Source organism: Mustela lutreola, chromosome 3 (genome assembly GCF_030435805.1).
Source record: "Mustela lutreola isolate mMusLut2 chromosome 3, mMusLut2.pri, whole genome shotgun sequence".
Classification (NCBI taxonomy): Eukaryota; Metazoa; Chordata; class Mammalia; order Carnivora; family Mustelidae; genus Mustela; species Mustela lutreola.
This window is the reverse complement of record NC_081292.1, coordinates 181520869-181592957: the sequence shown is the minus strand read 5'-3', so window position 1 is coordinate 181592957 and position 72089 is coordinate 181520869. Positions and strand designations below refer to the sequence as shown.

Sequence of the window (72089 nt, the reverse complement as noted above, 5' to 3'; positions counted from 1 at the left end):
GGGATGCCCAGATGGCTCAGTCAGTTAGGCGTCTGCCTTTGGCTTGCATCATGATTCCCAAGTCCTGATAGGAGTCCTGCATCCGGCTCCTTGCTCAGCAGGGAGCCTGCTTCTCCTTCTGCCTGCTGCGCTCCCTGCTTATACTGGTGCCCACCTCTCTCTTTGACAAATAAATAAATAAAATCTTAAAAAAGAGAAAAACCACAATAAGATATCACATTATATCCACTAGATTGGTTTAAGTTAAAAGTACTAGCAGAGATATAATAAAATGAGAACTCTGATGTATTGCTGGGAAGAGAGTCAAACAGTCTGGCAGTTTTTGATGAGGTTAAACATACATATATCTTACAACCCACTAATATCACCAAGTGTTTAACTAAAAGGTTTGTACCTGACTTGCATGCAAAAGGCTTATACATGAATGGTAGCAACTTTATTCATAAATGCTCAGAACTCCTGTCAGTGGCTGAGTAGATAAACCAAGTGTGGTAGATTCACACAAGGAAATACTACACAGCAATAAAAATGAACAAATTTCAGAAGCATGTTCCATAGCTATGTTTTACAGCATTGTATTTAGGGATAAAAGCCAAAGAAAGAGAAAAAAAAATGTTTCATATGCTTTCATTTGTATGAAGTTCTAGATAGGTAGATTTAATCGACAGTGATAGAAATCAGATCAGTTGTTGCCCAGAATGAGTAGAGAGTGTGGAGGATATACTACATGGGGACATGAGGGAATTTTTTCTGGTGTGACAGTCATGTTCTACATCAGGGGTCAGCAAACTTTTTCTGCTAAGGATCAGATAGTAAATATTTTAGGCTTTTTCCATCATCTGGTCTGGGTTACAACTATAGCTCTACCATCATAGCACAAAAGCAGCCATAGACAATATGTAAATGAACAAGCATGGCTGTATTCCAAAAAATTTTATTTGTGGACACTGAAATTTGAATTTCATATGTATTTTACATGTCAAGAAATATTATTCTTTCAAAAATTTTTTTTTCAATCACATGAAAATATAAAAACCATTCTTAGCTTTTTGGCCATTCAAAAATAGGCACCAAGCCAGATGTGGCCCATAGGCCAGAGTTTGCCAACTCCCGGTCTGAATCCCATTTGGGGTGGTGGTTACGTGGGGCTATCCATCTGTAAAACTCATCAATCTATGCTTTTAAATATTTGCATTTAATGTATATTTAATCTTAATTATCATGTAAATTATATTTAAGAAAAGATTCCATTTCCTTAAGATAAAAATAGAATTCTGTTAATCACCTGAAACCTGCTTTTCAGGATGGAATTTTCTTCTCTGGGTTCTAAATAAGGTGACTTAGGTGGTTACTACATGGCTGCTTGGTGGGCCGGCTCTTGTCTGCAGACAGGTTTTTCTTGGCCTGCAGTGTGTTAAAAATACATATTTGACTTTGAGTAGCTCTTACCAGACAATACTGGTCCCATCATTCCATATAGCTCTTCTTCATTGGGCCCCTTATTCATTCTTTTGTGTTCAACCTTTTACTATTCTTATATTTAAGTTGTTTCCCTAAAAGCAGTGTATATGTGGCTCTCTCACTCATTTTTTAAAAATGTGTACTGTATTATATTTTTTAGTGTCTTTAAATGATTTGTAGAATAAACTGTGAGGGAAGACCTTGTCTGTTTTGCTCGCCACTGTTTATCCAGAGTCTGCATAGTGTCTGTACATAGTAGGAGCTGAGTGAACTTTCATGAATCTATGAGTCCAAAGAGATATAAGTGCCCTTCAGACAATCCTCTGCTCATTCCTTACAAAGGATTTCTGATAAGAACTGAGAAGGAACGAGTCTGAGATTATATTGTCTGGCAAGAAATTAAAGAGATAAAATAAACGGTTGTATCCTTCTCTGCTGTGGATGATGGAAAGCACCGCCAATAACATGTGCACTAGAACCATCCTGTCCAGTATGGTTCATGTGTGGCTATTTAGGTTTAAATTAATTAAAATAAAATAAAATTTGAAAAATAAATTTCCTCATTTGCACCAGCCACATTTCAACACCACCTGTGATTGCTGACTACTGTATGAAATGAAATGACTTAGAGAAGATTTCCATTCTCATAGAAACTTCTATTATACTGGTTTAGGCATGTTTGTCCTAAACAATCACAGAAAACAGAAAAATAATGTGCTTAAATAATTTCTAAATCTTCCATGTCAGATGTTACTATATAATAAGGATTAGGAAACTATAGACCCAAATCCAGCCCGGTTTTGGGTCCTTTTATTGGGACATAGTCCATGCTCATTTGTTCACATATTGTCTAGCTGTTTTTGCAGTTCAATGTCAGAGTTGAGTTGTTGTGACAGAGATGGTATGACCTGAAAAGCCTCAACTATTTACTATTTGACCCTTTACAGAAAAAAATTGCTGACCCCCGACATAGCGTAAGCTTGATTTATATTTATGGTGTTTATATTTAAGTGTTTTTTTGGTATAAACCCTATGCATATATAGAAAAGCAAATGGAAGAAAATAAAAATCTTATTATTGACCCAGAGACAACCACTGTTAATTTGATGATGTGTAACTTTTTGGTCCTTTCCTTCTATGTCTGTATTTTTTTATGCTCCAAAATACATAATGTGTAAAATACTATGTTTACTATGTTTTCAAAATTGGGATCACAGGGAACAAGCTTTTTGAAATTTATCCTTTATTTCCAATATCTTCTGCATTTTTTTCCAAGACAAAATATTGTAAAATGTGACTTTTAATGGCCATATTTTATTCCCTTAACATAGTTCTATAATAATAATTTACTTAACAGCCAATGAGTAAGTATTTTGATTGCTTTCAGTTATTGGTGCATACTAAGTGCATTATTTTATCTTTTCCAGGTATGTATCCTCTTTCCTGCCCTCCCTTTCTTTTTTACTTTCTTTCCTTTGAAGATTTTATTTATTTATATGACTGAGAGAGAGAGAAAGAGAGAGCACGAGCTGGAGGAGTGGAATAGGGAGAAGCAGGCCCCCTGCTGAGTAGGGAGCCAGAGGCATGGCTGGATCCCAGAGCCCCAGGATCATGAATTGAGCCCAAATCTGAGGCTTAACTGACTGAGTCACCCAGGTGCCCCGGCCCCTTTCACTTCCTATTAGTGAGTTAATTTTAAGTTGTTAAATTAAGTTGTTAGTTAAGTTGTTAACTTCTGAAACATTTTTTTTACCATGTATCTCTAATTGTTAAAATCCAGCCAAATCAGTATCTTTGAATTACTCCTAAATAAGATTTGAAAGTTAGCACAATTTCACATTCTCTTCCCTCTCCTCTCCAACTTTGTTTATATGATTTGGGTTTTAAATCCCATTAATTATAATGTATTTTTTTTAAAAAAGATTTTATTTATTTATTTGACAGACGGAGATCACAAGTAGGCAGAGAGGCAGGCAGAGAGAGAGGTGGAAGCAGGCTCCCTGCTGAGCAGAGAGCCCGACGTGGGGCTCGATCCCAGGACCCTGAGATCATGACCTGGGCCAAAGGCAGAGGCTTAACCCGCTGAGCCACCCAGGCACCCCTATAATGCATTTTTAAACATAATTTTACATTCAAGAATAAATTCTGACTTTTGTATTCGGCTTTCAGCCAGACTTACAATTATTTTAGATTTACAGTTAACTTGTTTTAGTGGTTATCATCAGTTCTTTCATATCTTGACCTCTTCATTCCTAAAATCTTAATTTTCTTTAATCTCTTGGTTGATTGAATTACATAGTGACTTTTTAAAAGGAAAGTTTGATGCATTACATATAGACTTAGATTTTGTATATCTGAGAATAATTTTATGTTGTATTTATACATAAAAGACAAATGGTTTTTTTCCCCTTAGATCTCTGCAGGGGCGCCTGGGTGGCTCAGTGGGTTAAGCCGCTGCCTTCGGCTCAGGTCATGATCTCAGGGTCCTGGGATCGAGTCCCGCATCGGGCTCTCTGATCAGAAGGGAGCCTGCTTCCTCCTCTCTCTCTCTCTGCCTGCCTCTCTGCCTACTTGTAATCTCTCTCTGTCAAATAAATAAATAAAATCTTTAAAAAAAAAAAAAAAGATCTCTGCAGATCCCACTTAATTGTTTTTGGCAGTTAGTGTTACAGAAGAGAAGTCTGAGACTGACTCAGTTATTTTTTCTTTCAGAGTTAATTTATTGTTTCCTATTTGAGTGTTTGAAAGATGTTTTCTTTATTCATACACTTAAAAAAAAATTGCACAAAGTAATCTAGGTGAAAGTTTTTCACTGATCCCCCCCCCCCCTTCATGATGAATCCTTTCAAATGGAATACAGGATATTTACATTTCTTCAGTCTAAGACAGTTTCCCTTTATCTTTTTTTTTTTTTTTTTCCAGTGCAAAAAATATTTTATTAAAGCATTGGGACAGGTCCTGTGGATAGAAAGTCCCTTTATCTTTCATTATCGCTTTTGTTCTACTTTAGCATTTTCTTTAGAAACATTACTTTTCATTCTTTATTTTTCTTTTTCTATTTTTTTCCATTATATTAACTCATTGCTTTTGTCTTTGTCCACTACATTCTGGGAAAACATCTCAAGTTACCCCATGATTCACCAACTTGACTTCATATATTTTATTGTTTCTGCTCTTAATCACTTTCACTGTGAGTATATTATTGTCTTGTGGTTTCCTGCCATTTTTCTTTATCTTGTTTGTCTTTCTCTTCATACAATTCTGCTACCTTCTTTCATGTTGTCTTTCTAATAGAGGGTGTCTAATAGAGTCTCCTATCCTTTTGAATTTCATTTTTTTCTTTTCTTCTATCTCCCTGGGCAAAATATTTTCAGAAGTATATTCTATCTCTTAGTCATCACATTATTCCTTTCTCTTGTCTGGCTGTATTTCCCCATAGACTCTATATGATATTTATTGCCTTTCCTTCTGGAATGAGGCAAGATCTGTACCGGCTCAGTTTGCCAAATGATAGTGTTAGTTGATTTACCTGCTTTTGGCCCCTTTCTCTGTTCATCTAGCAGATGGTTAACGCTCTTCTTTTCTTCAGAGTAGAGGCAAGATGAAGGGCACAATTCTGAGAGCGAATCAATCTAGCAGGGAACTCAGCTCCAGAGATTCTGAGTTCACTGCCAGGTTCACTAATACTTTTAAACAAAGGAAGGCACAAAGAAAACTACAATTCCCAGAATGCTTCACACAACTCTGCCCTCCCCTCCTGCAAAGCACTGTTACCCGTGGAGACTACATTTTCCAGGATGCAATGCTCCACAAATGCTTTTTAGGTGTTACTACGAGGATGAGAAACTTGCTGATTTTGAAGGGGATAAAAAAAAGTCAATGTTTTTTGAAGAGAATACAGAAAGTTGTAGGAAGGCCACAACGTGACTCCGTGATGGAGCGGCACCTACCCGGTTTTCTGGTTGATACACATTCTTGATTTCCAGAATGGGGGTAAAGTAGGAAGTATAATCCTTTATGTTTTCAGGGAGACTCTTTCCTCTCATCTATGAAGACTCTTGTTTCATAAAGATGACTCCTGCATATGGGACAAAGAGAAATCTGGGAGTCTAGTTTAGTTTAATTTAAAACATACTGGAGCTTCTTTCTGGACTCCGGAATTAGATTGGCCTTTAGTTTAGTTTTGGCTGCTGGGAGTTTTGGTGTTTCCCGGTGCCATTAAAGTCTTTCAGTGGGAAGTTAGGAGAGGCTGATTACCGGCTCAACAGTATTTTCAGCTGAATGCTTGACTTATTTTTTCTAAATTAGGATTTCTCAGGCTGCTACTTGTTTATCTCTGGATCACTCCTCCTTCCAAAGCCAGCAGTAGTGTTGCTGAGATGCTCCATGATTTCAGCTTTCCTTTTAATGGGCTTCTGCCTAGGCTTGCCTCTAAAGGGGCCACCCCTTTCTTTTCTCTCTGAACAATTCTAACCGCATTTGAAAGGAACATTTAAAAACAGGGTTATACAGTGGTTTCCTCAAATCTGCAGTGCTTGGTGAAGAAGCATAAAAGAAACCTCGGATAGTTAAGTAAAAAAGTGAATTCTTTCCTTGTATGCTTGGGCTTGACAAAGGGATTACAAAGCTATTGTTGGCCCTGTGAGCAACTCAAAACTAGGAATGTTCTGTTTGTCCTGTTGAAATTTTGAAGGACTTTCTGAATCAAAAAGGTCATTTTTGCATCAAGGCTTTGCTATTTATTTCAGAATTTAATTACACAGTGTAGTGATGTCTTGGCTCAAGAGATTTGGGTGGATATAACCAATTTTGAACAAAGTGGGTGATCAATGAAGGAGGAAAAATAATGTGAAAGCTGAATTTAAGCTGCAGCAGCCTCTAATTCATCAATTACCAGGAAATAATTTTCTTATTGAAGAATTAATGGTGGGAGATTTTAACTTATGAATGCCAATAGAGGGATTCCAGTGAGGTTTGGTATTTATGGAAACATATTATTAATGAGAAATTTGAAGTTACTCACAGATTTGCACACGCAGCACCACTTACTGAAAAGCCTGAGCAGTGACATGATACTTTACTTCAAAGCTGGCAATGTAGGTCTAATCAGTGGATGTGCTCTCTGTGTTCACTTTACCCATGGGTTTTTATTTTGTGGTTATGACAGGAACAGTGAAGGATTAACTTTGAATCTAAATCCAACTCACGTCATCTCTCTGAACCTTCTTTCCTCACCTGTAGAAAAAATATGTCTCCAGGGCTCCTTCCAGACGACATTGTCTGATTCCTTGTTAAATGTACTTTGTACACACAAGGTGGCTTTTTCATGAGGTGACAAGGTCTGCTGTTGTGTGGTCAGTCCACATTAACTAGCCCACGAGCAGCAGGGATCGAGAATTATTTGTTGTGCTTGTTCTCTAGGGCATCCTAATGAGCTATGGCAAATTGGAGTTGTTGAATCTTTCAGGCAAGTCCTGTTCCCCCAGTGATATGTTCTGAGATAGCGCATTACAGAAATGAAGATGTGTTTTCATGGACTCGATGCTATAAAATATTTATGCCCTGCCTTTGGTTATATAAAGTATTTTGCAGTGTAGGTCATCTTCTCGGTAAAATGTTCCACTATGAGAACAGTTTCCTAAAGCTCCTGTGAATCCTTAGGGCAGGTGCATAAGATGGCCCAAAAGAACAAGGCGCTGTCAGGGCTAATGCCTGAATATAAATGATCATGCATGACTTAACCCTAAAAGAAGATTTGGCGTGAATAGAATTTCCAAGATGTATAATTAACTCTTTTATATTAATGAGAAATATAACCTCCAAAGATGTTAGCTGCTCAGGGTGTAGTCTACTGAAATTTAACCCTTTCCTCCCTCCATATGGAGGAACATTCTACTGTTCAAATCTGTGAGTACACAGAGGAAGAAAAGGTTAGCCCTGCTCTCCCTTTATCTTGTCCTCACCCATCCTCCTCAGTGTACTTTTTTGGGGACAGTGTGATGTCATAACTATTTATTCGGTTTCTATGCACTACTCACCAGGGTTCTGGCCACACTGTGGGAGCCATGCAGAAATATACAACATGATTTCTGCCCACAAAAGACTGATCATTTAGTTGCAGAGTTAAGACATTGTCCTAAAGAAAGAAACAGGTTACAATAGCATACATGAGACATAATGTGTAATGTGTGGTGTAGCTGGATTCTAATATATATGATGATGATAGTGAGTACAATAATGATTATAAAGAGTAAGGACTAATGTCACCTGGAGGAGTTAAGGAAAGCTTCTTGAGTAGGTGAGTTTAGCTGGCCTGTGAAAGATGGCAGGGTTTTGGGCAAGTAGGAAAACAAAAGAACTTGTGTGGTTCACTGGGTGAAGAAATTTACCAGCTGCTAGAAGTAATACAAAGTCTTTAACAGTATGTCAGGCAGGATAGACAAGGTTATGCTGCAGTAACAAATAAGCCCAAATCTTAGTGTCTTTAATGAGTCAAAGGTTACCTTTCACTTGAGTTATAAGTTATAATTTCATGCAGATTGGCTGTGGAATCCGTTTCATATTGTCCTTTCTCAAGGATGCAGGCTGGCATCTCTACCTAAAATGTCTATGGTCACCTTAGTGGGGAGAGGGGAGGGCAAATCACACACTGGCTCTTTCAGGCTTTCAACTGGAAGTGATACATGTCACTTTTTATATTTCATTGGCCAAAGCAAATCCCACATGTCCATTTAACTTCAGGGGGAAGTGCATTTCTCCGGTGTGCTTAGAAACAAGAGAGGAGGAAATATCAGTGAGTAGTTATAAGAACACCAACCACACATTGAGAATGAGAGAGACTGTGTGAAGTAGTGGATAGCACAAGGACATTGCAGACAGATGTGCCTAGATTTGAAAGTTCTGTCACTTACTGGCTGGGTGACCTTTGGCAAGAGACTGCATCTATAGAATGAGATTAATTATTCTGCTCTAGCAAGGTTGTTGTGAAGACTGGATGTGCCAGTAAATATTGATTTATTTAGTTATTGCCTCTCTCTTTTGACAGCTTTCTGGTGTTTTTTTTTTTTTTTTTGGTTGTTGTTTTAATCCCACATAATAGCTACTGTACCTCTTGCTCCTGAGTCCCAAGAAGTATACCTATAACCTTGCAATAAATATCCCTTTCTTGGTTAAGCTAACCCAAGTGGATTTCAGCCAAGGTCTTTACTGGTCCATGAGCTGTCTTTTCAAAGTAGAAAAAGGCACCCCCCTTAAGTGGATCTGCACAAGTTTGTGGGCATACAGTTACTTTTGTGTGAATTAAGAAGATATTCCCTCCCCTTTCTGACAACCTTGTGCCAGGATGTGTAGTTTGGTAGCACAACATCAGCCAGACTTCAGCCCCACTTCCTTCTTTGGTGAATACCCTTGTGCAGTGAACAATCTGTACAATCATATATGTTGACTCTTGCTTTAGATCCTTTTAAGAGATTCCTAAGAAAGACAGTTGTCCATTTATTGTCCATCTTTATTTTGCAAGAGAAGAGAGAACTTTTAAATGATGTGTCATCTATTCTTGGGAAAGTATGTTACACATAGATTCCCAATACATGAATTCCCAAGAAAATAACTAAGAAACATTATGCTCTCACACTCTTAGAATATCCTCACTTATCTGCAATGTTTCAAATCAATAGTATAGTTATTTATAAGCAATTCCCACTGATCTTAATGAGTTTAATGAATAAAGAATGAGCATAATATGTGAGCTTAACTTCACCAAGAAATAATTTCTTGTACAAAAGAAGTTTGATATTAAACTACCACCAAATATAATATAATTAAATCACATTAATTCTCTTAGGTATAATGCAATTGTCTGTGCTATGCATAGATAAGAAGCTGAAAGCAAGTCTCTGGTATGCCTTTGAGAAAAATTTGTGTAACTTTAAAAATAACTCAGAGAAAAATAGGGCCAGTATTTAGAGGGTTTTCTAAGATATAGGAATTATTTTCATTTACATTACTTACTGGGCAGTGTCTAACTTAATGGTCATGATTCGTGGGATGAAGTTAGAGGGGAGAAGTTGAAAAAATATTAACCCTGGCTTTCTCCTTGTTCTGTGGCGGAAGGAGGGAAGAGAAATTGCACTGTTTGTGTGGACACAATGTCTGTGTGCTAAGTGATGGCACCTTCTCTTTTATGCATCACTGCCAGGGAGCTTGAACAAGATTGTGGTAGGTTGAAAAGGAGCCCTCCAAGATGTTTACATTCTGATTCCAAGAACTTGTGAATATATTACCTTTTGCATGGCAAAAGGGATTTTTCAAATGTGATTATGTATGGATTTTGATTATGATCTTGGATTATCCAGTGGGCCCAGTGTAATTGGAAGGGTCTTTTAAGAGGGAGGCAAGAGGATCAGTCAGAGAAAGGTATGTGAAAAATTGGAGTGTTATGGCCCCAAATGCCAGCAGCCTCTGAAGGTTGGAAGAAGCAAGGAAAGGATTTTCACCCAGATCTGCCAGAAGTAACCATACTTGTTGACACCTTGATTTTTAGCCTCCCATGACTTTTGACTACAAGAACTTTAAGAGGAGAAGTTTGTGTTGTTTTAAATCACTGAGTTTGTGATAATTTTTCACAGCAGCCATAAGAAACTATTAGAGGAACAAAGATGGGGGCTTTTAGAGGATTCAGCTAGGGAGGGTGAGTGTGTGTTCATAACATCCTTGGGGTCAGTTGGGTCAGTTCACTAGCACGTGAGTCAGCCAACTCTAGCCCATGGGTCAAATGCAGCCTGCCACCTATTTTTGTACAGCCCATGAGCTAAGAATGGTTTTTACATTTTTTATTGATTAAATAATTAAAAGAAGGATAATATTTTGTGACATGTGAAAATGATATTAAAGTCAAAATTTAGTGTCTGTAGTCAAAGACTTATTGGAACGCAGCCACATTCATTCATGTACTTATTGTCTGTGACTGTCTTCACTCTATAGTGGCAGAGTTGGGTAATTGTGACAAAGCCCGGATGGTTTATAATGCTTAACATATTTATTATCTGGTCTTTTATAGAAAAGATTTGCTGATCCTTGTTCTAGAGTCAGGACATCAGCTTTGAGCATGAGGTCCTAATGTTTTGCTGGGTCTTTCATGAGACTGAGTTTATCCTCACCCCACACTGCCCACAATGTTCAGTTGATCAAATCTTACATGGCCCTTAATGCTTCTTTGACTCAAACAATGCCTTCACTATGTTTGCCATGTTGAGAGCTTACCATGTTCCATACACTGTGCTAAATTTTGAAGATACAACAATGAGTAAGATATGACTTATTCCCTGAAGGACCCCCACACACTCCAAAACAACAACAACAACAACAATGACAAATCCTGAGAGTAGGGTCAAGATGGGACAGGAATCCACCAAAATCCTAGAGTAGTAGTAACCTCTTCAACATCAGCCACAGCAACTTCTTTCAAAACACACCTCCAAAGGCAAGGGAAACAAAAGCAAAAATGAACTTTTGGTACTTCATCAAGATAAAAATCTTCTACACAACAAAGTTAACAGTCAACAAAACAAAAAGGGACCCCACAGAATGGGAGAAGATATTTGCAAATGACACGATGGATAAAGGGCTGATATCTAAGATCTATAAAGAACTCTCAAACTCAACACCCCCAAAACAGATAATCAGGTCACAAACTGTGCAGAAGATGGATAGTTTTCCAAAGAAGACATACAAATGGCTGACAGACAGATGAAAAACTTTTCATCACCATTAGCCATCATGGAAATTCAAATCAAAACCACATTGAGAAACCACCTTACACTAGTTAGAATGGAAAAAATCGACAAGGCAAGAAACCACAAATGTTGGAAAAGTTGTGGATAAAGGGGAAGGAACCCTCTTACACTGTTGGTGGGAATGTAAATTGGTGCAGCCACTTTGGAAAACAGTGTGGAGGTTCCTAAAAAAAATTAAAAAGAAATCTACCCCATGACCCAGCAATTGCACTATTTACCCCCAAGATACAGATTTAGTAAAAGAAGTGCCATATGCACTCCAATGTTCATAGCAGCAATGTCCACAATAGCTAAAAGGTGGAAAGAGCCAAGATACCCTTCAACAGATAAATGGATAAAGAAGATATGGTCCATGTACACAATGGAATACTACTCAGCCATCAGAAAGGATGAATACCCAACTTTTGGGTCAATATGGATGGGACTGGAGGAGATTATGCTAAATGAAATAAGTCAAACAGAGAAAGTCAATTATCATACAATTTCACTTATTTGTGGAACATAAGGAATAGCATGGAGGGCATTAGGAGAGGGGAAAAATGAAGGGGGAGAAATCGGAGTGGGAGATGAACTATGAAAGACTATGGATTCTGGGAAACAAACAGAGGCTTTTAGAAGGGAGGGGGTTGGGGGATGGGTGAGCCTGGTGATGGGTATTAAGGAGGGCACAGACTGTGTGGAGCACTGGGTGTTATATGCAAACAATGGGTCATGGAACACTACACTAAAAACTAATGATATACTGTATGGTAACTAACATAACACAATAAAAACAAAACAAAACAACAAATCCTATTATATAGTAAGTGCATTCAGTCACTATTAATACTCCTGACAGTCATCTGAAGTAAATATTACTAGATCAGTTTTCCAGATGACAAATCTGAGGTTCAGAGATGCTAAATAACTTATCCCTAGTTACTTAAACAATTCTATTTAATGCCTAAGCCCACTCTCTCTCTACATGACATTGTGTTTCCAGAGTCATCTAGTCCTGCCCTCATTCTTCCCATCTTTTCCTATAAACTGGAAGCTATTGTGACCTCTGCCGTCAATAACCATAGCTCAAAATCTCTACCTCTTTTTGGAAGTTATAGTTTTCAGGCAATTAGAAAAGTTTGGGAAGCCTCCCCCAGAGTTTTGTTATCAAAATGTCATAAGAGCCAACAAATTAAGATGTTGAAAGAAAATACTAGATTGAAACTTGAAGCAAAATTGTAGGCACAGTGGCTTTAAAGCCCTACTGGGTGAAGCAATGCACAATGGGGAAGATTGATGTTAGCCAACGTGTCTTGAGACCCACCAAGCAGAGATGTGCCTACAATTTTGACTTTCTTTTTAATACCTCCTTTCATGCTAGCCACTTGAAAGATCATTTGTGTATTGTAGAGAGGACAGTGAACTATATATTAGTCATTTTGGTTCCATCTCCAGACATAGGTGGTAACAATAAATGCTTGCCACCTTCCAGTGTCCAAGTATGGAGCCAGAGGTATTAGAAAGAATGAAGGACTAAAGGTCAGTTTAGGTACCATGAAAGAAAATCAGCTTTTTGACTTATTTTTGACCCAAGTGATTTATTTGTCCTCCCTCATAGGATTATGGTGAGCATCTAATGAAAGAATGCATGTGAAATATTTTATGTCAGAAGGTGCTATACCAGTATAAGACCTGGTATTAGATTATACCAAATAGGGTATGTTCTTATTTTCAGCAAAATTTTTTGGGTACCATCCATGTTTGCAGCTCTGTCATGTGGATTCCTAGAGAACCATTAAGAAGCATTGGTAGCTACTACAAATTCTTTCTTATTAGTGTTTTCTTGTGTGGCAGAGAAATCATATTTTATGTCACTTTGACCTGACTTCACTGCTGCTGACTGCGGTTTATACATTTCTGAAACGTAATCTAGTAAAGGGAAAAGTAGACATTTTTCTTCCTGGAAAGTCCTGTAGGTTTGCCTCATTGCTCTGGGCAACAGTGGTTGAATTTCCAAATTCCTATCAATGAGGGAGCAACATATTCTTGGTGAGAGGAGGGAAACTAGGGGGAAGAAGGCTCTGTCAATAATATGTAAGAAAAGAGACTAAAAAAAGATTTCAAATCTGGAGGTCTTTCACTACAATCCTGCTAATTTGAACCTGACTGGAGTATTAGAAGGATTATGTTTATGGAGATTGCTTTAGTAACCCAGCTTTGAATCCCGGCAAATAAGATTATCCACCCAAAGTGGCAGCATCTGGCTTGACCCAGGAATTGAGGCATATAAAAATAGTTATGGGGAAGTTTTAAAGAAGAAAACAGATGTAGTTTTAAAATTGGAATGGGATCTATTTGGTCAATGACTGTTTTTATGGGTGTGGTCAAATCAGACATGCTTGAAAAATTTGTTTTTTAGAATTCACCACAACTTATTACAAATGGCAGGGTTGCACTAGTATGGGTATGGCTCGCTTTAAGAAAATCCAGTATTTTTTTTTAAATTAAATTAATTTATTTTCAGCATAGCATATTCATTATTTTTTCACCTCACCCAGTGCTCCATGCAATCCGTGTATTTTTAACTCCACAAGTTTATAAATAGATGAACTAAGGGAAGAATATCTTAAAAGGGTTCATTTATAGGGTTTTCTTCCAGAATATTTAAAAGATGACTTGATTTACAAGTATGGTTTGTTTACGAGTTTACAGAAACACATCTGAGAGAAATATAAATACACACCTATATGCTCAACTGGGCTTAAATTCTTCATTAAGGTAGGTAGGAACTACAGTATGTCTCAGGATGACTACACCTGCTGTAGGCTTGTTGTTACTGCAAATAGCCAGCTCACCTCTCACTTAACTATTGAGAGCTCCTCATTGTTGAGAAAGGCAGTCTGCCATGGGCTCTGTACTTTTTTGGTGGACATGACCAGGATACAAAGCTTTGACTGTTCTTCACCTGGACTGTTTCTTAGGGTTATGTTTACTATGAACAGAATTGGGGGGTACAGTAATGTCTCTCTTTGGGATAAAGAACAGGTTAGCTTACTGCTTACCAGAAAACAGCATGGGCCTTAAGCTCAGTGTTCCTTATGCAATGCGTTATAAACCCATTGTGTGTGCAGCATCCATCTGGGCTAACAGCAATACTTCAATGGGACATTGGGGTAAGGGGGTCTGGCACACATGCTGTTGCTCATGCTACTTGCTGTGCTATAAATACCAACAGTCTTTTTTTTTTTTTTTAAGATTTTATTTATTTGACAGACGGAGATCACAAGCAGGCAGAGAGGCAGGCAGAGAGAGAGGAGGAAGCAGGCTCTCTGCTGAGCAGAGAGCCCGATGCGGGGCTCGATCCCAGGACTCTGAGATCACGACCTGAGCCGAAGGCAGAGGCTTAACCCACTGAGCCACCCAGGCGCCCCAATAATAACAGTCTTTTGCCTCTGACCTAGGAGTTTCATGTCTTCTTTCAGTACTCATGAAATAGTACCAACTAACTTACTGGCTTGTGTTCGGGTAAAATCAAATCCCAGACCTGAAAATAATTTCAATTTGATTGCGTTGAGTCTCATTCTGTGGATTTGGGGTTATCTGGGAAATTTGTTGACTTGACATCAAAGGCATCTATGACTTTGTTTTCCCATCTTTTGTCTAGGACTGCACGCTAAAATACTTACTATTTTCTTGTCATAGGTCTAAGTTATAGTAGCTGATGTTTGGCTAGATTTTTGTTATTGTTGTTTTCCCTTACATTTAGAAAGGGGAATCTTTGGTACTATTGAATTGACATTTTTTTTTTCCTCCAAGTGCAACGCCACATTATACATGAAAGGGAGAAACTAATATTATTAAGGAATCTCTACATTGGGAACAGAGGTTGTATGTATGATTTAGGAATTGACAATATATATAAGATGTATATTTTAAAGGTATTGTAAAAATTCTCCATGTGTTGTTACCTGTGTATGAAGTGCATTACTAGGAAGTATCTACCTGGACTACATGATAGATTTGCTTTGTGTTCTGAGAATTAGAATTCTGGGTCCAAGAATAGGTTTCTCTTTTGCTGAGTTGAGGTCAAGTGCCTTATCTCTTAGTTGAATTTCAGAACATTTGGGAAATGAAAGATACTACCTTTGGGATAGCATTTATGCTTAGGCGTTTGTATAGGTGACTTTGGATTTGATTCGTTGCATGTCTGTGACTGGACATGGCATGACCTGGATTTCTTTTAAGGGAACATAGAGAAATGATCCAAATGAATGCCATATCCTTCAAATTATCACATTGTGAATCTATATGTTATTCCTAAGCTATTGCCAATATTCTGACTTAAACATTTCTATAATTCCTTTTATGGGAGAGTATTCAGAGTCTGAGGTCCAGTGGTGATAAACCTTTGTGCTTTTTTCCCAATTGCCAAAAATCATTTAGAAGCAATTCAAAGGTTAAAGTAGGTGATCAAATGGTATAAAAACACTAAGACATATAATGTAACAAAATTGATTTGCAGATAGAACCCAAAGGCCATTGCCAAATGAACTTCCAGAAATCCTTTAGATGATGTCAGTTTCTCAGAACTAAGTGATGGCTTCCCAAAGTGTCAAGTGTGAAGTGTCAATTGTATTAGTCAGCTTGGGCTTCTAAAACAAAATGTCATGTACTGGATGGCTTAAACAAGAGACAGTCTTAAAGTTCTGGGCATTGGAAAGTCTAACATCTGGGTGTTAACTGATTTGGTTCTGAGCGAGGTTCCTCATCCTGACTCGTAGATGTCATCTTGTCATCTTGTGTCCTCACATGACAGAGAGACAAGGAGACAGAGAGACAGACAGACAGATGTCTCTTCCTCATCCTATCAGTGTACCACTTCCATTACTGGGGATTTATTCTTGTGACCTCATTTAAACCTCATTGCTTTCTAAATTGCCCTGCCTCCTATTACCATCACATTGAGAGGTAAGGCTTCAACATATGAATTTTAGGGGATACAAGTGTTCAGTTCACAACAGTATTCACCCTGTTATATTTAGGTTCATGGCTGAACCATATGGGCATGTCAATATCATTCCCAATCTGTGTGGCATGGTGGAGGAGTATATGCTTCATGACCAAGTGTACAGCCTATTAGAATTTATACCATCTAATTCATCTTTATTCAATTCATTGCTGTAAGTTCTGTGAAAAGCCAAGTTCTTCAATACAAGTGAGGCTTTTTATTGACTGGTGATGTGCTGGTCTCCAAATTCTGCCATGTTTCTAGAGTAGGCCTTTCCCCTGCTCTCATGATTATAGAACAGGTGCAGGGTACTTGGATATCCTCTGGTCCACTGTTTTCCAAATTTCAGCCATGTTGTGTCATGATTTTATAATACATATATATCAACTGGGTCATTATTAACTTATTTTCTTGAAAGTAACTCACTTGGAAAAACTATAAACTTATTTAAAAAGGAGACTGTTTTGCCACTGTCATTAAAAACCCATGTGACAGAAATATAAGATAACTATAAAATAAATACACTGAAAGTGGAATCGTATTATTAATTCTAACTAGATACTGATTCTCTGAGCCCGAGTTCTAGGTTTTGTTTGTTAAGAAGAGAGATTAGCAGTACTGAAGAAATATTAAAAACATATTAAGCCAGGGGCACCTGGGTGGCTCAGTGGGTTGGGCCGCTGCCTTCGGCTCAGGTCATGATCCCAGGGTCCTGGGATCGAGCCCCGCATCGGGCTCTCTGCTCAGCCGGGGAGCCTGTTTAAAAAAAAAAAAAAAAAAAAATTAAGCCTGTGAAATGTTATTGCATCTGAATTTGTTTGTGCCTTGCATCTACACCCTTGAAAATCCCCTCCCACACTGAGTCTGGTTTTGGCCATGTCATTTGCTTTGGCCATCAAACAACAGCAAATGTTATGCCACCAGTGACTTGAAACATACTTGCACATTGGGGCTTTCCCTCTCTTATTATTCTTGGAAATTTTGACCAGCACATGAACAAGCCTAGGCTAGACTAATGGATGATGAAAGTCACATGACAGGGCCACCCCATCACTGCAGCCAATAGCAGACTAATGACCAGGTTAATGACTGGGTGTGTGATCAGTTAACCTTAGTCAATCTGCTGGCTTCAACTGCAATAGTGGGCTCAGGCCGGGTCAGCTGATCCTGGCCTAGATCAGCAGAACCAGTAGACCCATAGGTCTGAGAACACTAATAAATGATTGTGACACTCAAACATTTTAGGGTGGTTTGTTTTTGAGCAAAAATGAACATAGATTCCAAAGTAAGATTTGGACCATGCAACTGATAGAACAAAATTTTCCAGTACAGTTTTTTTAGTGTTAAATTTGAGTTCAGCCATCTGGTCTTACAACTAATGATGTACATCCCACACTTCAAGAAACTCTGATTCACTCCAAGTTTCACCTTTTAGGTTTAACAGCTGAAGGTTGGGAGAGATGACTGACTATACCTAGACTTCATATTTAGCTAGTGACAAAGATGATACTAGAGTTCAGGTCTCATGTGCGCAGTCTATTTCCAGAGCAATTTGCTGCCTTCTTCAAGGTTGGTGTGTTTAATCATAAAAAATGATGAGTAAGGTTTTAGGGAGACATTGTATCATCATCTTATTTTATCTGTATCCTCTCATGAAAGTAGAAGAAATTCAAGTAAACCCACAGAATTGAGAAAAGTCATTAATTTTTTCTTTTGGATTATCTGTGCTCTGGATTGAATTGTACCCCATTCAGCCCCAAAGATATATTGAAATCCTAACTCCAAGAACCAACGAATGTGACATTATCTGGAAACAGTCTTTGCAGATGTAGTCAGGTTAAGATGAGGTCATGCTAGGTTAGAGGAGACCCTAAATTCAATGAATAGTGTCCTCATAGGAGAGAGAGATTTTTCACACAGAGACACCCAGGGGGAAGATAGCCATATTATGATAGAAGCAGAGATTAGGATTATGCTGCCATAAATCAAGGAATGCCACGGATTACTGGGAACCACCAAAAACTAGTAAGAGGCAAAAAAGGATTCTTCCCTTGAGCTTTGAAGAGAATATGGTCCAAAATTGATTGTCAACTTCTAGTCTTTGCAACTGTCAAAGAATAAGTTTCTATTGTTTCAAGCCACACAGTTTGTGGGACTTTGCTAAGATAGCCCTGGGAAACCAAGGCATCTTGCTTGCTCACTTCTGTTGGCAATAATATTCGACCTATGTTATACCTAAATGAAATGCAAAGTAGAGAAACTGATAGAATAAAAAGGCCAGGGATTCAAAAACAACTTCATCCATCCCCTAAAAATAAGCCACTGACAGAAACACCTGTATGGCTAACCAGGAGCTGAGTTTGTGTAGATGACAGTCACACAGCCTGATCTCACGTTTCTTTCCATCAATAAAGGAGGTACCAATGCCGCCACCTTTTTCCCTTTGGGCTGCTCTGGCTTAGGCCTGAGGCAACAGAGCAAATCTACAGGCAGGATCTTCTTCAGAGTTGGTAGAAATGTAGAAAATTGGATCTTCATGGGGAAGTTAATATTCACCAAAGTATTCTCTGTAAGTTCATTTTATTTGGGGTGTGACAAACATCTGTGTCCCTTGTCATCTTCTAGGAGTGAAGACAGATACCTTCAGAGTTGACATTCCCTCCTTTCTTCTTCTAATTCTGTTGTGATCTGAATGCTGGTTTTCCTGCACAGGAGAAAGTGATGTTGGCACCCACTGAATTACTATGTTCTGCTCCTTCGGGGTTCAGAGTAGCACTTACTTTTCTTGGTTGTGTTAGTCATTATCCATTTACAGTCATTTACATTTTGAAATCCTTATCCTGCTGCATCAAAGTATTAATGGGGGGTGCAGAGCAGCTGCACCAAGGTAATTTACTTGGCTTCTGAAAACCTCCTCCAGATAATCCAGAAAAATCTGTCACATGGGGACCCCAATTTGTCTGATTACCTTGTTCTGACAGATGCTGGGGTCATATGCTTAGACTTTTATTTTTGTTGCTTTCATTTGGTTAATTCTATTAGTGGCTTATTCCGGACATGAAAGTCATTTGCTATTAAAAACAAATGTCATCTCAAAAGGAAAATCCCAAGGCTGCCTTTCCTTCTGATCTCCCCATCAACAGCAAAGTCTGTATGTTCAAATCAAAAGTGTTGCTTTGCATTAATTATCTTCTCTACCTCTTTAGTGTTTGGGGGAATAATGCCTCTGAGTGAAGAAGGAGAAAAACATCCTGATTGTTAGGTGGATTTGAAGCTGTCCTTTGGACTGGATTTAAATGGCCCAACCAAGTTTGATGTCAACTGTGAAAGTTCTACTGGTGAGTTTGCCAGTAACTCCCAACTGACTGAGAATAACTTTTTACCCCCTCTTCCTCAAGTGCTAATTTGTTTGGGCCCCCAATGTGCTCCTCTACAAAGTCAGATTTCCTAGTTTCTCTGCAGCAAAGTGGACATGTGATGCAATTCTGACTAATGACATGTAAGAAGTCTGAACCCCCTCAGACTTGTGGGAAAATTTTGCTTTCTTAATGTAGGCATTGTTCTTCCCTCCTCCTGGCTCCATTGTCTTCCTTCCTGCCCATGAAATGTCTCAAGCTGGACAAGCCATCTTGTTACCATGCAAGAGAAGCCAAGAGAAGTGCAGAAACTTTGCCCCTGATGCACTTAGCTACCAAATCAATGCCAGGAAATGTCTACTTCCAGTCTTCATCTTTCATGGGGAAAAATAATCCCCATTTTATCCGTACCACAGTTCAGTGGATTTTCTGTTATGTGCAGCCACATTTGATCCTTGGGTGATACAGTGGATTTCTAAGAGCCCAGTGTGTTTCTATGTCTTTGGTTGAAGAGTTATGTGGAGCCAGAAGGAAATAGGAGCCAGGGAGGGAAGCCTGGCAGAGAAGAGCCCTGGCATTCACTTGTATGTATGTCAGACTGAGCCTCTTATATTCTCAGTTCACTCTATGGCTTAGGGCTTTATTGCTGTTCTGGATAACTTGTCAGAGGGATTCCCTGGGTTTCCAGGCCCTTTTGGGGAATTGCATTTAATGAACAACTGCTTTGTTCATTTCCTCACTAATTTTCCATTCTTGAGAGAAAAAGGAAGCTCTGACTGAGATAATGATATCCCAGTGCCCATTAGGAGAGAACGATGTACTAAGTGAATTAAGGAGGTGGAAGGATATATTTTTATGAATTGAAAAATGTCATTTTGTGTACAAGAAGTCATTCTGAGTAAGGACAAAAATCCTCACAAAACCCAGAAATGCAGCTGGATTGGATCATCTCTTTTCCTGACAAACCTTTAAAAAATTTGTTTCAGAATGTTCCAGTCATTCTTTACCACTGCAGTCTGAAAACTGGGAGTCTACTGGAGTCTTCTTGAAATTATTCTGCTGGATTTGGCCGTCAGAGTGTCAGCTGGGGGTCTAGTCATATTACTACCATGGTTGGGAGATCTGGGCTTCCCCTGGGCTTTGGGGGGCGCACGGAGAGGTATCCCCTCATGAGGATAGGCCCTGTGGGCCCTGACCTAGAGAAAGACAGCTATTGTGGGCAGCACTCCAGGGCTGCAGAGGGACAAATCCCCTCATGAGGAGAGCAGGGTAGACCTCTCTAGATTTGCTTGTTTCAATAGCTAACTAGGTCCAGAGAATTTGTTTATTTTCCATTGCTCTGGCTGTTCTTTTCATATAGCTTGACACAAAATCCACCTCCTCAGATAGCAAGTAGGAGGCAGGGCAGAGAACCTGCTCTCAGTTCATCTGAAAGATCTGGGTTCTGCCCTAGTTCTGTCATTTATATGCTGGCTGACCTCAGATAAGTAATTTAACTTCTCTGAGCCTTGGCTTCCTCTCTATAAAATTAGTTATTCAGGTTATCTATTATTGCTGCATAGGAAATGACCACAAAGCTCTCAGAGGCAGCCAACAATAATTTCTTACTCCCATACTGCTGGTCAAAGCGAAGGGCAGTGCTTTCTAGATTGCTGAAGAGTTAGCCTCTGACCCAAGTTGTAAACTGCTTCATGCAGGTTTTTCTGGAGCCCCGGCTGGAGGACAGTGGCTACCAGGAGCATGTTTTTCTCATGATGGAGTTCGGCATCTTCTAGGCTGGTGAGTGGAAACCTGTGATTGTCAGGCTTGTAACACGTGCTCTGTCACTTTGGCTGTCACTCTATTGGGCAAAGCAAGTTACATGGCCAAGTTCCACATCCACAGGGTGGAAAATACATTTCTGCCATGGAGGAGGTGGGAAGTAAATAATTACTGAACAATATTCTAATGCCTGTTCCCGCTGAAAGAGATGTTTTAGAGTCATAAGGAGGATGATGAGAGGCATTCAGCATGGAGGCATACCATAGTAAGTACTTATTCAATGCTAGCTACAGTTTCTGCTGCCGTCACGGTTATGTCTATTATGTTACACTCCCAGACTTAGCAGGGATGTGGGCTCTGGTGGGGAATACATTGAATAGGCTGTGCACTATTCAAGACCTTGCTGGCATGAGAACCACAGCTTCTTCTCCTCCAGCCCAATAAGCAGTGATCCACATTTTGACCTCAAATGGCCCTTGGAAGCTTCTGAGAACTTTGGATCATTGTGATGTTGTTTCTTATGTACATCCTTGTACCTTTATAGCATGTGTATGCTGGTTCTCATTTGACTCTCTCGGTTATCCTGTGAAAAAAACTGAGAAACCACTGCCGTTTTCAGTTTATGGAGAAGAGAACATGTTGGGTTAATCCCAGGTGACATCTGTCCCTTCGGCCTTGGGGTCTCAAGTTTGCATGGCCAGGTATCATGTTCATGACAAGGGCATTAGTTGAGGTGTAGGAATTAACGATAAAGATTTGAACGTCAATATTTCTTCATTCCTTCATTCATTTACTTATTTAACAAGCAGACATGTATGGAACCGTTGTTATGTGCTCCATAAGCACTGTGGGAACACCCTGTAAGGAGTGGAGGGGTAGTTCCAGGCCCCTCTGGGGTTCAGAGCTTGGCAGGGAGTTGGTGGTGAGGGCCAGAGTCAGGAAACCTGAGCTTGCCCACCACCCATGTGTCTTTCGTGAGCCATATGCAGCCTCCTCCCATATCTCCTTAGAGCACCTACTAGGTTTGACTAGATCATTCTTTCAGTTTGCACTGGAAGAGTTCAGGTTTCCCAGAGGGCCACACATTGACCTAGTTGGGGACATACATAGTCCCTCACTTGAGTAGGCTCTCTCTGATGATGGGGTTGCAAGATCCAACAGTAGAGTTGGGGGGTCAGGGGTCTGGGTTGCTTCCTTGGTCAAATGGAAGATGGGGAGGCTATGTAATGATACCCCCTTCCCACTCTATTTTTATTTTCCTGTCTCTGAGATGGGACCTATGATGTACTGGATGAAAAAGGTCTTGATTAATTAATTCCTTATTCTCAAGCCAGAGATAAACTCACAATTAAGCCTATGAGTCTAATAGAGATTATTTATCCCCATTTTACAGATGAAGAAACAGGCTCACAGAGGGTCAGCTACTTGTCCATTGTTTTGCTAGAATCCCAGCTGACTTCACAGATGCTTTCTAGTCCTCAGATTCCATAATGCTTTCCCATTCACAAACTGTCAGTGTTGTGCTGTTCCTTGCAGTGCCCTGAGCTTGCCAACACTCACCTGTCAGTGTTGTGAGGAGGCCTGAGGTCGGAGGGGCGAACAAGGAATGAGAAGCTCCTCTTCTCTCTCCCACCCCAGGGAATCCTTGTATTCCTCCTTTCCCCCAACCCTGGATTTTGCAGGGGAAATAAATCCAGGACCTAAGCCCACTGGGTTAGGGCTTATCATGTCCTGGGTTGACCTCGATTCAACAGGGCACGGCCAGTCTGTGCTGGGTGGGCACACTTAGCTCTCCACAAGTCCTGGCTCCTTGGTCTTTGCTCATTTTTGGCCCCAGTTGGCTGTGGACCTAAGGTCTCTTGGTTGCTTTATCAGTTTCCCTCCTCTGCTTTTGTTCAAGGTCTTGGCTTCAGAGCTTCAGGATGTTTCACAAAGAACAAAGTTATCTGGGCTGCCGGGAGTGTGCACACTAGGACAAAAGTCTACTAAGGGCCTTATATCTGCTATTTGCTCAGGTGCATTTAATCCAACTCCTGTGATAGAGGTAGTGCTCTCTTCATTTTAGGAAGCTCAGATAGGTTATTTATCTTTCTCAGGAATACACAGCTGGTAAACAAAGCTTATTTTTCCATCACGTAATTCTTTCTTGTCAATAATAGTTGCTAATATGGGTCATATGTTTCTTATATGTAATCTGCAATCCTCATTAGCAACTCTGCCTTCTTTACCCTTTATTGCACAGAGGGGTTAAGTAACTTGCTTTAGGTCACACAGCTCATGTTATAGTAAGGAAGTTCAAGCCTGGGGCTGTCAAGACTCCCACAGTTCTCTTATTCTTTTTCTCACAGAGAAAGACCTCTTGGGCTTCCCAATAATCTCACTGAGCTGCTCACAGACTCCCATGTGTGGTAGAAGACTAATTAAAAGAATAGCAAGAAAACATTCTTCATTTAAAGGGCAGCCTGTGTATTTGATGTGCAGAGGGAGAGGGTGGGAAGTGAAACCCCATCTCCCGTCTTGGCATTTGGTGGGCTGATTGTAACTCTCATACCCTCTTTCCGAGCATCTTTTGCTAGCACCACACTTCTCCTAGCATTTGACTCCCTGAGTCTTTGGTAAATGGCTGTGGCTCTAAGGACTGTCATCTGGCTGGGGCCCTTATGACCTCTGACCCCTATCCTCCCAAACCATTTGAGGTCTGCAGGCACAGCCCATGGGAGAATAGCCCCGGTACAGGCAGCTTCTCCCACCAGGAAGTGAACTAGGATCTTGCCTGGACCCCAGCCCAGTCTCACAATACGCAGCCAATAGGAGGTGACTGAGAAAGGGTGTTAGCTCATTGCAACCTTTAGCATCATTACTGTGGTTCCTCTCCTGCCTTGGAAAAAATTGCCTCTTTTCCCTGACTACTCCCTAGCACCTTCACATAAACCCAGTTGCTGAGGGCCAAAATGGACCCAAGCAGAGCACATCCAACTCACTCTGTGCTGTGAGAACAGCTAGACTTTGTGCATTTTCTGATCTGATTACATTTCCAGTCCAAGCCCTCTTTATTTCTCACCTCCTAATTGATTTCCCTGCTTCCACCCCTACAATTTATTCTTTACTCAGCAGCCATCCTGATCCTTTGAAATTGGAAGTCTGATCATGTCACTCTTCTGTTCAAAGTCCCCTAATAACTTGCCATGCTCCTCAGAGAAAAGCCAAAGTCCTTACAGTGGTCTCTAATGATCAAGGGCAGGGGCCAGCATGCTTCCTCTGCAAAGGGACAGATAATAAATAGTTTTGGCTTTGTGGGCTATTGGTCTCTGTGGCCGTTACTCAACTCTGTGAGCATGAAGGCAGCCACTGACAATATGTAAATGAACACATGTGGCTATGTCCCAATGAAACTTTGTTCCCAGAAACAGGCAATAGGTCGGCCTGTGGTTTGGTGACCTCTGCTCCAAGTGACTGCCCTCTGCTACCTCTTGGCTCTTATGATCTTGTCTTGTCCTCTGCATCAGCCCCATGGATATCTACAAACACTGCAAGACTTTGTTTGGGGCCTTGCCCTGGCTATTCTACCCAGAACATTCTTCCCTTCTGTATCCGAGTGTCTCCTTTTCTCATTTCCTTCAGGTTTCTGCTTCAGTGTCATTGCCCGAGAACCCTCCTTGGCCACTGTGTCTGAAACAGCAACCTTCTCATTTTCTTAGCACCTCACACTTTTTTACTCTGCTTTATTCTCCTCAATAGCCCTTGCTACCACCTGTATATTTATTTATTGAACAAATAAATGATTTCTTTGGCAAATATTACCGAGGGCCTCCTTAATGCTAGACAGCACCCCAGGTGCTGAAAGTCCATAAAGAACAAACTGGATGAAAGCCTTCTATCACGGGACTTTAAGTCTAGCTGGGGAAGACAGTGAACGTAGTGAAAATAAATATAAATGTGGAAGGTAGAGATAAATGCTTTACAGGAAGTCAGGCTGGGCAAGAGGGCAGGTCGAGGGTCATGTGCCTCTGTTTCTCTCTCAGTGTTCATCCTTTGCCTGCCGTCACTGCTACGGTCTTTCGAGTTACTGCAACGGTGCCTTTAAGTCGCTTTGCTCAGCTTAGAGCCTGCCACTGCGAAGCGGTTGACAAAATTCCGGTGCCAACAGGGGGCGCCCCAGACTGCGCAGAGCTGGCTGTGCCGCGAAGTGTGATCGAGACAGGGGCCGCTGGGCTTCTGAATGGACAGGAAAGGGAGGCCAAGGCTGCCGCGGAGGGATGGGGAAGTTGGAAGTTGTGGGATGTAACAGGATCTGAACACAACTGCCTGCACCACAAGTGTTTTTCATGGAGTGCTGCCTAAAGTACCAGGCATTACGGGGCAATGCACTTCTAAGTCGGACGCTTAATAAATCAGCCAGGCATGCATTATTATGCCGCCACGGAGCCCTTGTTGTGTCTTAATGCTCAATTATACAGCACGGAATCTGGGTCGGGCTTTCTGTCATCTTGGATGTGTGGCAGAAATGGCCTCGCTCTAATTGCTCTACATGGGAATGGGTTCATTTGTGTTTGGCGGGTGACTCACCCTGATTGACAATTAGATTGAAGGGGCCTCACCGAGGATCACTGGCTCAGACAGCTCAGCTGGTCTGGCTCAGCTCAGACCTTGAAAGAGATCTTAGAAGTGACCCTAGTCCAGTCTGCTCCTGCTGCAGGTGGGAAAATCAAGGTTCACAGAGAGCAAGTGACTTGCTTGAGGACACCAGATAGGTAGCCATGGAGGCTCAAGCCAGGCTACTGACTCTGAGTCACATACTCACCGCACCACCCCAGGCAGATTCTCAGCACAGCCACTGCTGCCCTTCCTGTGTCGGTGGCAAAGGCCATGGATGGTGACATTTGACTCTGAAGCCGAAGACCGACGGGAAGAAGCTGTGCCTCATTTACTTGAATAAAAATGGACAAACCGGTTAACAAAACAACAGACTTCCATGTTTTATGGATCCCTAGGGACCCAGTGAACTCATGCTCCCAGATTAAAGGAAAGAGGAAAACCATACCCTCCTTGCTGAACTATGCTGCCTGCTGGTTCCGCAGTGCCTCAGCAGTCTCTGGAATGGAGATTGTCATGTATGACAGCTGGAGAGCATTATCGCTTGAAGACTTGCATTCTGGCTTTTATATTTGATTTACATAGATCTGCATACTGTATGCTCTGGGCATTGTTTTTCTGTTTCATTCCATCTTCACAGCCTCTCTTCTCTAAGCTCAGCGGGTATTTTGGCTTCCCCAGCTCCTCTGGGTAAGACAGGCCCTTGGCTAGAGTTTGATCTGGAGAAACATCTGGAAGTTCCACCTCAAGGAGAGGCTCTGGGGCAGAGTGGCTGCTGGGCCAGTGATATATTGGAGTCATGTGGACTTCATTTCTCTTACACTTCCAGGACAGAGGCCAGTCCTTGTTTATCTCCCATCTCCCAGGTCTCTGTGTATAAAGTCCCAGAGGGGTAGCTTTGAATGTCTGTGTCTGGGGCAAAGTTGTACCTTCAAGACGCCATGGAGAAATGACCACATTTTGGGTACCTAGATCAGTCCTAGAGGATAAATAGTACCAGATGAGAAAGGCAAATTAAAACCACAGTGAGATACTACTACCCACCCAGTAGGATGGCAAAAATGAATGAAACTGATAATACCAAGAGTTGACAAGGATGTGGGTCAAGTAGAACTCCCATATGTAACTCAGAGAAGTGTGAACTGGTATAGTTGCTTTAGAAAATCCATGCCGCTCCTGTGACCTGGCAATTCCATTTTCAGGTCTTCCAGCAAGGGAAGGGAGTGCCTATGTCCTCCAAAATTCATGGATAATAATGTCCATAGCAGCTTCATTCACAACAGTGAAATATTGGAAACTACCCAAATCTATAAATCCATATACTTGTACAGTGGAATAGGGCATGGCAACATAAAAGAATAAACTGCTTCTAAGCAGAATGAATGAATCTCACAGCACAAGAAAACAGACATCAAGAATCCATACCATAAGTTGCCATTTATATGAAGTTCAAGAAGAGCAAAGCTGGTTTGTGGTGATAGACTTCAGAACTGTGGTTACCTTTGGGGAGGGAGATGGACTAGGAAGATGCTAGGGGAAGTTTTTGAGGTGATGAGAATATTACATATGTAAAAATTCACTCATTCACTTATAGTGTGTGTCCTTTACTGTGTGTCTGTTAAATCACAATAAAACCAAAGTAGATAAAAAGACTCAGGTGAGAAAGCCTCCAGTCCTATTCTGGTAACATCCCATGTTAGTCCCAAGACTTGCAGGACTTGGACTCTATTTCCAGACTCCTGATACCAGTTTGCTTTCTGGATTATGGGCTTCAGTATTTCCTACCTGCCTACAGGTAGAGGTTTAAACATGCCCTAACCTGGCTACCTGCCTCTGTCTTAGTAAATACAGGCACACCTTCAGGTTTGCCCAACTTCAAGTTGAGCTGATGGTATCAGAGTTTGCCTGCTCTAAAAACAGCTCTTCCAGGGCCTGCCTTCTCTACTCTATAGCCCATTTAGTCCAACCCTTAGTAGTCAAGAAGAGATGGGCCAAGGATCTCCCCATACTACATCCTCCATCAGTTCCCCACACTGCCACAATTTCCAAGGGGCATCTGTAGAGCAGATACTCTGTTACTAGTTGGATAATAAATCCTGGATAGTCTCAATGAGCTGGGTTGCACAGACCCATCAGGACTCCTTTGGGCTAAGCTAATGGTCAACTGAAGGCTTGTAATAAAAACAGACCACCCTCTCCTTGGACCCTCTCTTCTAGGAGAGAGATGGCAAACACCACATACATGGACCAACCCATCCTCTCCTGGCTTCTTCCTACCCCATGGCAGACATTAGTCCTTGATTATGGCACTTTTTCTAATAAGCTTGGATGGAAAAGGTCTCCAAGGAAACACAAGAGGCAAAGGGTATGCTCAAGTCTCTGGAGTTGGGCTTCTCTCTTAAGGCCTAGCCTGGGAGCATTTCCTCCCAGACAAAAGGTAACCCTGGGCATGTCTTGCCATACCAGCTGCCAAAGGAATAAGAGAGATGAAAGTTCTAGACCTGGTTCTTAGAAGTAGATGTTGAGAGAAGGATTTGCCTCCAAGGACTTACTAAGGAAATGCTCCCAGGTTATGGTAGGGGATGAAGGGGCAAGCAAAATTAGTCTCAGGCAAAAGTCCCCTAGAGGTGGCTTTGCTCAAGATTGGTAGGAACATTCTAGAGGATGAGTTATTCTAGGCATTGTCCAAGGGAGCTGGGCTTATCTAGCTTTGCACCCGTCCATCATTGATCAAGGGTTTCTGGGGAGAAGTAAATTCCCAGGCACCTGGCTGTCTGTCTGTGGGGAGCATGCCAGTAGCTCGAGGGCAGCCCTTCAAAGATATACTTTAGGTGTGGGCATGGAAAGTAAAGGTGCGCCCAAACTGGGGTACACAAAAACAGTAAAATACAGATACTCTCCACTACTAAAGGCAATTCGAAGAGATAAAATGCACAGGAAAGATGGTGCCTAGCAGCAGCGTGGTCTTGAATCCTCCCTACTACCGGGAAGAATACAGGGAAGGAAGAGGGTGATTGTGTGATCAACCCCCACCCGACCCCTACTATAGCTGTCCGTCATGGCTGGAAAAGAGGAAGGGGCGGGGTACTGCCTCTAGACACAACCACTACAAAGGCACAAAGACATCCTCCCCCCCCCCCCCCCCCCCCCCCCCCCCGGCAGAGGCTTCCAGCTCCTAACCCTCCTGCAAAACCCACTGGCATCTTGATCACTTTTGGTTTCACAGCATTGGATGATTTCGGAGTGCTTTCCTGGGCCTGACTTTATTTTCATTCCTGTGAGGTGGGCAGGGACTTTTGTTTCCAGTAGTCACATAATAAAAAGGGTTGATGTGCTTTCCGGTAGCCTTCTTTGTGCTGCTTCTCCAATTAGTTTGTATTTTTGTCTGGAGCTGACCCTGATTGTCTCTCTCCACAGCTGAACTGGCAGGGTTAAGGAGCTGTGTTAATTCCGCACCTTTAAACAGTCCTCTCCTCACCCCAAGTAAGAGAACGATTTTTTTTTTCTTTTGCTGTGCAAAAAAGATTGGGACCCTGGACACCTGGCCCCTGGTGTTGCCTCGGCCCACCTGCTAGCTGTTAAAATTCTTTAACCTCTCTGGGCCTCCGTTTTCTCATTTGCAGTATAAAGAGGTTGGCCTAGATGACAACTCCAGTCCTTGCTCTGAAATTGTGTGCACACATGGCTCCGGGTTATGGGAATTGTGTTTCTTTGTTCATTAGGAACAAAGAGCAGGACTCAGATTTTAAAGTTGCCACTATATTTTGCTTCCAATACCTTACTTTTTAGGTAACATTTTTCTTTAAGAGGTGAGAGCTGGCTGGTGTAAGGGGATCTTCCCCCTGCTTTTCTGTCTGTCTGTCTTTCTTTCTTTCTTTCTTTCTTTCTTTCTTTCTTTCTTTCTTTCTTTCTTTCTTTCTTTCTTTCTTTCTTCTGTTAACATTAAAGCCCCTGTCTTCAGGGAAGAAGAGGCTGTTGGATGTGTTTTGAATGTTTCAAATCAAAGCCTGCCAAGGGAAGGGGAGCTATAGGTTTCAATAAGCACCTTTTTTCAGCAATTTTAAAAATTTCACTTATGAGGATAATGAAATCTTCAGAAACCGTAGGAGACATACCAGGAAAAAAATATATGATTCATCAGTGGAATTTCTTTAGACACTCTCTGTCCCTACTCCATTTGTCCATCAGGAGGGTCTTCTCTGAAGTCTTTTGCATCCTCCCAGTATCTTGGGGAGCTTGTGTGACCAGTGTCCCCACTCGCTGTTGACCACCTCAGCTCCTGGGGCCCGAGTTGCCACCCCATGCTGCTGTGTGCCCCTCATGGCTAATGTTTCCCCCGGCAGCCCAGGCCTTCCAGAACCAAAGCTCACTTCTTTGCATCCTGTTCTCTCAGTGTTGCTCTAGTAAAAACAAAGATGTGGATGTCGTGGTTCTGAGACAAGATGTGCTGACTTGTTTTGGGTGTGGAATCCACACCCACGCTGGGGTTTAGGTGCCTTGGCTGGGTGCTAACCACTCAGAGGTCCGTCTGGGTGTGAGGACCCTGACCGAGTGCGTGCCCACTTCTAGTCTGGAGAGAAGTGGGGGAAGCTGGCTTCTTTCCTTTTATAGGTTTCCTTGAGATTTTGCCAAAATTCATTCCCAGCTATTTAAAGATTAAGAAAAGGAATACATTTTTTTTTCAAGAACCTAATTTGATGTACTTTCAGGGGAAAAAGAACACATACATTTAGAAAAGGCGACATAAAATCCTCAAAGTCTCCCTTGAAAGGACAAGCTGATGTTTAATGAAAAGCAGTGGGTGTGGGTGGATTCTGTACATTTTCAAGGATCAAGTTACCTGCAAAGAAAGAAAAATTGTGGGATGGGTATAACATAAACAAAAAGCAGAGTTCAAATGAGGACTTTAAGAAATTAAAATCAAAAGGAACTCTTCAAAAAAAGTGTCCATCTTGGGTATTAACCTCCAAGATGGAAATGAAAACAATTTTAAAAGGCTCTAAATAAAAAGGCAACCCACATTTGGGTGTACTTCAGATCTTTTGGCCTCTAGCTTTCTGTGGGAAGCTATGGTTTCCCTTCATTTGCTTGCTGGGTGTAGCATTTGTTTTCTGTGATGTGCATCTAGGATTTCTTACTGGGCTCTCCAAAGCTGTGCTGGCTTGAAAGAGGAGGGCATTTTGTGGTTCTCATATGTGAGGCCCTCACAATGTGTGCATCTAGTGTAATGGTGGAAAAACACAGACCAGTAAGCAGAGGACTTAGCTTTTTTGGTCCCATTTCTGTTTCTCACACTGAGTGACTCAGGGGAAATTACTTTCTTCCTCTGAGACTCCATTCTCTCGCTATAACATGAAACCTTGTCTGAAAGGGTTTTCTAGGATGATGGAAATATTCTCTTTCTGCACTGTCCAATATGGCAGCCACCAGGTGTATGTGGCTTTCGAGCCCTACGAGAGGTAATAGAGTGGCTGTGGAATACATTTTAATTTTATTTAATTTCAATTGCTAGTGGCAATTGTGTGGCAAATGTGTGGCAATTAGTGGCAAATGTGTGCTAGTGGCACACACAGCTAGTGACTAATACATTGGATAGAGCAGTTTTATTAAAAAAAGTTTTTTTGTTTTTCTAAAGTAAGCTCTATACCCAATGTGGGGCTTGAACTCATAACCCTGAGATTAAGAATTAATGGTAAATGTGTGCTAGTGGCACACATAGCTAGTGGCTAATACATTGGACAGAGCAGTTTTATTAAAAAAAATTTTTTTTTCTAAAGTAAGCTCTATACCCAATGTGGGGCTTGAACTCATGACCCTGAGATTAAGAATTAAACGGTCTACCAACTAAGTCAGCCAGATGGTCCTGGATAGAGCAGTTTTAGACAGTAGCTGAAATCCCTTTGATTCTAAAATTCCATGATTCCATACTCTGGTGCTCAGGCTTGCATTGCTAATCATTCACAAACATTCATCAGATCATTATTTGGGGCCTTGCCTGATACAGGTGCACTTTTAATTCCTAGGGAAATAAAGATGAGTAAGGCAGAGTCCTTGTTCCTTAAAGCCTCACAGTCTCGTGGGAAAGAATCATAAACTTCTAGAAACTGTAGGCTGTTGAGGGCTTGAGACCCCAGGGAAAATGGAGAGGAGAGCCAGCCTTCGTCAATATTTGTTACACATGAGTCTTTAACATTCGCTGAGCAAGGATGTATGGGCAGGCAGTTTGTTCCAGTTAGGTCTGGCCCACTTTTTCTCCGTAACCTTAAGAGCTAAAAGTAATCTGGACATTCGCCAGCTGCTGAGTCAAAACCTGGTTATTTTTAGCCTTGGGAACCTTGAAACCTAGTTAGGGTAAATAACCTAAAAGAGTGGGACTAAGAGATTCACTCTTTCATTCAGCAAATAAGGACTGCATGTGTGTTGCATGTCAGATGTTGGCTAGACGTTGGGATGTGGCCACGCAGGAGATAGGCACGGGACTTCCTCTCCGGGAGCTCGCTTGGCATTTGAGGGGAGGAAGAAGATATCATGTAGGCAAACAGACAATGATTTTAAATAGTGTTCAGAAGAAAAGAAGATGTGGGTAACTAATAAATATAATAATAATTTTTAAAAAAGATTTTATTTATTTGAGAGAGAGAGCGAGAGAGAGAGAGCACAACAGAGGAGAAAGGGGGAAGCAGTCTTCCTGCTGAGCAGGGAGCCCGATGTGGGGCTCAAACCCAGGACCCTGAGATCATGACCTGAGCCAGAGGCAGATGCTTAACCGACTGAGCCACCCAGGTGCCCCAATATAATAATAATTAAAAAAAATCATTTATAACAACCTAACTGAATCTGCTGGTCTCTCTGGCTTGTGTCCTAAAGTTAAAACAACAACAACAAACTGAAAAAATTTCCAAGCCTGGCTGTGCTGCTCACTTTGCTGTGAATTTGGGGAAGCTCAAGGTTGTTGTTGGGATGCAATAATATAATGTGGGTGACAGGGCCTGTAAAATCAGTTAAGCACTCTAATGGTAAGGTTTCATTATTATTGCTTAAGCTCCAAAATCTCTTGGTGGATAGTGATTGACTAGTTGAGGGCCTCTGGTTTAGCACCTGGGAAGGGGAGACCCAGGAGAGGGACCAAGAACAGTTGAGGGGTACTGTGGGTCAGGTGTTTTGGAACAGTGCTCTCTGTAGCCCTTGGCATCCATTGAGAGACTGGCTCAGTGGGTCTGACCCTACTTTAGCTAGAACTGCCTGATCTTAACTATTCCATATGTTGCATGTATGTGTAAAGTGTTGATAAAAGTGTCTTTTAGATTGAAAAGTGATTTTGGAAACTGGCTGGTGGATGCTGAGAATGACTGGGATCACCAGGGCTAGCTGGGTGCTGAAGGAGCATAGGTCACTCCCCTCCCACTCCCACCATTGTGAGGTTTTGCTTCCTTTTAGAACCACAAGGGTATGAGCTGTGTGGTCAGTAGGAAGCTGGGAGAATCCTTGAGGCAGGATGCAAAAGGAGCAATGGTTTCACCAGACCCCAGAGCCTTATTTGCAAAGCATCTGCGGTCCCTACCCTCTTGTCCCTGTCAGGCGGTTGATGATGTATCCAAGGACAGGTAACTAGGGACACACAATAAGCTACTCCTAAACACTGAGTGGGTGCTCTAGGCTCTGTCCCACAACACCTCATGGAATTCCTGGTGCTCGGTAGCTTCCATCTGCCCCACCATTCACTCTGCACCCTTCCCTACTCAGCTTGGGGCCCCAGGCAGAAGGCATCTGGGGGCTCTCTGGCCTTCTTGTCTCTTTTGGTTTCAGCCGATGGGAAGAATGGAGACCCGGAGAGGTAAGGAGAGTGAGGTCAGTGCATTTATTCATGCGTCTCCTTTTCTGTCCCGTTGCTATGAGCCGGCTACCCTGATGGTCCGAAGTAATGGGGTACCCTCTTTGCTGAGCTCCCGCTTTCTTTGGGTGGATATCACTAGGTCTGACTGGTGCCCCTTCAGGTCTAGGAAAGGTAACCAAACCCACGTTGTTCGCCTCAGGGCACTGAACCCTCCTCTGTGGTTTTGCTACATCCTCTGTACTCCTTTGTAACCAGTTCCTTTACTAAATGCTCCTTGGATTATCTAGATTTGAATGAACTTTCAATCTGATGGGGTACGCAGCCCAAGAAACCCACCAAGTATGGACCCTTACTACTGCTCTCTTGAAGAGAAGGAAATTGGGAAACAGAAAGGTTAGGATTTGTGTCCAAGGTCACACAGCTAACACACAAGCCTCTGGGATTAAACATCAGGTGATCTGATTCCAGGAGCTGTGTCCCTAAGCAATGCCTTGTAGTGCCTCTCGGAGCAGGGGAGGTGGGCCGGAGAGGGGAGGTAGAAGGGGTGAGGAGTTGGGGCGATGCGGGCGGGAGGGATGAGGGGAATGGTCCAGAGCATGACTGTCATCACAAAGTCTAATGTCCCTTTGATCTGTTGCTTCCTCGTTAGCTCCTCCTGCCTGTCAGCCTGGCCCGGGCCATTAGGGACCTGGCAGACAGCCTGGAAGAGGTGACCTTTGGCGAGGTCCACAGAGGAGTAGACAACCAAGTCTGTTTCTGTGGTTGGACACAACACAACAAAACAACCCAGGACAACCCCTCATTAATTAAAGGAGCAAGAAATTGTCTCCTGGATGTGGCAGGGGCTGACAGCTTTCCCTCGATGATTTCATTCAGTGGTGATGGTTTTGTCCATACCACATGCTGCCGGGAACCACACACAGGGTCTTATTCTGTCTGAGAACATTTTTGTTTTTTTTCCCTTCTGAGTTGCACAGTCTCCGGCTGGGAGTGACAGAAGCCAGCCTGTAACTTCGCTGACCTACTTCCCGGCTGGCTCTCCAGCCAGCAGCCCACGCATCATCCATTTTAACCAGCTTTTCAAGGTCACGACTTTTCAATGCAGAGGCTGGCTTTTTGCTTGACACAAAGCCAGGTACCATCAATTGTCCTGTTTACGAAATTTTCAGTGTTCCCTTTCTTTAGCTGAGTAAAAAGTATGGGTTGGGCTCCTGTTTAGGACAGATAACAAATGCAATTGCTTTGAGCCTAAATTGGCCACTTGGTCTATACTTCAGGTGCTTAAAAAGCAGGTTTTCCACTATTATGGAGCACCTGGGCCGGACCAAATACAAACAGTGAAGGATTTAGGTTGTCCCGGTAGACGGTCATACTCCTTTTTTTTTTGTTGTTGTTGTGACGCAGACAAATGTATGCTCCACATAAACACAATGTCTTATTTTTCACTCTTATGAAAGGACCATATGAAACCAGCTCTTCACAGATAAAAACAACTGCTTTGTGTATCTATTACTGTACCTTTCATCTCCCAAGGCTTTGTGAGAAACTTCCAGCTGGAGCGACATTCTTTTCTGGTTTGATAAAGATAAATTGTATTCAACGAGAGAGAAAGGGGAAACATTTTCTTGATTATTCTCTAAATAAAAAGTCAGGGGAAATGGGATTTTTCTTTCCCCAGTACTCAAAGTAGTTAGTTTCCCTTCAAAGTGACCCCAAATTTTCTGTGCTGCTCAGCATTCTAAAACTGTTTGATCTTAAGAAGCTTGTTATCTATTGGGTCCTGGGAGCTCATTAGAGAATAAAGAGGGCACATAGCTTTCTCTGCTAATATCTGCTAATCATCAACAGCTAGCTTTAGGCAATATGGTACAGTCTTACAATATTGGCTCCGGAGTTGAAATCTTGGCTTTTCCTCTTGCTGATTGTGTCGATTTTGGTAAGTTAAGTTGCCTGTGCCTCAGGTCTCTCATTTTGGGCATTAGAGATAATAATAGCACTGGCATAGAATGTTGCCAGACGTAGATGAAATAGACATGGAAGGTGTTTAAAATCGTGCTTGCCACATAGTTAGCTCTTAATAAATGTTAACAATTATTGGCTACTATGGGAGGGCTGGAAAGGCAGAAAGAAACTGAATTGTCTGTGTGTGTGTGTGTGTGTGTGTGTGTGAGCACCTGCATGTGTGTGTGCATGTGCATGTCTAAGTGTGGAATTGAGCTGCCTGGGGAAGGGAGCCTGCAGAAACAGAGCAAAGGAAGCGGGGAGCGTGGCAGGTTTCTTAAAAGGGCTAAGTGCGATCCAAGAATTTTCAGGTCTTATTCTCTTTCTCTGTTGGCTTTCAACACAAGCAAGAAGGCAAGAAAAGATCAGTTGCCTCTGGAGTTGCTGTCCCTGCTTGGGCAGTGCCATGTAGAGCTCTGAGCTAAGGATTGTTTCTACACTTGGGATTTGCAATGTCCTGAGGCCAGTTGGACGGGGCGGGGGGTTGAGGGGGGATATGTGATAGGACTGACTCCAAATTTTTGGTATCTGCATTGACCTTTTGTTCTCCAAGAGGTCCTTTTTCACCATGCCTGGAATCAGTGACAGTCCAGGGAGCTGCTTGAATGGACCAAGCAGGCTGCAGGTGCCGGTGGTGTCATGGTTTTGGGGTTCAGGATATTTTGACCTTCCCATATTACATTGTGAACAAAAGAATTTTAATAGGATCATACCAGTATCATTTGCTTTTTTGTTGAACATACGTTTTTCTCAAGCAATATCATTAATTTAGTTTAGTTTCTTGCATGGTCTTCTAGCTCACACAGTAAGTACTTTGTGATATTTTTCTGCTTTTAATGAAATGATTTTCATTAGGATCAGAATAAAAAAGAGAAAAAAAGAGGACAAGGAAAAAAAGATTAGGAAAAGGAGAGCGAGTGAAAGGCAAAGAGAGAGGAAGCAGAGAAACAGAGAAATACATACAGGAACACATATATACAAGGACAAAAATATAAAATACAGACTTAGAGAAACTGGGGGATTTGCAGAGGCAGTCACACAAAGAGAGAGGGAGACAGAGAAACACAGAAAGAGAAAGACACCACAAACAGATGAAGACAGAGAGCAAATGTAGAGAAAGTGTCCAGATACGCACACATAAACACACACACTGACAGAGCAAGAGAATGAGAGAAAAGACACCCTCTCCACCCACCGTGACCAAGGAGACTCTAGCTGTTCTGCTATATTGGTTGCCAAATTTTGGATACAGCAGGATTGAAATGCAGTTTGGGTCAAACAATGAAACAATGGGGTTGAACTATTTTCATGATCAAAATGACAGAATCAAAATCAGGTATATAATGTTTTTCATGGTTCTTAATAACCAGAAGTTATGGATTTTAATAAATTCTTTAAATTTTTTTTTTTTTTTTTTTTTTTAGCTTAAGTACGTGCAGAGGAATCCCCTTTCTTAGCTGTAGGACCACTTTTGTGTGACCTTTTAGATATTTTTCCTTGGTGGGGTGGGAGCATCCTGGCTTCAGAACCTCCCCATCCATTGACACACCCCCAGTCCCTTCTGTTTTGCTCTTGAGATTCATGGTGGGCAGATAAGATGTAGCTGTTCCCTTCTGTCTAGGAAGCTGGCCAACCACGCAAGGGCTGGAGGCCTGGGTGGTGGAATTTGGTAGAATAGACCAAAATAAAATGTTGGTGCCTGGGGGAACCAAATACTGTGAGACTCATACCAAACACTGTTTTATATGGCTGTTTCAAGATCTCAAAATCCTTACGGTTTCTTAAATCCCAAGGAAATGGGCTCAAAGACACAAAGAATGTAAACTAGATCTTTGAAATTCCCTTTGGTTTGTCTCTAGAAACTTATTTCTACAGACGTGCCTTCTGATTGACAAAAGCTCACTTTTATATTCACAACTCACCCTGTCAAGGTCTAGTCTAAAATCACCCTCAGAGAATATTGTGCAGCAACTTCTAAAAAGCCCCAAAGCCTCTTGATTTATGCTTCTAATTTATTGTTTTCCTCTGTCAGAGCTTTCCTTTGTACATAACCAGATCCTGATTATGAGTGCCTATCACACACGGCTAAGCCATGATTTTGGAAGGCAGTGTTTGAATTTAGAGCCTGAAGTTCTTCGTTTACTATCAAGTCCCTTGTCCTTTGGAAATTTATATAAAATCCGCCCCCGCACCCCCACCTCCTACTTTCTGCTCCCTTTGGAAGCAGTTAATTAATTTCATGTCTCAAAGATGCTTTGTTTCCTTAAGTAGTTCAGTCTGGCTCATCTTCCACTGGGTATCACTTTTCGCCAGCACTTGACACAAACTCATTTGAAAATAGCTCATTGTGGGCCAGTTGTCTGGGTTTGATGGGACAATTGCTTATGAGGTCAAGGTCTTTATGCGTCACTTAGTCATTCAACAAGTGTTCATGAATCCTCAATGGGGGCCATGCACTGAAAATGTAAAAGGACTGATCTTTTTGAATCCTGGCCCTCACCCCATAAAAGCCCCAGTGACTGAGCTGGTTGGGTCCTCATATGCATTCTAGGGGATTTCATACTGAAAGTAGAAAACAAAGGAGCTGATGAGCAAGCCCAAGACAGCACCTTTGACAGGGAGACGAGAGAGCAGGAGAATACCTGCATCTGTCAAGCCAACAGGGCTATAAAAGGGAGATAGAAGCAAGAGTCGGTAACCAGACAAATAGCAGATTAGAAAGGGATTAGGGTGAGTAGGTTATAGAATGACCGTCATGAGCTCTGTTGGGGTGTTGACAGCTCAGATTTATGGTCCTGAAGGTGTATAGCATGTGGGTGTTTCTGGCTGGATTAAAGGTACAGGATCTGGATGGAATCTGTCCCCCATCCACCATCCCTCAGGCCTTCTATGCAATACGGGCTAGAACAGGTCAGCTCTCATTTCATTCAGTGAAAGAACTCAGGGATACTCTGGGAGATTCACACCACAGGCCCGATTACTTTGGTTTCTCTTCTGGGTCATCTCCTTTGCATGGTTGTTGATATTGGAGCTGGAAAAGGTGTCTGTGATAAGCCGGTATTTCTTTAATTACCATCTCTGGCTTGGCTTGGGCGGGAGGCCAGGGAAGGGAGGTGTAGGGGAAAGCACAGGTACAGGCAGGTTGGGAGAGCAGGGAGTGGTGGTAGATAAGGTGAATGTACACAGATGGCATAGCGTGTGGCAAAAGTCAACATGGTTGTTTTGTGACTTAATGGTGAGCCTAGGAAATGCCTGTGAGTTTGGGGGAGGGGCCGATGGCACAGACTGAGATATAGAGAATGAGTGGACTGATGGAAGCAGCAAAGGTCCAGGGCAGGAGAAATTTATAATTTTGGTGAATGCACCTACCATTATTGGAATTACACTGGGCCTTAGGAAGGTAGCAGCTCCATTATAAAATCGAAAATTATAATTTTTCAAGACGTGTTCGGGACCGAGAGTGAGGGAACTTATCTGTATATAAGGGGTGTTATAAAGGGGGTGTAATATTAGGGAAAATTGCACTGGACTCAACATTGTGCCTGGGCCTCAGAGCGCTGTCTGCTTTCACTCTCTGCATGCCCCTGCCCACCACCCCCACCTCCCGCACTGCTACTTGTCAGCCCTGTTATATCAGCCCTCTCCTAAGGAACATGGGGCCAGATGTTTGGGTAGAGCTGGGTCTGTTGGGAGAAGAGACCCACCTGTACTCAGTTTAGTAGGGGATGTCCAGAATGTCTCAAGCCATGACAGATGTGATTGAGAATAGGCAACCTCTGCCTTTCGCCCTATATAACCTTAGTTGATTTTACCTGTGGCTGGATGGAGGCACCATTTTCTGGGCAGAGAAGTCTGTGTGGAGTAGGAGATTTTGTGGTTGCCCTGTAGGATGGGCAATCTGCTTAGCAGTTTGCATGTAAAGCATTACAATTTATTTCATCTCATTTGAAAGTCCAGATGTAGGAAAGTTGACATTCTGACATAGGCCTACACTGGGCACAGAGGCTATGGCTATAGGTGACAGATGAGGGATGAGAGCCTTTACAAGTAGAATGTGGCAGAAATGACGTGCTGGGCCTAAGCTTTAAAAAGGCAAAATAGTTACCTCTTGGTACTTTGGGGAGTCCTGGGTTGCTGTGCAAGGAGGAGAGGGGAGGCAGAGAAGCTAGGACTGAGATCTTTGCATGGCTCAGCTGAGTTTAGCTCTCTGGGCAATGTGCCAGTGTGCCAGACAACTGGTTGAAGCAGTGACTGTGTAGTTGCAACAGAGGCCAGATAGCCTGCAAATTCAAAAATGTTTACTCTCAGATCCTTGATGGACAATGTTTAGTTGGCTTAAATCTGGTCTCTTATACTAACCTACAAAAAGGTGAAAGATAAGCAGACTTATCTCCTTTAGAAGAGTACATAGAAGCTGGTGTGCAGAAGTCAGTGGTGTATGGGAAATGACTTGTCTCCATATGAAAATAGTTTCTAACATTCCCTGAGCTGTAATAGTGGGGTGCTTTCTCGACAATGGCTTCTTAATACTGCAGAGTGCAGTTGAGTAAGTCTGTGCCGGGCTATGCCACTTTTCAGCAAGAATTCACTCTCCTTTTCTCACCTCTGTGGGAGGAGCACATGTCCCTACCCTCTGTGACGTCCTTGGTTGTGAAGTTTGCTTTGGTCGATAGAAGATGCATTGATGTGACATGGTCAGAGGTTTTAGATTCACTTGTGTGCTTTGGCTTAATTTCTCGAGTCTGTGCTGTCTGCCGTGAGAAAAATGTGCTTTAGGTTGCTAGAGCTGATTTTGCCTGGGTCTCAGAATGAGAGACGCATCAAGCAGAACTAAACCTGACCTTCAGTTTTGACGGTAAACTGGACCAAATCCAGCTGAGTCCAACAGAGCACAACAAACATCACAGACCCATGAAAAGTAAACACTTCTTTTGTTCTTTTTTCTTTTACTCTGTGACCTACATTAGCAGCCCTGCTTGTCAGTCACCAAAATTTTTTGTGTTGCTTGTTACATGGCATCTTTGCAGCTATGACTAATACAGAGCCCAAGAAGGATAGAAAGAAAGGGAATTGTCTTTACCTTGAGGTGCTGCTAGTGAGACAATACCTTTGTGAAAATTAGTGAAAGGTGGCTCTCTCTCAAGGCATTTTATTTTCCACCTATCAGAAAATTGCCATATGATGATTATGCTGTAACAAGACACTTGATTGCTAACATTCTCGCGATAATGGGCGAGAAACAGGCATCGTCATATCCGATAAATGAAACTATGGGGTCCATGATGTGGTCACCCAATCAGATGGGTCTTCTGTGGGCAACGTACAGTACACACAACCTAAAGTGATGATTCTAGACTGCAAGAGAACTCAGTGAACTGGGTCCTCCTGAATTAACTCTTGTGGTGTTAGAAGCAGAGAGATAGAAGGATGGTTATCATTCAAGACATTAGCTTGCTGCGTAATAGTATTTCTCATTGACTGAAGTTTTAACTTATTTTGCATTTGCTTTTGCATCCCTTCATGGGTAAATTCGAATCTCCCTCCTTGTAGATGGTGGCAAAGGTGGACCAGGGCAAAAGGGTGTACTCAGGAAGGAAGGAAAGCCCATAAAAAATGTTAACATTTTACCACGATTACACAGGCCAGTCCTTCCACCAGGGCAATGCAAGAGGGTAGGTCCTGTAGCCTTGCCACCAGTCAGGACAGGCTATGGTGCGTTTCATGCTTGGTTTATGCAACGGAGCTCCCCGTGGGATGAGGAAGAGTGAGCTTAGACTTTTTCCATTCCCGTCCTGCTATCTCATCCCTTACAGGTTCTTGTGAGCGCTTCTGTCACAAACCAGTTTGATGAGCGTCACCGAGCGTCACCATCCCAGGCCGTGCTTTCAGTCCTTTGTCCTCTTTCTCTCCTTTGTTCCCCTCGAGGGCCAGGAGGGACGGGTTGACCCCAGTTCACTGGTGAGTCAGGACTGAATGGGGTGTGATTGGATTCGCTTTACCAAGTGATTTATCTAAATTAGTTCAGGCTAAGGTGTGTGACTTTCCCAACTGCTTCTGTTACCTAACTTAAATCCGTGCATCCCGAAGTCCCGGAGGCACCCTGTAGACGGCGATGGAAAAACATCGAGGTTGTATGGTTAAAAAAAAAAAAAAGACGTGCTTCGAATTCTGGTCCCTCAATTTTTTAGTGACCCGAGTTTCAGTTTTCTCATTTAAAGGATGGTGAATCTAATTTCTGCTGCAAAGGGCGGGTGCGAAGGTTAGGGGCGATAATGGGCGAGAAACAGCTAGAAAGTGCGCTATGTGGTTGGCATTTGCTGTTGGTATTTTCTCCATGCTCTCTAGGCCAAAGGAAAGAAACACAAGTTAAAAAAACATGTCTCTTTGGTGTCTTCTCATCTGTCTCCTGTTCACTTGTTTTTGCTCTCTCCTTTCTGGCTGCTGTCTCATGAGTGTCCAGGGATACGTAAAGTCGTCGAAGCGAGCTCATGATTGTGGCGTGGGTGCTCTTGTCTGAATCTCTTACAAGATGATAAACTCCCTGAAGCCAAAGGCCTGTGCATCTGAAACACACTGTATGATGCACAGGGCCCAGCCAGCACCAAGCATCTTCCATAAGCAAGCAGGGATGCTCACCGAAGTCCTCGCAAGGCTTAAGTCGTTCACCTCTGTTCCTCTCATCGCTTAGGCATCTTATCATCTCACATCATCATGGGAAGAGCTATTTTGAGAGAGAGAAAGGCCATTGCACATAACTCTTATTACAGTATATTATAATTATTCTATTGTGTTATTAGTTAGTGTTGTTAATCTCTTACTGTGCCTAATTTGTAAATCAAACTTTAGCATAGGGAGGTGGGTATAGGCAATAACACAGGGTATACAGGGTTTGGTACTATCTGTAGTTTTGGGCATCTGCTGGGGTCTTGGATGGAATATGTTCCCCCCATACCATGCTTTGTCAGAGGAGGATTATCTGCCTCTGGACCTAAGAGGGGGACTGTACAGTAATGTTCGGACACATAGCTCCTGCCACAAGCTAGGACAGGCCATGGTACAGTTTATGCTGGATTTATGCTCCAGAGCTCCCCAAGGGACTAGGGCAGAGTGAGGTTAGATTATTCCATTCCCTTACTGCTACTCCTTGCAGGTTCTTGTGAGCACTTCTATAAGTGCTATAAAAACAAGTGCTATAAAAAACAAGTTTTCCAAGAATCTCCATCACAAGCTCTGCTTCTAGAGAACCCAACCTAAGATAAAATAAGATTTCAGCTCAGGAATGTGGGAAAGGTATTCCCTTGAAATGAAACCAAAATAAAAATATAAGCAAATAATCGAAGAAAAGTGGAAATTAGTGAAAAGGGGGAAAAATGAGTTTGATAAACTGAACCAAGGACTTGAACTTTTGAGGATTTCTACAATAGACCTCTTAATTGATCTAGACTTTTCTGACCCATTGGATGAATCACAGCTCTCTCCATTATTTTTATTTTTTGTTTATTTATTTATAATATTTAATTTATTTATTTGTCAGAGAGAGAGAGAGAGAGAGACAGAGAGAGCAAGGGAGAATAGCAGGCAGAGGCAGAAGCAGTCTCCCTGTTGTGTAGGGAGCCTGAAACAGGGAGCCTGATGTGGGACTCGATCCCAGGACACTGGGATCATGACCTGAGCTGAAGGCAGATGCTTAACCGACTGAGCCACCCAGGCGTCCCTCTTCATTAGTTTTAAAAGTCATTGTGCTTTATATGAAAAATGAATAATTTGGAACTCCAAATAGTTGATATATGCTCAAAAAAGGGTCTTGTCCCCACACCAGAAGTTGTAAAGGTATTATTGTGTGTGTGTGTATATATGTACTGTTAGAATAAAATTTAAAAAATAACATTGTGCAGTAAATGAAAGTATAACTATAACACAGTATGAAAATGCTTTATCTGGTCATTCAGGGAACATTTATTTTTTGTTCACCGTGTCTGAATTTTATGGCTATGAGTAGAAATGATGACATTGTCAAGGATTTGACTTGGAAAGCAAATGCTTCCTAGCCCTCCTCTTCAAGCTTCTGGGTCAGTGAGGGCCAGCCTGGAAAAATGTTAAATGAAGTATAAAGGGCATGCCAGTACTGCTTTGACACTGCATCTAAACTCTAAAAAGTTGCTGTTTTAAAATTTGGTGTTACTTGAAACTAACTTATCTTATCGATTGAATTTCTAAGCAGTAAGTGTTATGTAAATTTGAATTTATAAGATGCAGTGTTAACAATATTATGCTTGTGTCTGTTTTGTATGTATGCTGGGGGTCCTGGCAAGATCTAGTTTAAGGGAACATTAAATGTACTGAGACATTTACTCTGGAGAAGAGGTCAGCGCAGTTTTTCTGCAAAGGGCCAGATATTAAATATTTTTGGTTTTGTAGGCTGTGTGGTCTCTGCTGGAATTACTCAGCTAGGCTGTTGGAACATGAAAGCAGCCACAAAAGTATGTAAAGGATCAGGAATGGCGGTTTTCCAATAAAACTTTATTTATAAAAGCAGGTGGTGGACAGGATTTGGCTCCTGGGCTGTAGGTTGCCAAACCCTGGTGTGGAGAGAGGATGGGCTTTGTAATCCATAGACCTGGTGGGTAGATCACTTATTCTTTCTTAGGTTCAGTGTTCTCATCTGAAAAGAGGGCTAGTCAAATCTACCTCACAGGGGGTTGAGAATTTTATATAAGAGAGTATATAAAAACTCCTAGCAACGCCATAGTTTTCTTTCTTGATATTCTTTCCCAAATAGCCAAAGCTGCAAATCATTGCTCCCTTTTTAATGGCTCTGGTCAGAACAGTTGAATTTCTCTGATTAAGCTACTTGAACTAGTACTTGTTATGATTCCGTACTTAAAAAAAAAAAAAAAAAAAAAGAAAAGAGAACTAACACTTAACACTCCCAGGGGAGTTTGCTACCAGTTTAACTGGCCCTCTGGGGAGAAGATTCTGGAACCAGGTCCTTTCTCCATTCTCCCATAATATCCATCTTTTGGAGTGAGTTATTTCTTCACCTTTGATCAGTACCTGCGCACCCTACTCCAATTAGTTTTCCCAAACATGGACTCAGATTTGTTTTGTGCCTGGTAGGGTCCAACAGTACTCTCCCACTCTTGTCTATAGAGAAGGAAGTTTTACAACCCAAGGACTAAGTGGACATAATTTTGGTCCTCAATTTGAATTGATACAAGTAGAGTTTTGGAGGTAGACAATCCTGGGATTAAATTCTGACTCCTGCCCTAATAAGTGATGTGATCCTGGGTAATATAAATAACTTCCGTGAAGCTTCATTTCTTTATATAATAGAAGAGACAGTAATACCTACCTAACAGGTTTGTTGAAGTGAACTATATACAATGTATAAACAAAGCTTAGACTTGGGGCTGGCACACGGAGACCCTGTGTTTCTATCAGTGCCTATCCCCCAAAGTTAGATCTGTGCCTGAGACAAAAATATGGCTGAATAAATAAATGATAATCATTATCATTGTTACTGCTTCTATCATGACATGTATGTAACTGGGATATTAATTTCTATTATCAGCACCATTTACTGTTGTTTTTGATCTCCTTTTTATGTTATCACCATCACTAGAAACAAATTGAACATAATTAAAAAAACACATTGCTATTTTGTACCCAGTTAGAAATGTCAGGAGTTCTAGACTATTTGGAGCTCTGGGACTTGGGAGTCACAAAGCCCTGGGTTTAAATGCCTCCCCCTTTTGCTAGCCAGCAGTGGTGGACTCTTAGACTCTGAGTGAAATGAGGTTGGTAAAAATGAATTTCCAGGGCAGGTGTGAGGATTAAGTCCACAGTAGTGGCTTAATACTTCTAAATAAATAAATAAGTAAAAAAGCAAATAGCAGCTTTGTAAAAATGAGCAGTCATTCCCCTTCTCATTGTCTTTGAGGCAAAACACAGAAAATTGGCTAGGCCTATGATTGGTACTCCCCAAAACTCTCCCTCATCTTCCAAACTGTGTCTGCTTCAGGTCATTGGATCATCAGAATGTTGCTCCCATCGTTCATACACACCAAGTGTGAAGGGCTGTTGGCGACTTGAAATGTGGTCACTCTAGCGTGGGAAACTAGGGTAAGTGGGTGGTGGTCCTGACTATAACATACTTAGGCCATTATTATAGACTTAGGTGGCTACAGGGGCCAGGCAGGAACTTTAAACTAGAGATGGGTGCTCACTTCCCATTTCTTGAAACAGGTCACCCTCTGAGAGCATCTTTTATTTCTCTGCTTTTGATACAGAAATGGACACAGAGAAGTATTTCTCCACTAAAGCAGCTTTCAGATGTGATCCATGCACCCTTGGCAGTGCCTGAGATTTTTTCCAGGCGAGTCATGAGGTCAACACTATTTTCATAAAATACAAGGCATTACTTGCTTTTCTTTACTGTACTGATATTTGCTCTGATGGTGCAAAAGTAATGGTGACTCCATGTGAATCAAGGCATGGCACCAAATGATTCTACCAGTTATTGTACTCTTCACAGCCATACAAGCACTTTAAAAAAAAAAACAAACTATTTTCACTTAAAAATGCCCATGATGAAACATTAATTCTATGAACCCATCAATAATTTTATTAAATTAAAATTATTATTTTATCAATGATTGATTTTATGAATTATGAATTATTATTCTAATTAAATTTCAACTATTATTGAGTAATATAAAATTATTAATTTTATCAGAACTTTACTCTTGGTGAGTACACATCTTTTTAATATTTTGTGAGACAAGACTGGAAGTACACATCAAGCCCTTCTGCACAATGAAGTATATTGGGTGTCCTAAGGGAAAGCACTTGAGCAATTGTTTTTTGAGTTGCAATTTGAACAGCCACTTTTTTTTTTTCATGGAACCTCATTTTTTTTTTTTTCAAACTACATTTATTCAAACTTGGGTATATGGCAGACATTTTCTCAAAAACAAATGAAGTTAGCCTGTCACTTCAGGGAAAACCTGTCAGAATTTGTTGTTGGTGATAAAGTTGGAGCTTTCAAGCTATATTATAATTTAGGAAAACTCGTATCCACCATTGTGAGTTTGACAGCATCCCAATGTTTTAAATATTTTTTTCTGATGAGGTCACAGTGAAAACAATAATGATTTTCTTTTTTTAAAATATTATCCAATGAAATGTGTTAAGATTTAGAAGATCTACATAACTTAGTGAATCAATATTTTCTAAATGACCAATGCTTGATGTTACAAAATCCTATATAGATAGAAGTTACATTCAAAGTGTAAGATAGACCAGTGGCTTTTAATGTAATAGAGTTGGAGTTCCTTGATATGGTTTCAGGTTCTATATTGCAACTACCCTTAAAGAAGTTACCACTTGCTGAGTTGTAGTGTAGTATCAAAGAAGAACATCTGAAACTGTATGAAAAGGCTGTGAAAATACTTCTCCATTTTCCAACTACTTATGCAACTATGTGGGGCTGAATTTTCTTCGTTTGCTTTAATCAAAACAAAATATCGCAGTAGATTAAATGCGTAACAGATAGGAGAATCCAGCTGATTCTATTAAGCCAGACATTAGAGAGATTTTCAAAAATATAAAACAATGCCATTTTTTCATAATCTTTTTGTTTTGAAAAAATCGTAGTTTTTCATAAAAATATGTTATTGATGTTAAATGAAATGTCTTTATATTTTAACATTTTATTTTAATTTTCAATATAATACATATTTATAGCTATAATACACAGAAACAGAAACTCTTTGAGTGCTTATTGATTTTTAAGAGTGTGAAAGTGTTCTAAGACCAAATTCTCAAAGACCACTACTCCACTAAATGAAGTACAAGAGCTGAAGAATGTTGATAAGTGGTAGCTAGAGCTTGGCTTTGCTGAGGGAGTGGTATAGGCTGGGTGCCCACAGAGTGCCTGCTCTAAGAGGGGCAGCTGTCCCCAGTGCCTGCTGATTGTTGCTATGGGGACATGCAGGCCCAGAGTTGCCAGATGTTCTTGTTTTTAGAGAAAATCTAGAATTCCAGACTTTATGTGAAATCTCTCCATTTTAATACTGGCAGCACATTCAAGGAATTTGTATTATTTTATTTTATTTTGATTGAGAGAGTGCGTGTGAGTGGGGGTAGGGGTTAGGGTGGGGAGGCAGAGAGAGAGAGAGAATCTTAAGCATCTCTGCTGAGTGGGAAGCCCAACACAGGGCTCAATCTCATGATCCTGATATCATGACCCTGAGATCGTGACCTGAGCCGAAATCAAGAGTTGGATGCTTAACCAGTTGAGCTGCCCAGGTGCCCCCCATTCAAGAGATTTATTTTTTAAGATTTTATTTATTTATTTGACAGACAGAGAGATCACAAGTAGGCAGAGAGGCTGGCAGAGAAAGGGGGGAAGCAGGCTCCCCGTTGAGCAGAGAACCCGACGCGGGGTTCAATCCCAGGACCCTGAGATCATGACCTGAGCCGAAGGCAGAGGCTTAACTTCCTGAGCCACCCAGGCGCCCCCATTCAAGAGATTTTTAACACCCTATGTGGACTGAAGGAAATGTAAACTAGGAACATGGTGTTTTCCATGGGACATTCAGAGCAGCCTCTGACCCAGGCTTGTAGGTTTGTAAAGCTCTGTACTGGAGGGAAGCAATATATGACTATGATGACAGTATGTTAAAGATTTAATAGTGGTAAGACTTTAAAGAATTATTATTTTTTTATCTTTCTGCAGTCTGGTTCCCAGCATTGCAATTGTCATGTTCCTTACCAAATAAAACTTTTTAATAATTTCCATCTTGGAATAAAAGCCAACACTCTTACAAGGATCTGATGGAGTCCAGCCTTACACAGCCTCTCCACGTTTACCTCCTACCATTCTTCCTCTGGCAACCCTGTTGTCATCTCTTTGCGGCTCAAGTACTTCACAAATGGCCCCCAACTGAAGGCCTTTGGCTTTGCCATTCTTTCTACCTAGAGTGATCTTCTTTAACATTTTACCATAGTTTACCATAGAATTATTGAGGATTTCAGAATTCTGTGTAGATGTTAAAGAATTCTTTTAAAAATCACAAAAACACAGATTGCTAGAAACTCACTGGACAATTGTGTTGTACATGGCAGACATTGTGCTCAATCCATTGGGAGGCATGGATGAAGAAGTGAGGGCTTTTCCTTTCTTTCTCTCAGTTTCTTTTCGGCAAATGAATGCTGTTTGTCTCTACCCCTCACTGTAAAGAAAACCGACTCCAGATAGCATAATGGCCCTTTGTTTTTTTATAGTGTAGTTGCATTTTTCTCTTCTCAACAGTTTCCCTCATTATAAATTGGCAAAAAGGAAAAAAAAAAAAAAAAAAAAGAAACGATGTGATGCTGGATTCCTTAAAGTTCAGCAGCTTGTAGCTCCATTTGTAACAAAAGTGAAAAAAAAATTAAAAAAAAGAAACCCTCAAATGCAGTAGAATTGGGAAATTTGTCAGGATTGTCTGAATAAAAATGCTTTTAATTTAATGTAACAGACTAATTTCAAGAGCAAACCAATTCACATAAAATGTGCTTTTATGCCACTAAATCAAATGATTCTGGATTTGTAAAGAGTGCGAAATTATAAGTATTATATCTGTGTAAATTTTCTTCAATATTTTTGATTTTATGTTTACTTAAAATAAATGAAAAAGCTCTTTCACAATCCAATGATCAATTTTTAGCCTTGACATAATCCATCCTTTTCATTTGTGTTTCGAGACAACAAAATCCATTTTTTTTTGAGTTGGGGGGTATATTGGAAAGAAGTGGGGTGGAGTCAACTATTCGTGGGTTTAAATTTTCCCTCTATCATTCATCCTAGTTATGTGATGAGATTTTGAGCACATTTGGAAGCTCTGTGAAACTCATTTTGTCCTTTGCCACATGGCAATTATAAGGCTGGCTGAGAGCTAAGGGAGTTCTTGGTAATTGGCACATTGCCTAGCAGATGGGATCAACAACCAGACAGAGTAAAAGCTGACCTTCCTTGGGTTTATCACCACGTGCTAGGTGTTGATCTAAACATTTTATATGAATCAGCTCAATTAATACAATGGCTTCCTGCAAGAGGTGTTATCCTTGTTCCTGGAGGTTGAGAAATTCACCCACTAATCAACGCCTAGGAATGGAGGATCCTGGATTTGGACCCTGGCAGTAGCAGCTTCACAGATTCTTTCTCCCTTTTTTCTGCCCCTCTGTTTCAGTCAGTCCTCCTGTGAGGCTCCTGGGTCTCAAAATGCACATGAGTCACAAAAAAAGAATGGTGAGAAAGAGGTGGAGTATGTCTATGATGGGTCTGCCAGGAGCACCGTAGGTTAGTTGATGCAGAGAACTGAACCCACGTATGAGAGACTCAAGTGACATTATGATGATCAAACTGAGTTTAATATATTTTCCCGAAGTCAATTTTCAGGGACTCACTTTAAGAAAAGGGTACAAAATCTGCTCAGTTATTTAATCTACTGAAGTTATTTAGAGTGAAGGAAGAAATCATCTATGTTTAAAAAGCCGATAAATATCCCAAGCACTACAAAATCCAGAAAAAAAGAATATATGTTTTCATAGGACAATAATTTTATCATGTCATTTTTCATAATGAGGATATAAAGATAATCTGGTTTGTTGGCATTTAAAGAAATTATACATACTTTAGAAAACTTCTTTGGACTTCATAGTTTGTTCTGGGTAATGCCATTTACCTTCAGGTTGGCTGTCAGATTTGAGAAAACCACTAGCAAGTTTCATTTGTAATTGAGCTGTTACAGATGATGTACTGAGTTTGTGGTACTGCTTTGGGTTTTCCTCAATAGCTCCAGGAATTTTGATAAATTTATTTCACATGTTTCCCATCAAAAAGAAAAAAAAATCAATAGTGCATTTATAATTGCCCATGCTGTATTATTGAGTATATTTCCTCAAGAAGAAGGAACTTCTGTTCTTATTAGGCATTAATGAGAACCAAATCTCCTACTTACAATTTTAAATCTCTGATGATTGGAAGAATTTTCCACAGACCAGCTTCTGGTTCCACACATTTCAAATTAGGTCTCTCCTCCACTACCCACACACTTCCACGCTGGATGCCATAGGACTTGTGCATGTCTTGATATGATATTTGGCACTGGTCGTCGTGCTAGGTGAGTTGGTACCTTTAGCAGTAGTCTTCTGAAAAGCTGTTCCTACCCTGGGACAGCTAACAATCGCTTCATTGTGCCCCAGAAGTGACTGTGAGCCACCAGAATATGAAAGACACCCACTGAGCTCATACAAAATGCATCCCGACTCAACTTTCCCACAGCCAGGGCTCTAAAATGCCTGTGGTCACTCCGAAACACCTGGCTCAAGGAGAGAGCCTAATGGAGAATAAATTAGAAATATAGGTATAGTGTCTTAACTCATTGAAGTTAAAATATCTTACTTTTGCAAATTTTGCAAATTCGGTTGACCATACAAACCATTGCTAGGAATCCTCAGCTGAGCTTTGTGGTAAACTCACCAGGTAACTGGAGAAAGACCATAGCACTGACTGGTAGAAAGCAGCTTGAAATGCCTTAGATTAATACTAACTAATCACCCAAGTTGATAGGTTAAAAAAAAAAGGTAATAATTTTCACACAATTTAGTAATTGATCCTGATGTTATGGTGTCATGATTACAGGCATTGGATATGGCTATAAACTGGACCTTTTAAAGACCATTTAAAAAAATAATAGAAGGGTGCCTGGGTGGTGCAGTAGGTTAAGCATCTGACTCCTGGTTTTGGCTCAGGTCATGATCTCAGGGTCATGAGATGGAGCCCCGCGTAGGGCTCCACACTCAGCGTGAGGTCTGCTTGAGATCTTCTCTTCCTCTCCCTCTTCCCCTCCTGCTTGTGCTCTCTCTCCTTCTCTCTCTAAATTAAATAAATAAATCTTTATAAAAGGCTAATAGAAGATACATTATAGGAATTGTGATGGATGAAAAGCAAAACAAAACAAAACCCCACAACCCCCAAACTCATCTTGTGTTATGAGACTGGGTACTCATATATTGGGGTGAAATTTCCAGTGAGAAACTGGACAGTCTAATTTCTTACACAGCTTGGATGAAAGCGAAAATGGTGTGCTCTGGAAAACGGTGTCACACAAAGACACTGCTGTGTCAACTGTGTAGGTTTAATCCAATTGTTTTCAAGATGTGTAAAAATGGAAAAAAAAACCCTGTGTTCATGTGTTATGTTGTATAAGTCTTGAAGGATATGCATAACTAAATTAATTCATTAATGGTAACTAGATCTGATGATTTCAACTGTGTTCCTGTATCACAGTAGCCGTAAATTCTCAGTGGGACATACAGCAGGAGGATATTTATCACTCCTGTGTTTATGGCTGCCTGGGGTTGAGCTGAGCTAGCCTGAGCTCTCTGGGCTGAGCTCTGGGCTACAGGCTTTCTTCGATTTGGTGCCCAGAGCTTTCATTCTGTGACCAGCAGGCTCCCCAGGGAACGTGCTTCCATGGCAGTGGCAGAAGCATAGGAAGACAGACCCAACCATACAGGCACATCTCTAGTCTCTGCTTGTAGCACATCTACTAACATGCTATTGGCCAACACGAGTCATGGGGTTCAGCCCAAAGCTGAAGAGCAGAAATGAATGCTCCATTCACCTTGGGGTGACAGCAGATGTCATGGCCATGCCCTGCATCAATGGGCAGGGATGTATCCCCTTCACACTGAAGTAAAGGAGAGGAAGGGAATAGGTACTGTGTTCATTTCCTGTGGCTGCTTGTAACAAATTAAGACAAACTTGATGGCTGAAAACAAAGAAATTTATACTCTCACAGTTCCGGAGGCCAGAAGTTCAACATCAGTATTGCTGATATGTGCTGGCAAGTCTGTGCTCTCTGCAGATGTTCTAGAAGAGAACCCATTCCTTTCCTCTTCCAGCTCCAGCGACTGCTGGCATTCCTTGGTTTGTGGCCATATTACTCCAGTTTTCAAGACCAGCGTCTTCAGATCTCTCTCTGCTCTGTCATCATGTCGCCTTCTCCTTTGCATGTGTGTCAGATCTCCCTCTGTCTCTCTCTCATTAGAACACTTGTGAGGGCATTAAAGGCAATAATAATTAGATAATCTGATAATCCAGATAAACCACCCTCCTGTCAAAATCCTTCACTTCATCACATCTGCAAAATCTTTACCATATAAAATTCTATTGGCAGTTTTTAGGAATTAGGACCTGAAATCTTGGGTGGTCACTATTCTGCCTGCTACAACCACAATTCCTACAAAGGTATATATTTGGGTTGACTAAGAATTAACAAAATATCTTTTCTTGGGAAATACTGGATTGCTATATATTTGGAGTGACTTTACATTTAGGGATTAATTGGTTAGGTGAGACCAAAGGATTGGGGATTAGGGCTAACACTTTCATTTAGGTGGTCAAATCTAAAGTCCACAGATTTTAGAATTGGGCTGCTAGAAAAAAATACCACAGACAGGGTGGCTTAAACAGAAGTTAATTTCTCATGCTTTTGGAGGCTGGGAAGTCCAAGATGCTGGTTGATTCAGTGCCTGGTAAGAACACTTTTCCTGGTTGCAGATGGCCGCCTTCTTGCTGGGTCTTCACTTGGGACAAAGAGAGAGAACTCTGGTCTCTTCGTGTTCTTTTAAGGGCACTTATCTCATCATGGGGCTCTTTCCTCATGACATTATCTAAACCTAAGTACCTGCCAAAGGACCCACCTCCAAATACTACTACATTGGAGGTTAGGGCTTCAACATATGAATTTTGGGGAGGGAGGAAATATGTCGTCTATAATACCTGAACAGCCTCACTAACTGCATGCCCCAGCCCCAGCTGCCTTTGAGTTTCCTTTGAACTTTGATATTCCCTTTCTGTTAAGATATACAAAAAGGAACTATGAGAGATTGATTTTAGGATGATCACTTGGGGCTATTAGGTGTAGACAAAGAGGCAGTGTATCTCATTGGTGTTCAGGCCAGAATACTGCTAGGGCATCTCTGCCTGTGGGGAGGAAGCTGAGTAATACACCAGGAATGATAAACAGATCGTGGCTTGCTAAGGAGACCCTGTAACTACAGAATCCAGATACCACATCTCTTTGATGATGTCTAAATGAAGAAGGCACCGAATTGTCCCCAGAGATGAGAGGCTCTTGAGGATGATTTCATGAAGACTTTTGGAGGTCTGCTATGGAGAAAAGGAAACTGTGAAACCTGGAGTTTTCAAGCATGTGGCACCTGAAGGAGGTGCTGGATAAGAAGGTGAACCTGTGTTTTTATTAAATATAATTTTAGGGGTAGAATGAATAGGGTAAGTAAAGTCCAGTTGCTTAACTTTATAAATGAAATAACTGGAATCACAGTTGATTAAGCTTTGTCAAGGTCCTATAATTAGCAGCAGAGCAGGGATTACAACCCAGCTCTTCTGAGGCCAGGCTCAGTGGTATTCCCACTACAATGACTCAATTGTAATGACTTCTGGCTTATAAGGATTTCTTTCTCTGGGGTTTTGGAATACATGGGATTTTCCCTCTGGGCCATGATCATGTAGTGTTGTCCTTCCTCCCTGATGGTGGAGGTTGGTGGGGTGTGGCAGGGAGTGGTGGGGATTCCTTTTCCCATGAATATGAAATCTGAAACCATGATGCAGGGAGAATGGCAGCTGGGCAGTTGATGGAGCTGAGTTATCCTGTGGTCATGCTCTAGAAAAAAGGCAGCATGCAAGAGTAGCATGGAGTCTTGGCTTTACCATTCATTAGTTCTGTGACTTTGCACAGGCTGGTTAACTTCCCTTTCCCTAGGTTCTTCACCTTTAAAATGGAGAGATATACCTACTTCATGATTGTTTTGAGGGCTAAGTGAGAATACATGTTTAAAATATGTAGAGCAGTGCTAAATGCAAGTAAATACTCAATATATATCAGTTATTTATCTCCTGCCGAGGGTCAGGAGATGCTCTGGCTCCTTTGCTATCTGAATTCATCCAATGTTTCTTTTCATTCTAGGTGGTAACCTGGGATCCTTTCAATAGCTGTCTTTTCTTCCCTCCTTTACTTAAGCAGTCAGCTTCCGTTTCTTGAAACAAAAATAACTTAAAAAATATTGATGTTCATGCCTATCAGCTTCTACATTATTAGGGAAATGACATGTAATGTGATGGCTCTTGCCCGGACGTGTGTGTGCATGCGTGTGTGTGTGTGTGTGTGTGTGTGTGTGTATCCTGGTAGCATAAAATGAGAGCACACATTCTGTTTGACAAAAAATTAAAAATCAATATTTGAGGGAAGCAGTACCAAAAAGTAATGTGTACTGATGGTCCTTTACATCTGTGAATGGAAGTTGAGCCAGTTAGATCTATATAAAGAAGGGATAGACAAATTGATCCAGACCATGATGTGTAGTGAAATGGATCATCATTAATATATTCAAGAGCCAGTTATCAATGCTTAAATTACCAAAATATTGACTTAAGGAACTTTATCTGCCAATACTAGTAGAGAAAATTGCTGCATCCCACCATATTTATTGTCTTACATAACTCTTAATATATGTGATATGCAACTATAAATAAAGATCAGCTATTACATTTAGGAGAGAAAGATAATTTTGATAGCCTATATTCCATAACATTAGAGGGAGTGATTCCTAATATTATGCACCGAACACACTTTTGTTTAACAACTTGCTGTCTTTGTGCGTTACATAAATTAGATATATAGCAGCAGGTTCAATTAACTCTACAGAATAAAAATAGCAATTTCTAAAAGCAACTTCAGGACATTTCTGTGTAATTCTGTGAGATGCCTCCGTGTGCCATTCAATGAATGTAATAAAGATGCTGGTAAAAATAGCATTTGCGTTGAATTTGGAGTGGAAAATAGAATCAGTGGGAATATTAATAAATACTAAATCTCCAAATGAATCTCCAAGTCTATTAAGAGTTTTAATGCTGCATTTGAAGCTCATAACTCCAGGCAATTTCCTGTCTAACTTAGCTTTGGCAAATGTTTATTTTGAGAAATGCTCAGTCATCTGTTCTACAAGCTCATTCTTTTTACACCTGAAACTTTCCATAAGAAAGTTGTCGGTTTAAAAATCGACTCCACTTTTAGGAAGGGTTGAACCTACCTGCTTTAAAGTTGAAGATATACACACAGAAATATTGGCTATTTGGACTAGAAGGAGTCTGAGAGCATATCATACCTAGTTTTTTATTTGTAGATCATAAATGGAGGCCTACAATGGTGAGGTACTGGTGCGAGGTCACACAGGAATTTGGCAGAGCCAAGATCCTGCCCAGTCCTAGTCCAAGGCTTTCTACTACATCCATGTTAGCTCCCACTTTACACCTGAAGAGGCCAGACCTTGGAGATGTTATATGACTCATTAGGAAGTTTACATGACGTACTTACTAAGATGATTAATGGCTGATGGTGACTGATAGGCTTCTTGATGCTTATCTAGTGGTTTTGATCTAAGTCTCTAAGGATAGGATCCCATGGGCCCTAAAACATGTCCTGTGATCCAAAGATTACTCCTGGGGTGCCTGGGTGGCTCAGTGGGTTAAAGCCTCTGACTTCGGCTCAGGTCATGATCTCAGGGTCCTGGGATCGAGCCCCACATTGGGCTCTCTGCTCAGCAAGGAGCCTGCTTCCTCCTCTCTCTCTCCTGCCTCTCTGCCTACTTGTGATCTCTCTGTCTGTCAAATAAATAAATAAAATCTTAAAAAAAAAAATAAAGATTACTCCTCCTGTGTCCACCCAGGTATTCAAAGTTTTATCATAGTGAGAAAGAAACTCCTTTCTTTCATCATTAAACATTAGGCTGAAAAGGAGAGTATTCTTGGGTGCCTGGGTGGCTCAGTGGGTTAAGCTGCTGCCTTCAGCTCAGGTCATGATCTCAGGGTCCTGGGATCGAGTCCCGCATCGGGCTCTCTGCTCAGCAGGGAGCCTGCTTCCTCCTCTCTCTCTCTGCCTGCCTCTCTGCCTACTTGTGATCTCCCTCTGTCAAATAAATAAATAAAATCTTTAAAAAAAAAAAAAAAAGGAGAGTATTCTTGAGAAAGGTATTAGCTCAGATTTGTGCTCAGAGTATACTGGATTTGTCCAGACATCATCAGTCAGTGGGTATAAATAAGATTCCAGTAGCATTAAGATCCATTTTTGTTTGTTTGTTTGTTTGTTTGTTTGGCTTATGGCCCCCACTGACCTCCAGTGGACAAAGTTCTAGTTAGGATACTTGGTATGAAAGTGAAGTGACCCTATGTGGGGATACCCATGGACTCATGGCCTTGCTGCTTGTGTCAGAGGCTTGGAAGGAGAAAGACTGGAAGATCAGGGACAATGAGGTCTTGATGGATCTAAGGCAATGGGTGTGTGTTTTGTATTGCATGTACATGATCACAAGAGGATAGCTATCAAAAAAGAGACCCAAAACAACAAAGTAGTAGAATGACTCAGGCAGGTGACATCAAACGATCTCTGTCATGGGCCACCTCAGTGCTGGTATAGCAGATGAAAGAAGAATAATTGTGGTGTCAGAATCAGGGTGATGTAGCCATAGCATGGGCTCCCCCTCACTAAAGCTGATGTAACTACTTCCACTGCCCAACGTGCAACTGGCTAGAAGCAGAGACCAAAGCTGAGCCCTTAATATGGCAACATCTATTGAGGAGAACCAACTAGCCACCTGGTGGCAATTTGAATACATTGGATAATTACCTTGAAAGAAACAACCATTCATCTTAACTGGAACTGACACTTATTCTAGTTATGAGTTTGTCTTTCCTGCTTTCAAGCCCTTAGTAAGTACATCTATCTGATAACTTACAGAATGTTTAATCTACTGACATAGACCCTATATAGCATTGCCGTGGACCAAGGGAGTCATTTTATAGCAGAAGTAGATATAGCAGTGGGCACATGGCCATGTGATAATTGGCTTTATCATTTATCACACTACCCAGAAGCCACAGGAGTGATAGAGTGATGAAAAGGTTTATTAAAGAGGCCTTTTAGATGTCAGCTTGAAGATGATATACTATAGGGATGGGGCACCACCCTCCATTTAAGATACATATCGTAAATCAATGACCACTCTATGGTCTTCCTTAATAGGTAGAATACATGGGTTTGGAAACTGGGGAGGTAAAAGTAGGAGTGACTCACTTGGGGAATTACTACTTTTCTTTTCCACAACTTGGGGTTCTGTGAGTCTAAAGATCCTGGTTCCCAGAGGAAAAATACTTCCACAGTGTGGCACAGTAAATGTTCCTTTGAACTGTGACTGCCTGCCACCTGGTCACTTTGGGTTTCTTATACCAAGAGACCAGCAATCAAGGAAAGAGTTGCATACTTTTAAGAGTTATTGACCCTCATATTGGGAAAGACATAAGGCTACTAATACACAAAGACAACAGGGAAGAAAATGTTGGACTCCTAGGTGATCCACTGGATCACTGGGATACCTGACCCAGTTTTAATGGAAAATATGTAAGTGCAACAGCCATTGCCCGAGATTGACATGGGAACCAGGAGCTCAGAGTCCTCAGGGATGAAGATCTGTGTCATCCTACCAGATATGCCATTTAGGCCAGCAGAGGTTCTAGCTAAGTGTGAAGGCAGCCTAGAATAAACGTAGTGGAATAGGAGAGTGATGATCGTCAGATTCAGCCTTGAGATCAATTGTAGCAGCAAGAATTAGTCTTTCTACAAGCCTTTGTTTCTTCTGGAAATAAGATCAACCAGAATAGTAGAAAAACTGTTCTTTTGATGGAGTGGACTTACTATAAACAACATGTGCATAAGGGGTGGGATATAGTGAATACTGTTGTTTTCCATCCAGATCTATCTTCAGAACTAATGCAACCATCCCTAGCTCCTGGAAATCTTGGCTTTTAATGGCTCACAACTTGGTCCTTCAAAGAATTGCTCTCAGTCACAGAGAACTGCCTCACAGGAGCTGTGTATACCCTCCTAGAGAACAATGTAAGGCCCATAACAGAATGCTAAAACGACTAAAAGGCCTGGCCTCTTCTCTCAATTTGGGCAACTCTTACAGGCCATCCCAGCTTTAGAACTTCCCACAGGGTTGCTGTAGTCTTTGTTGCAACTGCATTGTGGGTCAATTTTTCCCTCTGCCCAGTCCTGCTTTCTTTACCTTCCTATATCCTGAGTGGACTCCCCAGTAAATCTTCAGCAGGCAACTTTTCATCTTAAAGTCTGTTTCCAAGGTTCCCAATTTAAGACACTCAAACCAATTCTTTGATTCTTGTACATGTAGCAAAGGCCTAAAACCTTGATTGGATGGAATGTATCTGTCCTCCTGGGAAAAGAGTATAAAAATATTTTAACCATTTTGCTCTGAGCTATTTGCATCTGGAACACAGGCCTCTGTTGGGGGTTTAAATTCTCCAGTAATCATTATTATATGCCTAAGGGAAAATGTGTTGGTTTCAGAATAGGGGAGGCAGAGCTGAGGGATATAGAAAGAACTTGGACTTCTTGGAAAGGGAAGTATAGTTTGTAATACGGGGGCTATGGTGTAAGGAATTCGGAGTAAAGGAGAGGGAGAGAGAAGAAGAGGGATTCTGTATCAAAGATATCCTGGATTGACTTTATTTTAGGTTTTATTTTTAAATACAAATTTTATTTTTAATAAAAATTTTTAATAATAAATTTTAATAAAATTACTTTTATTTTATTTTAACCCTATATATTCAGGTAGCTGAATATTTGTTGAAGAAATACATCTGGGGACAAGGACCCTTTCTTGAATCTCATAAATCACACATGCCTTTTCCTATGAAATGTAAGGTATGGCTGCTCCACTTTCTGCCAGCTCTGGTGGGAGGGGAACCTTTCTCACCTCATTCACCAGACTCTCCTGACTGCGGTCAAGCTGGATAAACAAAGGCTGCTGGGGTGGGAAGCACGGGGGAGTATTCAGGACAACTTTATTAAGCTTACTTGTAAGCTCTTGGTAGAGGAAGCCTTGGTGGGTGAGGAGGGGACTTGGTGTTGGCTCTACTTCCTGGTGGGCTATGGGTGGCCAGATGCCATGGCCCGGGGCTGGAACTGCAGCTGGGCACTCTCATGTGCTTCATTTCAACCCTTCTGGGTGGTACTCTGCCCCAGAGGCCATGGGGACTGATCCAGCTTGTGCAAAAATGGGTTCCCTGCAAAAGTCTGTAGATGGATTGCCAGGCAGAGCAATGTGGTCGGCAGCAGGCTCTTCCAGCTGCAGCTTGCGGGTTGAGGGGCGGGGTGGAAGGAGGTCTGCTGGGTAGGCAGGGGGTTGTCATTTTTAGACCATGACTAATAAGAAATCTGGATTTTCTCAGTTGTAAAAACTCTTCCCACTCTTCCCTTTCCCTCTCCATAAGGTAATTGCAAATGTCTAGAGCTCTGGAGTTATTTTATGTTCTCTTTTGATGGCCTAAAATGAATTAGAAGCTGGAAAACATTGTACATGGGAAACACTATATGTGTATTGTGTATTACATCTTAGGCTAAATGTTATTTGAGAACAAATGGTTTAAGGGAGTTTGAGCACACAAAAGAGGTTGGCAGTCATTTTAAGTCCAACATTTGGCCCAAATTAGCAATTTTCAAATATTCATGTTTATATTTGAATACAAAGATTTCTTATTTCAAACCAATTGCTGCTGATCAGTAGCATAACTTCAAATTTGTTACAGCTTACAGGAATGAGGAAGGGGGCAGAGTAAAATGGAAATTTTGAACTTGAAGTTAGAAGATCTCTATTCTCAGTTCTTCCATTTGCTAGCTGTATGACCCTGGGCAACTTACTTAAGTTCTCTTCCCCTTAGTTTATACATCAATAAGATAAATGTAATGATTTTTATCCTATAGGGATATGGGGAGGATCAGGAGAGATTATGAAAGCGAAGGTGTTTAGAAAACCATAAATTCTGCACAAGTGCTAATTATAATTAGTGGAAATGTATATGGAGTTGGTGACAGAGCCTAGGAGGATTCAGGTGGCTTTGTAGAAAGGGTCAGGAATGAGTGAAAAACAGGAATATATAAAGCTTTAGGCAACATGGCTGTAACTGAATCCAATTCCTAGTTCCAATGAGTATTTTTCCATGAGTCTTATATCCCAACAAAATGACATTCTTTTCCCTCACATTCTATGATTTTTATGTAGTTATTCACCTCAAATGTACTGGCATTGAAGAAGACATACTTTTGCTCCATGGTCTACTTCCCTTGGAAATCATTATCATAGCTTCCGGGTTTATCTCTTAGAATTTTTTTTTTTTTTAGCTTCTGGGACTTCAGGCAATGCCAATGTGCTTACACACACACACACACACGCACGCGCACACACACACACACACACACACCAACAAACTCAAAATTCACTTCCAATTCTACAACAGGACAGGTATACAGAATATTATACTAAAGCCATCAAACACTGAGTGTAGTCGCAATGTTAAGAATTTAATGCAAACTAAACAATTTTACCTGTATATCTCTCATGACACTGCAGACTATACTGACAGAAATCTGTGTGTTAGGACATGTGAAGGAAAGAGTCACATGGCCAAGTTAAATCCATGTTCTAAAATCTTATGCATTTCCAAAACTTTTCTATTTGCTATAGGAATCTTGTATCTATTATGATGTTTCAAGCCACAAGTAACAGAAGAATCCCCATTTAATCTGGACAGACCATAAGAAAATTTAATATATAATGTAGGAAGAGTTTAGAAGGGAGTCTCCAGGTTTAGTTTACCAAGGCCTAGGACTTCTCCATGATTTTTTTTTTTTTTTTGACTCTGTCTTCCTCTTTGTTGATTCCATCCCCATGTTGTTAATAAGATGGCAATAGCCACCCTGGGTTTCAAAACAGGACATGGAAATCTCCCAAGGGAGAAAAGAGACTACTTCTTCCAGTGTCTCCTTTGAAGTGAGAAGACATTTCTTTGAAGCCCTGAGTAGAATTTGTCTTATGTCTCATTGGCCAGAAATAGGTACCTGCCCATTTGTAGACTAATACTTGGCAAGGAAAATAGAATCCCTGTGTTTGGATAAGGATAAACCCGGATTACCCCTGGAGTTGGGGGTGGGGTTGGTCGCCTTTCTCTGAGTCAAGCAGAGACCTGAATGAATTTGGGTTCTGATAGGATGGAAAAGAAGGAGAAATGGGTTAGGAAGGCAACCCAGGATATCCACTCTTGGTTTCTTTCAGAACAGATTATAATGTGTAACTTAGAAAGTTAATCCATTGCTGAGAGAAGTGGTACTGTATGCAAAGTGCCATAAATAAGAGCTCAGAGAGAAAAGAAACCAATATGGGTGAGGAAGGAGTGAGGATGAAGGTAAGATGAGGTGAGAGAGTGGTTTTCCCATTCCCTTTTTAAGAGCAGAACTGGAAAGCACATCCTTCAGATGGAAGGATCCCCATGAAAGTTTGGTAGAGACTTTTGATGTAACTTTCTTGTTTCCTTTTCATGGACGGAAGAAAAGTAGAACTCTGAGAAAACATGGCTGAAAGTTGTAAGAAGTTATTTCAAAATTAAGTTGTAAAAGAGGAGAATCACAATTTCCTATGCTGAAATTACCACAGCTGGCAGTTGGGAAAAGCAATATACGTTTTTGATTCTACCTTGGCTTAAAGTCCAAATCAATCCCAAGGAGGCTTTGGCTTGGACGTAATTACAATTCTGGGTGATTTGGAAAGAATTCTAAACAAATCCTGAGAATAAGACTAAAAAAGAATAAGACTAAAGAAGAATAATGCTGTGTTTGATAAAGTAAATATTATTTACTCTTTTTATATGCCTTTAAATGTGGCTTATATAAAAGCTTGATCCATAAAACCCACTGACTTTATTTGTTGCTATTGTTCAATTGGAGAACTCACGTTATATTCTTATGAGGAACAGTTTGGTAGAAGGATCCCAATTACAATGCCATCTAGGAGAAAAAGCACGTTTCCATCTTGTATTGCTACGCAGTCCCACAGTTGGGAGATGAGGCGAGGATCATAGGGGTGAGTAACATCACAAGCTTCTCTCTTTCTGTAGGTGTTCCTGCCCCTTGGTTTGGGGATGTAATACCTCTGCAGCACAAGTAGTCTGCTTCTGCTTAACAAGGGTCACCTCCCCAATACTCCCTGACCCTGCCTTGATTTCTGTCCACTTATTGCTAAATCTGCCTCATTGAAGATGACATCAGTGGAACTTTGAAGCCTCTCTTCTTCTTTCCTCCAATCAGAATCACTCCATAAATTGTCCTTTTATTAACTTAACGGGAAAGGCCCTGAGATGTCTCTACTTTGCATAGTCTTTCTATGTAAGGCTGTTTTCTCACTTAGCCCCATTTTGTGTCTGTCTATAAGACAGACCTCTTTCCAGGACCTGTTGTTGGTAAGATAGTCTTGATATACCTTGTCATCAGATAGTGCTCATGATACTCCTCAAGAAGACAAATGGGACATTCAGATCCAGCCATGGGCTGGCCATTTATATGGCATATTCTGAAGGTTGACAAGGGACTCTGTGCCCAAAGAAGACTCAGGTAATATTCAGATTTCAATGTGGCAGGAGTAAGTGTAGATAAACTCTAGCAGTCCTTAAGCAGGGTCCCAGTGAAATTGTTAGGTATGCATGCTTGTATTCTAAGTCCTATTCCTAATAAGTTGTTGACTAAAATAAAGTCCCCTGGCAACGTTACAGACTATGGAGTGGAGAGTGAAGGAAAGTGTTCGAGTTCAGGCACCATTTTGGGGATTCATTGCCAACTTGGGTCAGCCAGAGGAAGATGCCACACACTAGGGAGTGGAAGAGCCAGATGAGTTTTAATAAAGTAGCATGAAAGAGGAACTTGGCTGAAGTTAAGTTTTGTTAGGGATGAGCTGCAAGGTTATGGTTTTGTCATGGGTATTTAGACACAGGCTTGGTAGGTATTCAGAGAAGCATGTCAATGGAGGCTGCATGTTTTTCATCTGTCTCCTAATGATGATACAGGAATTTGTAGATTAGTTTATTTTTTCATTCTCAGTGAGGACTCTGTTGGGAAGATTTCACATCTGTTTAATGTGAGGTTTCCTTATGGAGGAAACCCAGCTTTTCCATAATTTCTAAATATCATTACTCTCTTGGTGAGTAGTCTTTTGCTTTTGATAATATTTAATAATAATGATGATGATGATGATAGCATCACTTATTGATTTTCTATTTTGTGCTAAGTATACCTTATATATCCATATTTATTTACATCTTTTTAACTCTCACAAAACCCCTACAAGACATTATTATTCCCATATTTTGAGTGAGGAAGTTGAGACTGAAGGATTTGCCCGAGATCCTACAGTGAGTGGTAGAGGTGGGAAGTGGACATGGGTTTGTGATCCTCTGGAGCCCTGACCCACCCAATCAGCCCCTGACTCACGAGGTAAAATGAGTATCGAGTCCTTGCAACCCCCTCCAAAATGATGTAAAGGACAGAAGATGATGGTTATGTCAATGGGTCTTTCACAGTTTAAGGATTTTCATATAACCCCACAAATAGCTCATAATTTGATTTCTTTTTGTAGAAGATGATAATAATTCTATCATTTTAAAACATCAACATTTAAAAAAAATTATTATTTGAAAAATTTTTTAAAGATTTTATTTATTTATTTGACACAGAGAGAGAACACAGTAGGCAGAGAGGCAGGCAGAGAGAGAGAGGGGGAAGCAGGCTCTCCACTGAGCAGGAAGTTCGATGCGGGGCTCCATCCCAGGACCCTGGGCTCATGACCTGAGCCAAAGGCAGAGGCTTAACCCACTGAGCCATCTGGGCGCCCAACATCAACATTGCTTGTGGCTGAGGGGAAGTCAAATCAACATAACCTAAATTATATTTTAGAGTAGTGATTAGATCAGATCCTATACAGAACAAAAGGAAGTGAATTTAAGGCTGGGATTGATGGGTACCATATGGCCTGAAAAAGAAAAAAAAAACCCAAAAAACAAAAACCAAAAAACTAGTAACTTGTAGCCAGAGAAGTTTAAGCTTGAGTGTCAACCAAAGTTGGACAAACCAAAATTTTCATCTTGACCACTGCTCTCATGCAGATTCCTGTCTTCTTTCTCCTCTGTAATTACTTAGTGTTTGGGCCAAGAGAATGAGGAAGGGGGATGGGTGGGAAATATCAATGGAGAAGAACAGATGAGAGGTTGAGTGGAAGCCTCGTTGAGGTTTGAGGGAAATTTTGGCCCCAAGTTTCTTTACATTATTTGTGTTTTGTTTCAGGCTTCATGGTCCTAGAATTAAAAAATATGTATGTGTGTGGTGTTAATGTGTTTAACAGCATGATTGATTTAACAGATACTCGGTAAGACCGACCAGAGGACCACTCTCTCAGTAGCACCACGTCAAAGCTGAGGAACACGTTTCGTTTCTAGTAGCCAGTGTGTGAGTAGAACAACAACCTCCACAGCCTTACCCCTTCCCCACCCCCACAACCCCCCGGCCTGGTTTTGCTGATGAGCTGTGTGTGATGTCTGGCAAGGGTGCGATTAGGAGAAAGGGTAGCTAGGGAATAGGCAGCACCATTACCCATATTACTCTAAATTGAAGTATTGGAAATATAAATAAAAGATTGTCATGACTTTCTTGGTTTTGGAAGAAAAAAGCTTTTCAACAGCAATGTTCTTCAGTTCAGCTTCTGTTTTCTTTGCCAGCAGCAACTCGAGGAGAATGGGTCTTGAAAAGGGGTGGGGCGGAAGTGGTGTCGCCAGTGGAGTCTCATTAGTCAGCAACTGGAATCATCTGGGGTCAATATGCGGTGTCCCCACACCATGTCTCCATTGCCACAGGCCCAACATTGGGCCCCGAAACACATATTGAACTCTCAGATAAATGCAGAGGAATGACTTGTCAAGCCAATTTCATGGCACAGAGAAAGCCTTAACTCTCCTTTCGTGCATAGGTGATGTTTGTCTGATTCAGGGGGAGCCATGGCTTTCTGCTTCCCACTTTAGAACTGAGATCATCAGAATCATTCAGCTCAACCTCCTGAAATCTAAAAGGTATTTATTTAGGCAGAGGCAGGGAAGAATAATTCTGTAGTGCACTCAACCTGCCTTTGGCTTCTGCATGGGTCAGGTGTGTCCTGGACAGGGCGGTGGGGAGCCGGGCAGGGACTGAGTGCTTATCCCTGGAGCGGATGTGGCAGGAAGAGCTGATGGGTCCCAGTGGCTGGAGACAGTCTTGCCTTACCGACTGGCAGGGAATCCGGGATCATTATCCATGCTACTGGCAGAGCTGTGCCATTGTGAAAGCTAGAAAAGATTTTGGAGATGATTTTAGAACATTCTTTTCATTTCATAGGCAGAGAATCAGGTCCACGGAGGATGAACGACCAGTATAAGAACACAGGGCCCTGGGTGTGGAAGCAGGAAGTGGTCTCTGCTCTCCTGGCCTCAGTTTCTGGGCTCGGTCCACCATGCGGCTCCTTCTGGGCCCCCTGCAGCACTTACTCCACAGGTCCCTGGAATTTGCTGAGTCCTGGTTGTGCCACAGCAGAGACTGGCTGAGGGCAGGGGGTCCTCAAGAAGGAGCTGCCTTAGAGGGACCCCTATGAGTAGCAGACAAGCTTGGTTAGCACCTTCCAGGAGGTAAAAGAGAATGGAACCAATTACATGTCCAGAAAATTGGACCCTTTTCCCAGTCCCCGCAACCCCACCCCCACACTCCATTCTCTGGTCTCCAATGGTGTATGAGTTGCTTGTTAAATTAATGTTTGCCTGTCTGGAGTGCCAGAGGAATAGACATTATAGGCCAATTAGAGATAAAAATCAAACCAACCAGAGTTGTCCTTTTAAAAATTAAAAGTCCTTTTTATGTGCTGTGGAGGTGTCGGCATTATCATAAAGACTAATTAGGACATTTTACAACATCCTGGTAACAGGAGGAAACAATATTGTTGGTAACTTTAAAGATTATTAAGCATCTTTAGCACTTCAGGTCAGATATTTAAGACGCTTTCTGCGCTCACCTGCTGTTGCCTCTAGGAAGTATTTTATTGTCTCATAAGAAGAAATGAGCATTTTGAAGGCATAAATGCCTGGCTGTAATGGACGGTCCTTCACTTTGCAAAGCCCTAAAACAAGGTCTCCAGGAAGAGCCGGCTGTGACTCGAGATGAGATTTGTCAGACAGAATTCATCGGTCTGCACGGAAGGCACTTTCCATCTTGGCCACCTGGAGAAAAGAAATCTCGAAGGCAGAGATCAGGAGGAGAGGTTGTTCTGGTGTTGGCAGCAGGAACAAGCAAACCAGACAGTGTGTGTTCCTATTAAAAATGCTGCTTTTCATGTATGGGCAGATGCTTCTCCTACATTCTAGCAGACAGGTTCAAAAGCACTGAAGGAAGGAAAGACGGGGGAAATTGGGGGCCCATGGAGTGTTTTTGGAGGGGGGAGAGCATGTCTGTGATTTGCCAATTCCTCATAGAAACCACTGTGAATTGGAACACATTCTTTGGAACTTGATTGAAGACAAAAGGCTTGTGGCAGATGCGAGCTGGATGCTTAAATTACATGCCATTGTCTTTTAAAGAATTGCATATTGTCTTGAAATTCAAATGTCCTTTAACAAATAAGGAAATTGTATCAAGGTCAGACAAAGCAGAAGGGTAAATTTAAGTGTCACAAAAGTATCTAAAGCTCTTAAGATCTATGCACAGAGACTTCCAGAACGCTAAGGAAATCTTTAAGTTCCCAATGGAAGGCTGTGCATTCAAGTGTTATTTATCTGAGAGGCTGTTTAGAAAGGCTTTCACATTTTCAGCAATTTTAATTGAGACTAAAACCACACAATTAGGCTTCACTTAGTTATCAGTGAGAACAGTAGCTATTTACTTTATAGTCTTAATGATATAACAAGTGTAAAGAAAACACAGGACAGAGTTAAAATTTAATTCTAGGCTTTGTGCACTGGGATTTTGCCACATGAACTATTCACATTAATCAGGGTTTTTATAGTAAGATTTCAGAATCGGGTTCTGAAACTTTACCATTTCCTGCTGACTGGTGTGCCCCACTCCAGTTTTCAAACAATTTCTCTTTTTAAAAGGCCATTTTAAAAATTGTAGTTATAATGCAATCTTATAAACACAATCTAAAAAAAAGTCTCCAGCATATACCACCCACACAAACATTGTTAACGTCTTTGTGTATTTCTCCTCACCTTTTCCCCCTTATGAATCACTTTATTTAAGATTTACGTAAATTGTAACCACAATATTTACACAATTTTATATCCTGCCCTTTTCGCCTAATATATTGTAACCTTTATCCATGTTAGTTTATGGTATTTGTAAACATAATATTTAATGGCCTCATAATCTGTTATTAAGTGAGTATGTTATAGTTGTTTAGTCCTCTCTTTTAGACCTGTGGGCTGTTACCAATTTTTTGGAGAGGTTACACACCTACTAAGAAGAGAAATTTGGTTTGAAATCCTTCCTTAGATTGGTGTTTTTCTGACAATCTGGATTGTGCTTAAGTTTTAGTCGGTACGAATCCTGTTTCATCTTGAAAACCCTTGGCTAACTTAATAGATCAAATGGTGTTTTGGATTAACTTGCATTTTTTTTTATTACAACTCAGACTCTTTTTTTCTGTATTTTGTCAACTAGCTCTGTATTTCTTTAACTATGAAGCCTTCTCAGTTTATCTCTTTATTTCAGTTATGTTATCTTAGTATATATGCAGACCTAAGATTTTTATGCTGTTAAATCTGGGTAGCTTCTCTTTGTGGCTTTTTCTAAGCCTTTGAACTTAGAAATTCCTCTTCGCCCCAGAGGTTTGATAAATATTCAGTTCAATTGCCTTTTAGTTTCCTTCTGTGGTTTAATTCTTTTATGTTTTACACTTTAGTGCATCTGGTATTTATTTTGGTGTGTGGTGTGAGATATGGATATAAATTGTTCTTGCTTCCAGACTGCAAACCTATTTTGTTGATTGAATCCCTCTTCTTTTTGATTTGTGATATATTCTTTTTCATATATCATTTTTTTTTTTTTTTTACTTTTAGGTTTTAGATATTTTTCATAAGAAATATACCAAAAGCCGTTGGGATTATTCACTTTTATTTATGTATTTATTTTTGCATCGTGGCTGGTTACTTGGACCAGGTAATTAGGTGGCACTTTGGAGTCAAAGAGATGGGATAATTGTACACAATAGACCATGTAACATAGGGAGCCCCCTCAAGTTCTAGGAAAAAGAAAATTTAGATCACTCTTTCTGAATGAGGGATGCTTATCCGAATCACTTATGGAATATTAAAAGATATACAACCTTGGGAGCCACCACCAGAAATTGTCATTCTGTAAGGTTTGAGCCTCTCTGTTTTTAAAAAGTTGCACAGAGGATTTTGATGTGTACCCATTTGAGAACCATGGTTCAGGGCAGGGGTCAGCACACTATGGTGCACATGCCAAATCCAGCCTGCCACCTGTTTCTGTATGGTCCATTACCCAAGAATTTTTTTTTGAAATATTTTAAATGGTTGAAAAAATAGGAAAAAGGATTTCACAATACATGAAAATAATATGAAATTCAAATTCCAGTGTCCAAAAATAAGGTTTCATTGGACTACACCTGTGCTCATGTGCTTATGTATTGTCTTTGGCCATTTTACTGCTACAATGGCAGAAAGTTGAGTAGTTGTGACAGAAACTGTATGGCTTGCAAAACCAGAAATATATACTTTCTGGGATATCACAGGGAAATGTGTGATCTTGGCCTAGAGTCATGAAATGAGAATCAGAGTTCCTTGATTCTAGGGTATGGATTACTGAGGTGCTGCCCAGAATGGTCAGTTGTTCATTTTATAAACAAAATTACTATAGTTATATAAGGTTCTAAGGGCAAGAGACAATGTTGAAAGAGATTTTAAATTGCATGTTTTCCTTTTCTTGCAACAATGTGAATCTAGCACCTTGAAATTTTGTTACAAAGTAGCCAAAAATTCTGTATGAAATAAACCATTCTAAATGCATAGCTGAACTGGGAGGAAAGGGTAATTTTCAGAGCCTTCAAACAGCCATATTGCTGATATGGAAGCTGGCAGTTGCCCTAAGGGAGTCTTCTGATCCCTGGTAATCACTTGGGAGAACAGGACACAAAGCTTTGGGCCTGTGCAAAGTAACGAGTTGATTTGTGCACCCCTCTTCCCCACTACCAGTACTGGGACTCTTGGACGACAACATCCTTACTAAGAGAGTGACCTAGAACAAAAAAGTACGCAAACAAAGAAACTTGCTGTCTTGGTCTTTGGTTGAGAGTAAGGAAAAATTTTCCCCCAAGAATTCATAGCAAATATAGCTCTTATGCATATTTGGGGCCTGGGCTTACACAACATGTAAGGTGTGAAGACACCAAGAATTTAGTTTCAAGCAGTTTCAAGCAGGTAGTGCCTGGCCACATTAAGTCTATATCCTCTCTGGAAGAATAAGCCAGTCAACACATGCTTCATGTAATCCCCACATATAAAGTTCCAATGGACATGAACTCACACAACAATAGATAGACAAATAACAAAATGTGTGAGGAACTAAGGCACCATGAGTGACAGTCAGAACAAACAACCAGTAGCAGAAGTCGTCCTGTAAAGACTTCAGATAAAAGAACTACTAGGTACAGAATATAATGTTGTTGTGTTCTCTCAGTTTAAAGAAGTAAAAGAGTAAATCAAGAGTCCGAGTAAGGAACAAAAGACTACTCAAAGTGACCAATGGATTGGAAGAAGAATGAACTAGAAATAACTGTTCTAGAAATAAAAAAAACCCATAATTATTAAAATAGTTTACAATGTCAGTTTAATCCACTGTCTACTTCCAGGAGAACAAAGTAACCACCATAAATAGGTTGTGTAGGTACAGATAGAGTTTTGGAATGAACAGCAGAGAGCTCTGAAAGACATCCTAAAGAGTTTGGAACTTCTTTTATGTGCCATGAAAAACCACTGATATCTCTTGAGGAAGGGTGGTGATGGTGGTCATGTGGGGATTCAGTGTTCCATCATATTTAACAAGTAGCCTATCATCCTTCATAGTACATAGATAGATACCGTCTTAAGACACACAGGAAACTTATATGCAGTAACAAAGTTTCAGGGTAAAAATAGGGGGCAAATGGCAAATTCTGCCCATCACCAAAGGGACAAAGCAACAAATTAATGTATATGTTGTTTTTGCAAACATGGACACTGAGAGGCAGGAAAAGGAAGAGTAAAAGCCCAAGAGAGGATGATACAATAAGCTAAGATGGTTGAGACGTTTTGTAGGAAGATAGGGATTGCAGCAGGTGGAAGAAAGAGGTAAGTTACAAATGGATGAGGGGGAGGAAGGAAAAATAGTTGACAGTGAATACATTAAAAGGTTATTGATTGAGCCTGAGGACACAGAGCATCAGCACCAGGGAGTTACCAGTAAGCCAATGTTTTATGGATCCTGGAACATCAGTGGCTGGGAGGAAAAGAAGTTTTTCTCCTTTCTTCTCTTCCTTCTGAAGACTGGAGCCTTGATTTTATGATCCTTTCTAAACTCCTTCATTAGTCTTATTTCCCTAACATTGCATGTCTTTCAAAGTCCCTCATGAACCCATTATTGGGATATTCATAGCTCTAACTGATGTTGTTACTATTTTGGCATTGCATCTCCCCTGCACCCAACACCCTGTTCCCAACTTCTGAAGCCGAGTTTTTTGAAAATTGGCCCTAACAGCTCCAAGGAGAGTCTCTGATGCTGCTTACATCCTGTGTTTTCTTCCCGATCTTCATAGGTTAATTTCATTGTGAGACAGCATGCAATTAATGAGACTTATTATGTTAACGAACATACAAGTTATTATTTAATAATTATGTTAGCAATGAAAGCAGTTATGGGTTAATTGTTAAAATTACTATTAAAATAACAAGCGGAAGTTTGAATTTATGCTGATAGTTCAATTAAAAAGAGATTTAAAGAGAGAACGGGGAGCAAAAGACTGGTGTGTAGGAAACAAAGTATGTGTTTATACATGTAGAAGGTTCACAGTTATCAACCTCACCAGTAAATGTGGTATAAGAAGGATTTTGACACAAAGAGGCTGTGTGCAGAATAATCTTAGTCATCTTTTCGGAAACACAAAACTATGAGAAAAACACTCAAGGTTAGAAGGAAACCAATGGATAAAATTTTGGAACCTTATAATAGATGCTAACATTAAGGTCAAGAAACTACCGACATAGAATA

At 41.0% G+C, this 72089-nt stretch overlaps 1 long non-coding RNA gene across 1 annotated transcript; it reads left to right on the top strand.

The window, feature by feature from the left end:
• Positions 1–20592: 20592 nt before the first annotated feature.
• On the top strand, positions 20593–59624 carry LOC131828185 (uncharacterized). The gene is made up of 3 exons (XR_009352275.1): positions 20593–20677; positions 21296–21377; positions 59544–59624. It is a non-coding gene; the product is annotated as an uncharacterized LOC131828185 (long non-coding RNA).
• Positions 59625–72089: the final 12465 nt, after the last annotated feature.